Source organism: Glycine soja, chromosome 9, assembly GCF_004193775.1.
Source record: "Glycine soja cultivar W05 chromosome 9, ASM419377v2, whole genome shotgun sequence".
Classification (NCBI taxonomy): Eukaryota; Viridiplantae; Streptophyta; class Magnoliopsida; order Fabales; family Fabaceae; genus Glycine; species Glycine soja.
Genome location: NC_041010.1, coordinates 5,269,500 through 5,341,588, shown reverse-complemented (window position 1 = coordinate 5,341,588; position 72,089 = coordinate 5,269,500). Strand labels below are relative to the sequence as shown.

Here is a 72,089-nt window from a genome sequence, read left to right as displayed (position 1 = left end):
AGAAGCTCGCGGAGAAGAAGCTTGTCGGGGAAGAGAGAAGAGAAGAAGCTTTTTGCGGAAGAGACACAGTGAGAAAAAGAGAGAATGCTTCCGGGAAGAAAAAAAATGCTTTTTATATTTTTAACTGAAGGGCAAAATTGACCTTTCATTGAATTGCTGGGTGCACCAGCAATATTGCTGGGTGCACCTAGCATATCCCACATTTTTCAAAGTAACGTATGTGAACAGAAACTGGGCCATTCATTAGAATTTGCTCCATTAATTCACACCACAAAATTTTTCCTGAGTTTGGGTATTCTTAGCTCTTTCCCCACCCATGCAGCAAATAAAACAATATAAGTTTTTCTTTAAAAAAAATTGAGAATCATGCTGACTAGTGTCTTTAAGGAATAAAAAAAATTATTCAAATTTTCTACTCTTAATTAATTTTTTGACTAATGCCCTTAAGAACATTGATTAATATTTTTTAAAATTAATAATTTAATTTTAAATGAGTCAAATTACATGAATATAAGTTATACAAATTATTATACTATCAATATAAAATGTGAATTTTAGTGATTCAACCATTAATTTATGACTATATATTACTATTATAACAAAATTGCTCAAATTCTTCAAATATTTGTATTTCTTTCTCTTTTTTAATCCATGAGAATTAAAGAAAATTAAAATTTAGAACTCATCCATATTTGTTGAACTGACTCGTCCCTTGACTATCTATCTCCTTTATAATCGTTAGGCACGAAATATTTACAAAAGGTTGCTTTGTTTTTATTTTGGTTCCATTAATTAAAGAAGTAATAGCAAATGTTGGTCTTAATGTGAATATGATATAGAATCTTTATGCAATTGAAGAAAATATTTATGTTTCAAAAATTATTATCCGAATACATATTTTAAATTTCCTTTTTTTTATGAGTACAAAATATTCTTTATTCTACTTTATATATATGAACACTTTCTTTTTATCATTCCCCCCATATGTTTCTTCACAAAGTTGATTAACATTTACCTTTTTGTTGTCATATTAATCTTGACTTTTTGCATTATACTTTTTGAGAGCGAGGATATGTCGAGTTAAAAAGATAAGTATTATATTATATATATATATATATATATATATATAATATATATCTTTTTTTTAAAATGAGTAAATTATATATATATATATATATATATATATATATATATATATATATATATATATAGTTTTACTATGATATTAGTATGAAATAATTTGCATTTGAAATGTTGACTAATCTTCATTGAGGATAGTAACAGAATACAAGATGAGTTGGACATTTTTCTTTAAACATAATTTATTTCATATTTAAGTTCTTATTACATTCCAATCTTAAACCACTTATATCAAGAGTTAGTGGCTGGCTACTAAAGCTTAATCACAATTTTTTTTACATTTTATTTCTTTTGAATATAAATTTGTTTAATAATAAAATTGATTAATGATATATACCAACAAATAATGAATAATGGTTCTTTTTGGTACACACTACCAAATACGAATATAAAAAGTGGGAAAGATTGTTTTTTTTTTGTGAGAAAAGGGAAGGATTGGTTGATGTCAGGTTGTCTGCAAACAAATTATGTTTGTTAATCATGTTAATAAGTTCTCTAAACACGCTTTTTAAATAAAATATTATTATAATAGTTTTTTTACACAATTATAATAGTTAATATACTAAGAAAATATAATTTTCATTTAAAGATTTATATTTTAGAACTTTTAATAAGTAGGTTAGGAGAAATATTCATTAGTATATGTTTTGAAAACTTTAGTTCTTCAAAGCTTTTATCAGAGTTAAGTGTGTTTTTTTGTCACCAATTCCTTTGGTGGGAATTATCTATACCAATTCTATTAATAACTAATCATTATAAAAAAACTTATTAAAATCTCTTATTTCAATTATATTTTTTTTATTTAAAATTAAAATTTCAAATTTAAAACCTTATTTAAGGAATCCCAACTCAGTTTTATTGCAACAAGATGTAAGTTTTATATGATAACTAATAATAAGTATAGAGTAAGTTACTAAATATTATCAATTTTGGGAAATTAATATGTTAAAGTATATATTGATCTCTAATTTCTGTAATGTTTTCTTTTATTTCATTTAACCGAAATATCAAAAGATAATAATATAATAAAATTAGGAAAACGATACTATTTAAATAGAAAAATGTAAAATATTTAAAACAAAATTTTACTAAAATGTTCAACTTATAAAAAAATGTACAAAAATATTTTGACGTCTTCATTGACGCGTGCGTTACTACTAATATATAGAGTATTTATGCGATACCTTTAATATTTAATATCGACATTCTCAACGTGTAAAATGAACATTTTATACGCATAAGAAAAAATGAACATTGTATATATTTTTTTGGAGCTACAAGAATGGACGGAATATTAATTAGTTGTAACGCGTCAATGAATACGTCAAAATATTTAGACGCTTTGTGTGGAACATCGCTAAATCACACATCTCTTTATTTAAGCACATTGTAAAGATATTTTGAATTTTCTTTTGAATTTTTTTTACCAACTTAAAAATTTGTTTCAGCCTCTGATAGATAATTTTTTTTAATTACTTTTTAATAGTTTTTAACATTTTTTAATATTACTTAAAGCAACGTTTTTTTTTAATAGTGACTTTTAGTTTCAAATTCTTCTCTATATGTTGTTTTCTATCTTTTAATATATTTATTAAGTTTTTTATTATCTTTTTTAAATAAATTATGATTTTATTATTTTTATATATTTTTTTTCAAATACTTCAATTAATTTAATCAAATATTTATAATTTAATAAGTTAATTTTTTAATTTTTATCTATTAATTAATTTTTCAACTTTCAATATAATTTTATCCAAAAAGCTGATTATTAAAAAGGAGAAGGCCAAAAGTGTGCTAGCAACACTTTCTTTTTTCTATTTTCTTTATTAACTTTTTATATTAAAAAAAAGTAATCATAAGATACCTCATTTATTCAATCATGAGTTAGGTCCAAGTGTTTCTTTCCCTCGTTAATATTAGGTCATATCATATGTTAGAAGGTTCATGCAATGATATAATAATATAGCGCGTAAAATTCTTTTGACTTTCGATGTTATAAATATTCAGAAAAGAACTTTAGAATATTTTTCGCATAAAATGCATCTAATAATTGTTATTTTATCTCCCTTGTATGATGGATCAATCATTTGCCTTGCAATAATTTTTATTTTATTTGATGACACTTAATTTATAGACTATAGAAAATGCATAATCACAACTCACAGTCTATATGAAAACGAAAAAAACAATGAAAAAAAAAGCGTCACAAATCATCATACCATTTGTGTTTTTTAAAATTATCTTTAGTAATTAATTATTTTTTAAGAAAAATGATGATAAATCCTATTAGCAAATTCTCCAAATATTAATTAATTACTTAAGACAAAATTATTCAATAAAAAAATTTAATTATTAATTAATGTTCTAATAAACAACATTTTACACTTAGTTAACTAATAATTATGAGGATATATTAAACAAATTCATTGAAAGATATATTATTATTTCTTCCATCTCATAATAATCATCATAAGAAAAAATCATCTCAAAATAATTATTATTTTAATTTTTTTAATATAATATTAATTATTTTTATTTATATTTTTTATAATACAAATAACATAAATTATAAAACCAAAAAAAATAAAACAACGATAAAAACATTTATTTTTTATAAGATTATTATTTTTTTAATTTATTTATTAAATAATAAAATAATTTAGAATGATAATTATAACTATAACAAAGAATAATAAAAACTCAAGTATTAAAAGTAAAGACAAATAATATATACATGTATATCACATCATGTGCGATAGTATGGATAGATAATAGATAATATTGCAAACATTTATATAAAAATAGGAAAAGACAACCACACACACATATGTATATATATATATATATACCTCCCCCACCCATTGCATGTCTTATTGGTTCTCTCTGTAAGCCTCAACGCCAGTTCATTTCCGTTTCCTTATTTTCAGCACCAAAACCAAAGTACTGCGCATATTCTCCCTCTTTGCCATTTCTCTCTCACTCTGCACTTTCTTCTTGAAATTTGATCTCACTTCTCGCATCTTTCAACATTTTTCTCTCTCAATCTGCTGTTTCTTCTTCAACATAGAGATGGTATGTGCTAGCTCTAGTCTCTTTGCTTTAATTTGTTTTCTTATATGCACATGTTTCTTTCCGTTTCATATGTTTAATTATCTTCGCTAGGTATATATACAATATACGTTTTTGTATGAATTAGTCCCCTAATTTGTTTCAAACCATTGAGCTTCTGGATCAACTATCAAGGTTATTCCAGTTTAACCCAAAAATTTAATCGCTCACAGTAATTTTATTCGTCTCAAACATGAATTGTTTTATGTGAAGATCAATATCTATGGTCTATTAAAAAAAAAATTCCTTTTTTCTATGCCTGCATACATTATTTTCTTTTCTCATGCATGGATGGCTGTTTTTGGGCACCTATTATAAGAAGATGGTTTTAGTCTTCTAATTAAGGGCCAAATGAGTGGTATTCCGACGCATGCATACATCTAATCACACATGCCCAGTTTCTGAACTTGGAAGCTAATTCATCTTTATCATTATATAAATAATAATATAACAGTTCGTTGTGTGGGGGGTATGTTTTACAATAATATATATTGGTTCTCTCTTCAAGGCATGCATGTGAATGTGAAAAAGAAAGAAGAAAAAAGAAAAAAAATAAATAAAAGTTGATGTTATTTAATAGTATATTATTGTTCCTTAGTTCACGGGCACAACGCCTTGGAATATGTCAATTTCGAGTTGGCAACCCTATAGTTGAATGTGTTTTGATTGGCTTTTGTAAACTCTTTAAGTCCCTCACCTACTAGGAAAACGACGTCGTATCAAGCGTGGACGTCCTTCGCTGAGTAGTATTATTTTTATGCAAATATCAACCATTATCTATGCAAGTTACGTAATTAGTGTTCTCTTTTGTAAAGTAAGTGAACCCACACTACGAGCTTTTATGAAAACCCCTTTACTGAAAAAAACATGAGTTCGTTATTAAAGGAAATCCAAATTACCAATAAATCTAGTTCAATTGATTCAACAATGCGTGAATTATTATAAATTTTTTAATATTTGTCTTTGATTTTCTACCGATAAAAAAATGAAATCCAAATTTTGATTTCTACTAGAGAAGAATTTGACCCTGGCTTCTGATATTTTGGTTGCATATGGGACACGGTTAGACCTTAATTTGGCTATTACTTGGTGTCGGGTTGGTCTTCTCCGGCTTTGGTTTATGGTCAAATTTTGTCCACTTGGATGTTGGACTGTATTCGCAATTTGCAGGCCAAGAGTGCATTGTAGTCGTCGTTGCTTTTACTTTACAGCAAAGAAAACAAAATTAACATTCAAGAATCATAGTTTATTTATAGGAAATATCATATTGCCTGTCATAATTTTTAGAGTACAATTTATATATCTAATAATTTTAAGTTGAAATTTAACGTGTTATCAGAACCTATACCCAGTCTTAATTTTGAAAGAATGTTAAGAAGTCTCACATGGCGTGTCATAGAAACTAAAAGTCACTATCATATATATTTTTATTTTATTTTATTTAGTTTTATATATATATATATATATATATATATATATATATATATTAATTTAGTCAATTAGTGGATTATAAGGGGGTTTTCTTAGCATCATATGGCCAAATTTAAGCTTATATTTTGATGGCCTTTTACCTCTTAGCCTTAGTGTTTGTGGTATGATTTATATGATCTGATCAACCTATGAACAATTGGTTGAATACTTTGAGTGTTTGATTAAAAAATCTCACATCAACCAGTGATGATGATCTATCATAATAATGATAACAATAATTATAGTAATTAGTTAAAATATACATACATATTTGGTACCCAAATAATTAATTGCAAGCATTGTAGTAATCCGAGGTTGTTATTACTATTTAATTAGCATCTTTACACCAATATTCTTGCAACTCTTTTTGGGATTTTAGGATACGCTCTTTAGAAATAAGAATGTGAAACGTAATGGTGCAGGTTAAGATGGAAGAAGAGAAGAAAGAAACAAAAGTGGTGCTCACAAGGCCACTAACAATAGGAAGGGAATCTGATTCAGACGCGTCTTATAAAGCCCCTAATCTTTTGCAACGAATACTCAGTTTATTCAACAATGTACGCCCAGGCTCTGATCTCACACGCTTCCAGGTACCTTCATTCACTTCTTAGGTTCTCTTTCACGTTTATCTTTATCCTTTTTTTCTTTTTCATTTATTTATTCATTATTGCTTAAACTTTAACTATTCTAATTAATTCACAAGTGCTAGCAACACATTTCCTAAAATATCCTAATATTGGTTGAAATTTATTTAAAACTATAAAATTATGAGAGAGTCGTGGGAACAATAATTTTTTAAAAATTTTCAATAAACTTTAATCAATGTATTAAAAAAAGTGTATGCTAAAATACTATGTGTAAAATACTATGGACTCCGACGTCAATATCTGTTTATCTACATTTATGGCTTACCAGAGCCACTCCTCCTGGACCAAATTAATAATGTTCCAACTACGCAATAGTGATCATGACGTATGCTATTTTAAAATTATTAGAAACTCTAATAAAAAAAATGTAATGTGTATGCTTGTCTTCTTTTTTAATTTTTGTTAAAATAAACTCTTTTTTCATTCTTCAATCAAATGGTATCCAAGTTAATTTGTCAATAGAGTTAATATTTTGGTAAATATGGTTCTTTTTATTTATAAAAGAAATATATTTTCATAATAAAATAAAAAATTAAAATGTCATATCTATTGCAACAAGAAGAATGTTAATTAACCACACATATTTTGACGCTTTCTTTGTGATTGATGAAATTTATTCAAAGTCTTTAATTTTAGTAGGACTTATTATTCCATTAAAGACTCACTTTCTCGGTGATTTTCAATAAATTTTTGACAATTATGGAAAGTGTTAGAAATAGAGTGTCATTGGCATTCCTTATTGTAAAAATCTTAAATTTGTAATGCTTGGTTAGAGTAAAATGTGCAGCTAACACAATGAAAATATGTGAATGATAATATATGTGATGGGAACCGATAATAACTATCATAATTCGTCATGGAGTGATATATAAGTATAACAATAATGGCAGTGCAGAAGTTCGCAGCAGTATGTATTAGGGTATATTTGACAGAAAATGGCTTGCCCAGTATCAGTTGTTCTGTATCAAAATTAGAAACTGTCTTGATGATATTTATTTATAGAAAATAACTGCTGGCACTATGTATTAGGGTATATTTGATAGTAGGGTATGAAATTAAGGAGTGTTAGGGTATATTTCATTAGTTTGTCAATTGGTGTTACGGATAGTTATAAGGTTAACTTGGTGGTTATGAGAGAAAGAGGGGAAGGAGAAATTGTGGATACGAATCCTTCCCACCAACAAACACTAACATTGGCTTTTAAAAAAAAAAGATAGTGCTATTACTTGAGTCAACATATTACAGAAAATGATGAAAATCTTTGACCTTACTTGCAGTTGCCACCTCTGTTCAACTTACCAAAGTCACAACTTCAGTGCTATGGTGAATCAGTGTATTGCACAGGTTCGGACTTGCTAAGCATGTGCAACAATGGTCAGAGTCCACTTGATAGGTTCATATCTGTGGTAGCATGGTGCATATCTACCACTCGCCCTGTGACTTTTGGTGTTGCTCCTTATAATCCCATTCTTGGTGAGACACACCATGTTTCAAGGGGAAATCTTAATGTGTTATTGGAGCAGGTACTTGCTTCTCACTTCTACATTTGCACATTTTTGCCTAACCTTATGGCTAAATTCTTAGTTTGGTCACAAAATGCTAAAAACATGATATAAAGTAATATTATTCATGAAATAGTTTCTGTAACCCTTTTTTTTTTCTCTCTATCTTTGTGGATCACATCAATCATCTTATTATATAAGTAGTATATACTTCTCTTCTTTTGTTGTACAACAATTTGTGCAAATCCAATCTTTCCTGATCTCTTCATTGGTGGCTTTTCTGAACCAGTCTTTATTAATTAGTTTAAACTTCAAACATAATTTTTGGCCTGACCATTTTTCTTGATATTCATTTCCAAGTTAATTGGATTTGTTGGTTTACTTGTCTGCAGATTTCACATCACCCTCCAGTAACTGCTCTCCATGCAACAGATGAGAAGGAAAACATTGAAATGTTATGGTGCCAGCGACCTGATCCAAAGTTTAATGGTATCTCACTTCTTGACCTTTTTCTAGGATCATAATTAATTCAAATAGACTATTGTCCATCTGAATAATAAACCTTCACATGTCACAGATCAATAAAGAATCAATGCAGAGAACATATTTTTCATATTATGCCTTTGTCTGGCTACTAATCATATGTCAACAAAGGGAAATCTAAGAAGCAGCTCTACTTAGAAACACTTGTTATCAATCCATTCTATCATGTGCTGCATTTGATCATTTTCTGTTCCTATAAAAAATTACTTGCATTTTGGAAAAATTATTAGGAACTCATACTGTCAAACTTTATCTAACCCTTTATAGATCTTTCTGATTTTGAATCCTGAACAGTGCATTACATTGCTTATAATGAAGTTTTGGTCACAATTTTGAATGAGTTGTCTTGGATTTCTGAAATTTTTCACAAATGATTTAAAATACGTCCCGAATTAAATAAACTTCTCAATAAACATTTATAGAAAATGAAAATAAAATGAGTTCATCTTCCCAAAAATTAAAATTAACTTATGCACCTCAACATTAAACAAACCTTTTCATTTAACTGTTCAATAAGTTAAGGTGCATAAATTGGTTTTAACATGTGGAAAGAAGTCTAAACAAACTGACTCTAAGTATGCCAATTTCAACTATCATGTTCTAAATGTTGCTCCTTAGTCCTTACTGTAAAATATTGGGTAGATTAATGTATGTGTCTGCAAATTAAATGTACAGGCACATCAGTTGAAGCTAAAGTGCATGGAATACGCCAGTTGAAGCTCCTAAATCATGGTGAAACATATGAAATGAATTGTCCTCGCCTTTTACTTAGAATTCTTCCAGTTCCTGGTGCTGATTGGGCTGGTACAGTTAATATACGGTGCCTAGAGACAGGTCTAGTAGCTGAATTATCCTACAGATCAAGTTCTTTTCTAGGAATTGGGGGGAATCATAGAGTGATCAAAGGGAAGATCCTTGACTCTTCATCATTGAAAGTTCTATATGAAGTTGATGGTCATTGGGATAGGTATTATCTCCCTTCCAAGCACATGTCAGAACTTTCACATGTTTTTTTTAATCATATGTAGTAAAAATATATAAAGTGCATAATAGTAGAGGAACACAATTAAGGACATGTTTAGATAAACTTTTTCAGAAACCCTTCTAAAAGAAGAAAAAATGACATGTTTTCCGTAAGCTAATTTAGAGAAGTTTTTTAATATTATATTAACTTTTCTGAAAAATAATTTTTAACTTATGTATAAGCTAATTTTAGTTTATAAAAAAATATTTTATTTTATTTTTCTTCTTATTTTCTTTTCATAAAAGTGGAGAAATTTATCCAAACATACCTAACTTATTCACTAGTTATGAGCCAAAGTTATTTTCAAGAACGGTATACCTTTTTAACTATATAGTGCACGTTCTTATCCATTTTGTTATGCAGGACCGTAAAAGTGAAGGACACAAATAATGGGAAAGTAAGAGTGATATATGATGCAAAGGAAGTTATGTCAGGTCTCGAAACTCCTATACTCAAGGACATAGAGGTACTAAAAATCCTATTCTCTCTATATTCTCCTCCCCCCATTCTATACTCAATGTGCATTATATAGAATTTAGATGGATAAATTAACAAAACTCATTTAGTTAGATACACATTAAACAATTAAACAATTAAACTTCTTGTTCAAGTAATTGTGTTGTGCCATGCTTTCATGAATGTAACCAGAGATTCTCTTTTTCATCAGGGTGTGTGGCAAACAGAATCAGCTCATGTTTGGGGTGAATTAAACCAAGCCATTGTGAGCAAAGACTGGGAGAAAGCAAGAGAAGCAAAGCTAAAAGTTGAGGAAAGACAAAGGGAGCTTGTGAGAGAAAGAGAATCAAAAGGAGAAACATGGATTTCTAAGCATTTTGTAGTTTCTAACAACAAAGAAGGGTGGCAATGTTCACCTATTCATAAGAGTGTACCTGCGGCCCCCATCACAGCCCTATAATTGTTGTCACTGTCAAGTAGTGTAAAGCATTAAAGTACATTTTAGAAGAGAATGTTCATAAAAAAATTTAATGGTTGAAATTTTGACAACAATGAAGTATATAACAAAATTTAAAATTAGTTACAATTTTAATCGTTGATTTAAAAAAAAAAAGCTGAAAAAGGACAAAAATCCAGGTAAATGTCAAAAGTATCCTTAGATTTGACATGCGTAAAAAAATAACAAGAATCAGATATGTAAATTTCTTATCTAGACAATATATATATATATATATATATATATATATATATATATATATATATATATTTGTTTTTAGGTGCTCTTTACTTATTTAAGAAGATATTACTTTTTAAACAACTAATCAATAACTCTTATTATTTTCTATTTCTTTCTTCTTAACACATTGTATCATCTATTATATCAATGTTTTTCTTTTTATTTTATTCATCTCTCTCAAGTTGTCAAATGATGCTGGGTGTTAAAAGAATTTTTTCTTAAAAAATAAGACACTTATGTGTGTTTGAATTAGTGTTTGTAAAATTAATTCTAAATAAAATTATTTTTATAAAAAAAATTAGTTAAAATTAATTTTAAATGATATGATTTATGTTTAAATGTCTTGATTCTAAGAATAAGTTAATTATAAAATTTAGTATAATTTTTTTATCTAACACAAACAACACCTAAAAGTATTTTTAACTTATAATTAATTCTAAAATTGAATCAATTCTTGAAGTTAGTATCAAACCAAACATGATACAATCAAGTAAATGGGTATTTCTGTGTGATTTTGGATTCTTGAGCGCGAATCCAAAAACACACTATAATGTTAACAGGCAATGAGGGGAATTGCTAGGGGCACCATCAATTTTTTTTAATTTTCAAAATACCCTTTAATGTTTCTGCGGAAGAACCTTCTTCTGCATTTAATGTTACAACTGTGGAAGAAGAACCTTCTTCCGTACCATCTCACGGAAGAAGGTTCTTCTGTAGTTGTAAATTACAACAGCGGAAGAACTTTCCGTGAATTCTTGCGGAAGAACTTCTTTTGCGAGATCGCACGGAAGAAGGTTTTTCCGTCGTTGAAAATAACAACAGCGGAAGAACCTTCTTCCGCGAGATCACATGGAAGAAGGTTCTTCTGCTGTTGTTATTTTCAACTGCGGAAGAACCTTCTTCCGTGAGTTAATTTATTTTTTGGTTTTTAAATTTTTGGATTATTTTGTATTTGTCTATGTTATTTTGTATTTTGTATTATACTATTACAAAATTTAATGCATATTTAATTCGGGTTATTATTACAAAATAAAAAATATTTATTTAATATATATTAAATTTTGTAATAGTAAAAAAAATTTGTGATAGTAAATATTTTTTATTTTTAAAAAATATACACATTAAAAAATATATAGGTTATTAACATAACGCTCTAACCAACTGAGATAATGAACCAATTAGGTTATAAAATAAATAATATTACTATAGATATCACTATAATTTCTAATGCATATTTAATGCGCATGTAAATTTAAATAATAAATTTTGTGATAATTAATTTTGATATAAATTATACGAATTATTTAATCCGTATATTTTTTTAAAAATATAAAATATTTACTATCACAATTCACAAATTTTACACTATTAAAAAATTTAATATATATTAAATAAATATTTTTTATTTTATAATAGTAACCCGAATTAAATATGCATTAAATTTTGTAATAGTAATCTGAATTAAATAAAAAATATTTAATGCATATTTAATTCGGGTTACTATTACAAAAATATTTAATGCATTAAATTTTATAATAGTAACCCGAATTAAATAAAAAATATTTAATGCATTAATTTGAGTTACTATTACAAAAATATTTAATACATTAAATTTTGTAATAGTAATCCAAAAATTAAATATACATTAAATTTTGTAATAGTAACCCAAATTAAATAAAAAATATTTAATTTATATATTTTTTTAAAAATAAAAAATATTTACTATCATAATTTTTTTTTACTATTACAAAATTTAATATATATTAAATAAATATTTTTTATTTTGTAATAATAGCCCGAATTAAATATCATTAAATTTTGTAATAGTAAAATAAAAAATAGAAAATACAAAATAATCCAAAAATTTAAAAATAAAAAAAACAAATTAACTCACGGAAGAAAGTTCTTCCGCAGTTGAAAATAACAACAATAACAGTGGAAGAACCTTCTTCCGTGGCTTCCTGCGGAAGAAGTTCTTCCACAAGATGACACGAAAGAAGGTTCTTCCGCAGTTGAAAATAATAACAATGGAAAAACCTTCTTCCGTATGAAGGTATTCACATTTTTTAAATAAGGACAATTTTACCCATTCACATAATTGCTGGGTGCACCAGCGCAATGTTACTGGTGCACCTAGCAACTCCCGGCAATGAGACCAGCCATGAGCGAGGACAAACCCGTTCTGAACTTCATATGTGTATTAAGAAGGCCCAACCAACTGAGTATAGGAATATCATGAAATTGCTGATACAGATGCAGATTCACAAGTAAATTACAAGATAGAAGTAAATCAAACATCTAGTGTACATAAAGGCTGCTTTTATGTGAGGACTGAGGACAAGTTTAATGGGAAAATAAAGTTCGAATGCTAATTGTTTTGGAGTTGGTGTGGATATACTATGCAATGCTTTGTCACTTCTTTTACGGGAAGAGTAATTCTTAGTTGAGTATAATGGGGGAATATGTTTAAACTTAAAAAGAAACTTTCAAATAAAAGTTTTTGAAAAAAATACATTTCTAAGAAGCAAATAGAATTTTCTTCTTAAAATATACAGAAAATTATTTATTTTAAATAAAAATAATTTAGACAAATATACTTAGAAAATAAAAAATTACTGATTTTATTAAAATAAAATTTTTAAATAATTAAATTTAAACAAACCAATTCAATATCTATTGCTCCAATAAGTTAAAACTTAAGATATATTAAAATAAGAATAAAGTTTGTATTAAGGTCTGTGTCAAAAAATTAATGCATATACACCGTTTTATATTATAAACACATATTAATTGTTATAAAATTTGATAAGTTACAATTATTAATATATTTAATAACTTTGTTCCTCTTTTAAATTGTGAAATTATTGCTGTAAATCGTTATTATTATTATTATTATTATTATTTGGAAACAGACAGTCTACCAAAACTTCAAACAAAAATTAATATTTTATTTATTAACAAACAAAAAATTAATATTAGTTGTAATATGTGGAGTCTTTAACAATAATCTTTTGGAGGGAACATAATTCAAGTGATGATGGAAAAACACAAACTTAATTTTTTTTTTTACTCAGTAAATTATGTGATAACTTTTTGTCTTGAATATAAAATACTCAAAAGATAAAAATATTTACTTTTATTTCTTATTTAATAATTATATTTTTTCTCTCTTATCTTTCTTCGATGATTGTTCTTGTTATCATCAGTTCACCACACCATCACTATCATTATCATTATCATTACATTACCATCTTCATCATTATTATGCCATCATCATTGAGACGACAATTATTATAATTACAACCTTGATTGTTCCAAGGTTTATGCTATTGCAACCACCACCACAACTTGGTATCACCACCATCACTTTTACTATCCAAGTTTTCATTGTTATTGTTATCATCATCGTTGTTATAATTATTGTCACTATCGTAATGGTCGTTATTTTTTGTTATTATCATTGTTACCACAATTATTATCATTATCATTGATGTCTTTGTCATCATCATCACCACTAATATTGTTGTATTAAAATAATTAATACAAATATTGAAATAGTTTATATTAAAATGGGATTTGCAATAAATTTCACATTATTTTGCCTGCGTTGTCTTGTCTCTATCAAATAATGGTCAAAATTAAAAGTTCTATAATTTTACACTCTTCTTCTTGTATTGTATCTTAGTATGTATCAAATCTATACTATAAGTTTCATTATACTCCATTAAATAACTCTCCTCATATAATTCCATTTTGAGTTTTTTTTTTAATCTTCTTTCTTGATTATCTGCCATGTATTTTTTTATCTTCAATCCTTATTATTGTGCTTCTTAGTTTTCTCCATATTAATTGTTCTTAAAAATATAAGTATAAAAAAAAAGTCTTTATCTCTTTTTTTTATTAACTTTTCAATAAAAAATAATTTAAGTACATTGAACAGGATTACTGATTTCCAAAAAGCCTGTATGGCTGTATCCCTTCTCCCTTGTATAAATACAAACAAAGAAGAAGGGGTAGCGTAGTTGACAAATGAAGATTATAAGCCAGCAATAGCATCAACTGTGATCTGCTGTCCAAAATCCTGCGTTATATATGCAGCAAACGGCAAAGTTTCTTTAATTCTTCATATATATTTATTTTCACAATCCGATCAAAGCAAGACCAACATATATATTCATTCATCTTCACGTACATATCCCTCGTTAGTTTTCAGATAATATGGTACGCACCTTCTCTGATTCTCTTAATTTCATGTTTCCTTTCTATATTACACCTTTTTGCACATTATATATATATATATATGTATATGATGCCCGGAACAGATTAAGAACACAAAGCAGCGTTCCGGCAATCTTTTTTTGTTTCAGTACAGAACACGGGTATGTTTATATATATATATATACATATATTAATTAGTGGATTCTTCTATACTATTACCTTGAACATGCATATGGATTATCATGTTATCACGATTATTATTCTCTTTTTTATATATGTATTTGATCCTGAAAGAAAAAAATGTATGTATATATGTTATGTATACATGTACGCGCGTATATATATGCATATGAATATCATACTTTGTTGATTCCTTTTCATCTTTTCGTATATTTCACGCTGAGTGAAGAATATGACAATAGTTGTAGTTTCGCTTATATTGATATTTAATGATTATCCACCGACCTCATCGGAAATTTTCCTGGTGTTAACTGAGTATAGAGAGAAATCCATGGAAGTAATCCTCAAGGGTCTCTTTTAGAAATAAGCCAGAGTTTAATTAGTAGTTTTAGTTTCATGTGTAACATGGAATTTTTTATTTATAAAGTGTAGCCATGTAAATTTTATATTAGACAGATTTGAAAAATTATAATATGATATACATTTATGATTATGAAAGAAGAAAAAACACATTTTCTATTAAATATAATTAAATATAATAAGAGGAATATTAATAACAACTTTCTTCCTGATTGACTAAAATATGTTTAAAATCATCATCTTAGTGAGTTTTACTTTTAGATTAGGAGGAGAATATTTAAATGAAAAAGAAGATGCACCAAAATTTGTAATTTCTCATATAATAATTAGTGAGCCTTATAATTAATTAATTATGAAAAATCTTTGTTTCGATATCAAATTATATATTCTTCTCTTCAACATAATTACGTGGTGTGTTATTCAATAATAGGAAAAGATCTGAAATCATATTACAAAAAAAAACGTGAAATTTCAATACCTAATACTTTACCCAATACCCATATTATTAAAACAGCTGACTAGCTAGTGGGAAATTAAGGACAATTTATTTATTATTAGTACCATTTATCCTTCGCCTTTAAGAATAATAACTCCCATAGAACATTGAAAAATAAGCCAGTTGTGTCGACGTGTCGTGTCTTATGTCTTTTGTGTTCGTCGATTTCTTGGTGGAAATCTAGTTGCATATGAATCGGGTAAATACGGTGGGGCAAGTATAACCAGAAACGCAATAAATTAATTAAAGTCCTTTTTTATGCATATTAAAGTCCTTGTTATGCAATTAAGGTTATTTTTTTCTGGATGTATGATTAAAAATAAATTCTCATGTGCGTTAGATCAGTTTTTGGTAATATAATTTTTATTTCATAATAATAAACCATTAGAATTGCATTATAAAACCATATTAGTAATATATTATTTCTGTTTCAAGAAATTGCTATATATTACTAATATAGTATGTTATATATTAATATTTTTTTCTAAGTGACATTATTATATGCAGTGTAATATGTGATTTGAAGATAAACCATGAGGGTGGGGAATTGTTCTGATAAATGACGTAGGGTTGGGATTTATATAGTGATTACATGAATTTAGTGGCACCTAATCTCATTTTAAATCCACTTATTAAAGGTAACAACGCAGTTTTGGGTGTTGAGGTGCAGGAGCAGGAGAGTGAGACAAACATTGTGCTGACGAAGCCATTCTCTTTAGGAAATGGGAATGAATCAGATTCTGAGGTTTATAGTGCGCCAAATATTTTGCAGCGCATATTAAGTCTGCTTACGAATGTGCGGCCAGGATCTGATCTCACTCGCTTTCAGGCAAGTTACATTTCACCACCATTAAACGCCCATTTACAGTTGGAAAAATAAAATAAAAATATTGGCTTAATAAATGATTTTTTTTTAAATGTTTAATATCATAAAATATACAAGGTTAATTTAATATTTATTTTTACGAGGCTATTTATAATTTTTAAAATTGATTTTTTTTTCATATTAGCTTTTTCAAAATTAGTTTTTAACCTGTGAATAAGTTAATTTGAGCTTACAAGAAATTTATTATTTTTTTCTTATTTTATTTTCCTATAAGTATGTATGAAAATTAAAAAATTAAGAAGAATATCATTTTTTAACCATATGATTTTGGTTTTATAACTAATGTAATGTTTTTACATTAGTTATTCACATAATTTTAAAAAATTATATACGTAGGTTCGAGTTTGAATATATGAACTTACTTTGAACTAAAAAAATAGATATTTTAATTTTATAATTAAGGACGAAAAAACATATTTAAATTAAATATTTTCAAATAAACCTATATTCTTTTTTTCTTTCTTATGTACCATAAAAAGGAAAGCCTTAAATATGTTTTAATCCCTCAAATTTTGGGGGTCTATCGTCCTCCCCCTAACTAAAGCTTGCATTTTTTTAATCCTCAATTTTGCAAAATGCTTTTTTAGTTTTGCACTGAAAAAAACCCACCACAAATAATACATTCAAATCACCAAAAAAAAATTAGTCATGAAGGACTAACAAGAAGCATTTTGCAAATTTGAGAAATAAAAAAAAGTAAATTTTATGAAAACATGTTTAAGCCAAATTTGAGAGACTAAAAAAGATAGAGTCCAACTTTGAAGTAACAAAAATATGTTTAAGCAAAAAATAAATAACATTCTTTTATTCCTTCCTACATGCAGCTGCCTCCTCAATTCAACTTCCCTAAGTCACAACTTCAGTGCTATGGAGAATCTATATATTCCTCAACTTCAGATTTGCTAAGCAGGTGTAACACTGGGCAGAGTCCACTTGAAAGGCTCATATTTGTTGTAGCATGGAGCATATCCACCACACGACCAGCAATTTTTGGAGTTGCTCCCTACAACCCCACTCTTGGAGAGACCCATCATGTTTCCAAAGGAAACCTTAATGTCTTATTAGAGCAGGCACATGCTTTTACATTCTGTTACATGCTCAATGTGGTCACAAAATGATTACATTTGATTATTTCATTATGTTGTTATAATCTTTGAGCCTCTCATGTGTCATCATGACATATCATGGATAGCTATTTTATTTATTTGTTTGCAGGCTTCACACCACCCTCCTGTATCTGCCCTCCATGCAACTGATGAGAAAGAAAATATAGAAATTATATGGTGCCAGTATCCTGTTCCAAAGTTCAATGGTATAATTCTTTGACATGATATCTGTCGTGGAATTAAATAAAGAGCAAATTACTCCCACCCTCTAAGCTTTTTTTGAATCACACATAGCACCACTCTTTTTTCTATTTCTTACACTAATCTGCTTTATGTTTAAAAACATTACACTGACACCTCTTATATAGTACACCAACCCTTATTAATGTTTGAAAACATTATACTAAAACTCCCTTATGTATTACAATAACACCCCCTATAAGGGAGGTTTTTGTGAACATTAAACAAGGAGGGATAGTGAGTAATTAAAAAAAACTTTGGGGGTGTTAATGTAATTTGTTCTAAAGTTTTACATGAATTACTACTTTTGATAAATTTGTATGCAAATATATGGGTAGTGTCTGCTCTTCTATTTTTCCCCTTATTATATTCCTAATTGAGTTGGAACATGTATACTCTAAATGTTCTGTCACATGTATAAACAATCAAATATGCAGGTACTTCAGTGGAAGCTCAGGTGCATGGGAAACGGCAGCTGAAGCTCATCAATCATGGAGAGACATATGAAATGAATTCTCCTCACCTCTTGATCAAAATTCTTCCAGTGCCTGGAATTGATTGGGTTGGCAATGTAAATATCAAGTGCATAGAAACAGGCCTTGTGGCTGAATTATGCTACACTAGTCAATCTTTCTTTGGATTTGGAGGGAGTAAAAGATTGATAAAAGGGAAGATCATTGATTCATCTTCATTGAAGATTCTGCATGAAGTTAATGGTCACTGGGATAGGTATCTAACTTTGATAGTTTTGATTGTCTACCTGAAAAGTGAAAAGCATTACCTTATCTTACATTACTTAACAAGCAGTAACTAATTGGTCCTTTCTAATATTCTGATGATGCTATGTTCCAAATCTCATAACATTATGCAGTACCGTAACACTAAAGGAAACAAGAAGTGGAGAAATAAGAGTGATATATGATGCCAAAGAAGTCATTTCAGGGCTTCAAGCTCCTACTTTGAAGGATGCAGAGGTAATAAATGATATACACAACACACATATAAGTGCATGACCATTGAGAAAATATTAAAATAATGGTTAGATTATTAAAATTAAGGGATACATCTCCTATTTTTCCCTCCACGAAGTTGATAGTGTCAAAAGGAGATCTTATTTTCCTTTATGAAGTAACACATGCAGTATCTTGAGTAATATACCACACCACTCTTGTATTAATGTTGTGTGTATGTTTGATATGAACGAAAGTGTGAGACTGAAATCATTTCTAATATTTAGCTCTAGATTTTTCATATGCACACTATCAGTTCTACCAAAATCCAAGCACATTATAGCAGAAGAAACTATTATTTTCAAAATCAATCAAATCAAATTTTGTCTTCCTTCACACAGATTTTGATTCCTTCAGTTCCAATCAAAGTAAAAATGTTTAAAAAAATGAAAAGTAGTGTGCCGGCAATCATGATGTTTCATGCATATGTTAGCTCAATGACAAAGCATACTTTTAGGCAATATATGGATGAGTTTTCTAGTGTTCCTAAAGTTAATCTAAGATTTTTCTTGTGTGTATTTCATCAGAGTGTGTGGCTAACTGAATCAGCTCTTATTTGGAGTGAGTTGAGCCAAGCCATTCTAAGCAAAGACTGGGAAAAAGCAAGAGAAGCAAAGAAAGCTGTGGAGGAAAGACAGAGGGAGCTCTTGAGAGAGAGAGAATCAAAAGGAGAAACTTGGGTTCCTAAGCATTTTATTCTGTCTCAAAGCAAAGAAGGGATCTGGGACTGTTCACCTATTCAAAAGTGGGTCCCGGCATCTCCTATTGTCACCTTGTAATTTGCTATATAGTTTATATTTGCCACTAGTTCCACTACTACATTATTAGTACTATTTTATAAAATTAGGCATGTGAAAGTTGTTGTCAAAGACATCATTTGCTTGGTCAACCTTCCTAAAAACAAGAACAACGAAAATCTATCTGGTATTAGGCCCCTTATTGGGTTGGTGCTCAGAAGGAAGAAATTATCTGTAGAATACAAGTTTGGCTACCAGACTCAACGAAATATTGAATTTAATCCCCTTCCTTTCCCTTCATTTGGACTACAAAATTATCATCAGTTGTTAAAATACTATAAAAAGTTTGTGCTGCATATCCTAATCTACAATCTACTAGCAAAAATTTCTCTTTATGTGACTGCTTCATTAATTTTAATTATAAGACACATATTTGAAATACCCATTAGGTTGCTTAGATCAAAGATTGTTTATGAAATCTGCAAACTGAAATACCTAGTGCTTAATCATTTGGATCATGCCTTGAGGAACATTCATAAATACAAAATAGAAGAACTATACACAATAAATTTTCAAGAGCAATTGTCTCAAATTTCACTTTTTTTCCCTAGTAAAAAAAGATACACCAAACCACCTAACATGCCTTCTTCCTTTCTAGTGCTACCTCAATCCAAGGTCTTTGAAACATCAATTGTGTTCTTGCAAATCTGACTCGCTTCTCCGATTGAAAGACTTCTCTCTGATGGTGTCCAAGATAGGCTTCCACGGACGCACTCGACACGGGCTTGGCCCTCCATATGGCATGCCAATTTGCTCAACCACACCACCAAGCCTGCCAGGACTCCTTGAAGGTGAACTCCAAACATTGCTTGAAAAGGAACCATCTTTGAGGGAAGAAGACTTTTTGCCCTCAAGCCTCCTGCTTCTAGTTTTGGCTATTGCAGTGAGCCTCTTAGCAAGGGAAGCCAAGTCCACAGGAGAAACATCAGCTTGAAGGATTGAGTATGGTAGCATGAAGTACACATTCCCTGGTTGGAGTTGTGTGTCTCCATTCAATGGCTTTGAGCAAGAGGAAAGAAGCTGAACTGAGGTACAAACGAAGTGCTTTGGAGGGGTGCCTGTGACTTGGCTCACTGAAATTGGATTCTCAAAATCCTCCACATAGCCACTCAGATGAACCAAACGAACATTGTTGATTGTGAAGGATGGCTTAGAAGAAAAACAACCTCCCATGTGTGCTTTTTTCTTTGTAAATGATGCACAATGAAAGGGTATTGCTACTAAGGTTGTAGTATACTTATGTATATGACTATATCAATTAATCAATTAACCATATACAATAGACAACTAGGATTTGTTTATTGATGCGTGGTTGGATAAGTTTCTAGTTTTTTTTATGCCTCAGCAGACATATAGAAATGAAATGGATGGTTTTGGTTAGCTAAGCAGTGAATTTTCTGACTGGTTCCTTGTGTTTATCTACTTGTGGATTCAACTTCAAGGACACGAAAGGGTGGCTATTTAATGAAAGTGCTTATGCTTGGAAACACAAAGCTGAAGCCTCATGTGGCCAATAAAGGCATATTTATTTATGTTAGTTTAAGTGAGAAATTCTGTAGTAGTGCAATGACCAAGTTCAACAATAATCAGAAAGCACCCAATTCTATTCTTTCAAACACCATAATTTCTAACCCAACCGTATGAAATGGGTAATTGACCAAATGGACCTGCCTTTTTCTATGCTAAAAGATGATGCAAGCTTGAACCGTTGAAACATTCAAACTAAAGCCAAATTACTATTTATAATCATACATGGAGATGTAAATTCAACAATTACAAGGCTATAATGGCATAATTAGCATTTGATTTTGATTTTATTTTTGGATGAAATGGAAATGTCTTGGCCGTGAGGTTAGTGTCAGAAGCATTGCCAATAGTATATGGTTGGCCCCTTTGAATGTGATGGAAATAGACATTAAAGTGGACTTAGAACACAAAGTCTTGACAAGTATAAGAAACACAAACTTTCTACTGTCAACTTTTTATAAATGATACGGGTATCACTAATTTTATTGATGATTAATTTTCATTAAAAAATTTGCCTAATCACTTTTGACAAATTTTTATAGAACCCAATAATATTCAGACCAAATCACTTATTAGTTCTATTAATAGTGACTGAGCCTTTTGGTTTTATGCCAGTTATCTATCTTGATGTTGCCGTGTTGCCTTCTATTTTGTGCTAAGTTCATGCTTAGATGTATGTGTAGGTAATCTTATTTTGATTTTTGAATGCATTTATCTTACTTAGTACTTTAGAGTAAGACGTACGCGTTCATTATTTTATAATACATATCGCAATTATACCCGCAAACATCTCTGAAAAAGAAATTGCACCTTGTATGCAAATTGCTAAGCATCAGATAACTTAAGCATGCTGATTTTTTTTTTTATACTATCATTATTACACAGCCTACAGTGCCGGCATGTGCTCTGAACATGATAAATAGTGTGAGTTCCAACAGGTTTTGTAATTATGCTATTATCTAGTTTTCTTTTATTTGAAAAAAAAGACTATGAATAAATAGTGAAAATAATTTTATACAATTATTTAATCATAAATCATCATATTGAAAAACTTATTTATTTATACAACAATTGTTTTAAAAAAACTATGTTACGAATAATATGTAATGAAATAATAATATAAAATATTTTCTCTCTCTGTATACAGTAGTTAGTTACACACTTTTTTTTTTATTGGTACAATTAAATTCACTTTTTTTTATGGAGGGATAATGTACGGTTGTCCTTTCTCTTTTTTCGTACGATGTACTTAAATTTGCTCGATTGCTTTATAAGATTGTTTAATTAAAATAAAAGTATTTAATAAACGAATTTATTTCATTAGTTTATAATTTTATTTTAGATGGTATTTAAGTAACGTTTGAACTTATAATTTATTATTATTATTTTAATAAATTTATCATTTACCATTTATTTAATATTATTATTTATTTTCATAAAAATACTCCTTTAACATTTACACTACATATTTTTAATTTTAATGATACATTGATTTTTGTTAAAAAATGATAAAATTTTAAAATTAATTGAAAACCTAAAAACATATTTATGTCTACAAAAGAGATAAATATATAAACATATCTTTTGATTTGTTTTATATCTAGGCTTAATTATATTTCTTGCCTCTAAAGTTTTACAATGTCCCAAATTTTGTCCCGGTGAAATTTACCTCCCAATTTACAAAAGGAAAATACTATTTAGTACGGAAATGATTTTCGTACCAAAGCACGAACAAGTGATTTTTCTCAAAATTAAGCTATTTTGTGACGCTTTTTATGTAAAATTTTCCCCTACGCAAAAAAATGGTTTAATTCTTCACGATAAATAAAACAATTAATATTTTTTTATTATTTTTTCAAAATTAATTTTAATTCCATTCAACGCAAAATGAACTTTGAAAATGGAAAAGAAAAATACTCCAAACATTATTTGATGTAAACAAAATCAATTTTCAACATCCAAATTATTTTCCAATGCCAATCGTAAGTCAAACGGAGGTTAATTCCTTCATAACGTACACTCGTGGCACACAATACATTTCTTCATCAGGTAAGGATTCGTGTTTATTGATTACTCATTTTCTTTTTTTATTATATTTGTTTTGTCGTTCCAGCACCTGAGACCAAAAAGAAAACATTGTTGAAAATATGATGGATTTGAAAATCTTTGATCTAGGAATTTGACGTGAGGTGAGAAGAGTGGCGATGTTGTGCCTGTTCCCAGTGGGAAAACGTTGAATTGAATGTGGTATGTTATTACCATAGAATGACCTTTATTGGGGCTTTCCCACCCTCTCCTTAATTGCAGTATTTTTTTTTCCTTATAACTTGTTTATTGAATTATTGAGTTTTGTACTTTTAAATAACTTATACTTGAAATAAAAGTTTTCCCATAATTTATTGAGTAACAATAAATAAAGGTTTTGACTTGTCTATCATCATCTAAGTTGTGTTGTCCATGGTACTACACTTGTTTTGCAAATCAAACGGACCGTACATGATCATGATCCCAAACAACCCTTACATGCACATAATTGGGTTTTTCAGTTTAATGAAAAAAGTTAAAAAGATTCAATTATGTGTTACGTAAAACATATAGATTGGTCAAATCATAGTTTTATAAAACGTTTAATAGTTTCTCGCTCAAAAGATACTAATTATATATTGATATTATGTTATGAACAGATCTGAAAGTAACTCAAAACTAAAAGAACTAAAATCAGAGAAGATTGTGTAGAAAACTCTCTCTATTGATTGAATTAGAAATGTACAACAACCCATTAACTTGTAACTCACTGTATCCTTTTATATACATTAATCACAGTTTGGTTATAACTCAAACAATGACTTAGACTAGTAAGACACGTGTACAAGCTATTAGTCACGTGTAACAATAATTGTGGCTAAAGTCAAAAGTCACTTATCTAACAATTCTCCACCTTAGCTTGAATTTACTTTTCATCACTTGAAGAATTCTAAGACAATGCTTGAATTTCTCGCTGGGCAAAACCTTCGCTTGAATTTCTCACTGGGCAAAACCTTTGTGAAATTGGATTATCACTTGTGCACACCTTTTCCAAGGTCACTTTTTTCTTGGAAATTACCTCCCAAACAAAATAAAGCCACACATCTGTGTGTTTAGTTCGTTCATGATATACTTGATTTTTTACCAAATGAATACCACTCTCATGGTCTCTATAAGTCCTTACATTTGCTTCTTTTACTCGTAGCTTTGTGACCATTCTTTCATCCATCTTTCATCTTTTATTGCCTTTATCACAACAATAAATTCAGCCACTATAATGGACAATGATACCACATGTTGCATATTACATTTGGAGCTCATTGTGTTCCCTCCAAATTTGAACATGTTGATAAGTTGATCTACATAACTAACAAATTTAAGTTGGTAGTTAAAACAATTGTAACAAACTACTAAAGTTAGTGAGTTGTTCATTTGTAAAAATTAGTATAATTAGGTCAACTACTCTTTAGATTGAGAGTGATTCTTTTCAATTCTCTCTAGAAAATTCTTTGTAATCTGAAATTCATCCTGAGAAAAGAAATTCTGATTTTTTCTGTGTATCTTTTCTATGATACTTTGCACAACAAATTGGTGTGGTGAGCATGGAACGATCAGTCATGGCGTCTGCAAGTATGAGGTTGAAAAATTCATAGGCCAAAATGATTTTGGCTTATGGCAATTGAAATGAGAGCATTGCTTGTTCATCAGGGTCTTGAAAAAGCTTTGCAAGGTGAAACCTCTCTTGATGCAAAGCTGGAGGAAAGGGATAAGAAGATCTTATGGATAAGGCTCACATTGTAATCATCTTGAGTCTTGGAGACAAAGTACTAAGACAAGTCTCGAAAGAGAAGATAGCAGCTTGAATTTGATCAAAACTAGAAGGTTTGTACATGACCAAATTTTTAATAAATCATCTTTATCTTAAACAAGCCTTATACTCATTCAAGGTGCAAGAAGATAGAACCGTGAAATCTCAATTGGATGTCTTCAATAAACTGATTCTTGATCTAGAAAATATAGATGTGACTATTGATGACGAAGATCAAGCCCTCTTACTATTATGTGCTTTACCAAAGTCTTTCTCTCATTTTAAAGAAACTCTCTTATATGGGAGAGAATCTTTGTCCCTGGTAGAGGTTCAATTAGCCCTGAACTCAAAGGAATTGAATGAAAGAAATGAGCAAAAGGCTTCTGTGAGTGGTGAAGGTTTAATAGTCCGAGGAAAATGAACCAAGAAAGACAACCATCTTGAGAAGAAGAAATCAAAGCCGCAATCTGGAAATAGTTGAAATGTGCCTAATATAAGATGTTACCACTGCAAAAAGGAAGGTCACACTTGAAGATTTTGTCCAAAAAGACGAATGGTTACAATTCTCATAGATCAAAGGAAGGAGGAAATGCAGTGATAGTCCAAGATGGTTATGAATTTGTAGAAGCTTTAATGGTAGGCCCTGTGAAATCTAATGGAGAATGGATTATGGATTCTAGGTGTTCGTTCCATATGACACCAAATAAGCCCTAGTATGTATGGAGAATGGATTATGAATTTTCCACTTCTACTCGATGTGGAACTTCACCTCACACTTGTACTCCACCATAATTTAATAGCATAATATAATTAGTCACCAATATGAAGACATTTAGGCATGTACTTTGTTACTTTAGAGGTTATTTGTTAGATCCCCATAATGATATATCATAAGTGTACATGAAGTGTTACAACAATTCCATGAAAATATGTGAAACAAGCCAAAATAGGCGCATTAGCTAACCATGCAGAAATTTTAGCTCAACATGAGGAAAAATGATATCGACAATCACATGTGAAGACAATGTTACATGTATTACTCAGTTGAAAGAATGATACATCAAAGGAGATCAAATAAAGCATGTTTTATCAAAGTTCTTTTTCACCCATGATCTCTAAAAGAATGATGATATAAATGTTCAGAAGACTTTTGAGCAATTGGTTAACAAGATTGAACTTCATCGTCTTAAAGATAATTGTCCACATGAGAGGAGAAATAATATGTTATGTACTCTTTTTTCCTTAGCCACAGTTTTATCCAATTGGGTTTTGCTGACAAAGTTTGATGTACTCTTTTTTCTTCACTAGCTTTTTATCCCATAGGATTTTTCCTAATAAGATTTTAATGAGACACATTATGAGAAATGGACATCCAAAGGGGAGTGTTATGAATAATCTCTTATGGATGTCATTATCTTCCTTTATCTTTATTTGTATTTATCTATTGTAACTCTTCAATTACCTCTTGCATCTATAAATAGGCTATTGCTCTTGGAATGAATACATACAATAATCATTCTCTTTAAACCCACATTCTCTACTTTCTCTCTATTTTCTCATAGTCATATTGAATTTAACAAATCAAATGTTATTAGCAAAGAAATAATCAAACTAATGAAGAAAAAGTTCCAACTTCCAAGTTAATTTATATAAGGAATAAAATTTAGGGTAATTGAGTATTTTTTTTACTCTAAAATAATCAAAAATACAAATTATTAGTTCATTACTAACATCTCTTGTATCACATTTTTTATACTATAATATTATTGAAAACTATAAAATCATAAGTAGAAACATATAAAATAAAGATTAACACTAATGTAAATTTATGATCTCAATAAATTCAAGTTAATAATAAAAATTAGAGTTTTCAAAATGGTCCAACACGATGAATATGCTTGTTTGGATGAGTCAAAGAAAAGATGACCTAAAGAGAAACAAATCAATCTCGATTGATCCACTTTAGCATAGCTAAAAAATTATAAGCCCAGAATGAATCAGACATATTTTAATCTGACATTAATTTAATTTATATAATTTTTTTTAAAAAAAAGCAAAATAACACGATTCATGTCGACTTAACTCACCAACAAGCTAGATTGAGCCAAAAAAGTACAACCTATATAGAATACGGGTAAGATTGGGCTAGAGAAGCTTTTCCGATGATCAAGGGAGTATATGTGCTTAGGTATAATTGGAATGAAAAATTAAAAGAGGAGGGTATTAGTAGGAAGGGAGAGTCCATATAACAATTGTATAAAAGAATATGTTGTTAGCCTAGGTGTTGGAATGGACCGTGTATGTAGAGGATTGGACAATATTAGGCTAGGCCCAATGGAAGTGTGTGGTGGAAGCATCATGAGGAATTTCTTCATGCACCTCCTTTTTTGCTTCCTGTACCAAAAAAGACAAAAATAACCTTTTGTTACCTTTACTTCCCTCTCTCACTCATATGCTTCAGCATCTTCAATGTCCCCATAGAAACCCTCACCAACACATCCCCTCTAAACACTCCCTAATCCGCACACACGTGTCGCCTAGACCCCCTTGCACACTCTACAACCACCCACCATCACATTGTGTCGCATGCCTTTATCCCACCTTTGCATTGTGTGCATGCTCCACCTCTCCACCACCATGCCAAGTGCACCACCTCTTCTACCACCATCAACAATAGGATTGCAGTGAGGCTGGGCAAGGAAGGCGACAATGATGGAGTTGGAGAGGGTGACAATGATGGAGTTGGAGGGGCGACTGGGCAAAAAATATTATAACATAGAGAAAATGATTGTTAGGAGTGAGTGAATGAATGAAATGCATAACCTAAATGTGCATTGTATTTTTACCTACTCTAGTTATGTCGAGGTTGGGCGTCCAACATTTTTCCGCCTTATTCTAGAATTTTTAGTCTGGAAGAGTACCCTATTCTAGTATATAATTTTTCATATTTAGAAATACCTATTTCAAAATAAGTTTTGACTTTATTTATTTTATTCCAAAGTAACTATTCTAAAAATAAAAATACTATTATAGAATATCTAATTCAAAATGACTTTTATGGAATAAAGTCATCTTGGAGAATGATCATTTTAGAATAGAGGTGCTTGAGTAAAGAGATATTTTGTCTTTGTAGTCCTTCTGGGGGTGCAGGAAACAAAAAAAGAATGCAAAAAGTAAAAGTCATCATGTCTCTTCAACTTAATTCAATCCTACAAAATCCAAATTCTTTCCCACTTATATATAATTTATCTGAATTGGATGGGACTTTTAATACACCCCTACCTGTGTCTCCTACCTGTGTCTCCACGGCACAACCCTCTCCCTCCTTACATGGCCACTCCTCAAATCCCGAAATTTCGAAGAAGCAGAGCAACTCATGCACACCCACACCCACTCCTCGATGTGGGACTCCCTCATCCAAGGCCTCCACGACCCCGAGAAAGCACTCTCTGTTCTGCAACGCTGCGTAAAAGACCGTGGTGTGGTTCCTTCTTCTTCCACTTTTTCTTTAGTGGTTCACAAATTGAGCTCGAAGGGCTTGATGGGTAGGGCCATTGAGGCGCTGGAGTTGATGGCTGGTGATGGAGTTAGGTACTCTTTTGATGATTTTGACTGTAGTTCTGTGATTTCGGGGTTTTGTAGGATTGGAAAACCGGAACTTGCGTTGGGGTTTTTCAAGAATGTTACGGAGTGTGGTAGGTTGAGGCCAAATGTGGTGACTTGCACTGCTCTTGTGGCGGCTCTTTGTAAGATGGGGAGGGTTGGTGAGGTTTGTGGTTTGGTGCAGTGGATGGAGAAGGAAGGGTTGGGATTGGATGTTATTTTGTATAGTGCTTGGGCTTGTGGGTATGTTGAGGAGAGGGTTTTAGGGGAGGTTTTTGGGAGGATGAGGGAGATGGTGGGGAAGGGAGGTCATGATTTTGTGAGCTATACTGTGCTTGTGGGTCGGTTTTCCAAGCTTGGTGATGTGGAAAAGTCGTTTACTTTCTTGGCCAAGATGATAAAAGAAGGGCATAGACCTAATAAGGTTACTTATAGTGCAATCATGTCTGCTTATTGTAAGAAGCGTACGTTGGAGGAAGCATTTGATGTTTTTGAGAGCATGAAAGGTTTGGGAATTGTGCGGGATGAATATGTGTTTGTGATTTTGATTGACGGGTTTGGGAGGAGAGGGGATTTCGATAAGGTGTTTTGTCTGTTTGATGAGATGGAGAGGAGTGGGATTGGTCCCAGTGTTGTTGCATACAATGCTGTTGTGAATGGTTTGTGCAAGCACAGGCGGACATCCGAGGCGGACGAGTTATCAAAACATGTCGCTGTGGATGTGATTACGTACAGCACGTTGCTGCATGGATATACAGAAGAGAACATTTCGGGGATTTTGCAAACAAAGAGGCAACTGGAAGAATCTGGAATTTCTATGGATGTTGTGATGTGCTGATCAAAGCCCTGTTTATGATGGGGGCATTTGAAGATGTTTATGCACTTTACAAAGGAATGCCTGAAATGGATCTGGTTCCGAATTCTGTGACTTATGCACAATGATTGATGGGTATTGCAAGGTAGGTAGAATTGACGAGGCACTTGAGGTATTTGATGAATTTAGGAAGACTTCAATCTTGTCACTTGCGTGCTACAATACCATTATTAATGGCCTTTGCAAGAATGGTATGACAGAAATGGCCATTGAGGCTTTGCTTGAACTCAATCATGAAGGTCTTGAGTTGGATCCAGGTACATTTAGGATGTTAATGAAGACAATTTTTGAAGAAAACAATACAAAAGAGGCTGTAGATTTAATTTACAGAATGGAAGGTTTGGGACCAGACATATATAGTGCAGTATGTAATGATTTCATCTTTTTTTTTTTATGTCAAAGAGGATTACTTGATGATGCAAATCATATGTGGATGATGATGAAAAAGAAAGGCCTATATGTCACATGCAATTCTTATTATTCGATTTTGAGAGGGCATCTTAATAATAAGAATAGGGAGCAAATTTTGCCTCTTTTGAATTGCTTTCTGAAAGATTATGGTCTAGAACCAATGGTACACACAATAATTGCATGCTACCTCTGTCTGAAAGATGTCAATAGTGCCCTTATATTTCTTGGAAAAACTGTGAATAATTCTTCAACAGTCACTTTTCTTGCCTCTACTCTCAAGATTTTCATAAAGGAGAGTAGAGCTTTAGATGCATATAGGCTTGTCACGGAGACTCAAGATCATTTACCAGTCATGTATGCTGATTGATGGCTTGTGCAAGGGGGGATATCTCAATAAAGCATTGGATCTTTGTGCACTTGTTGAAAAGAAGGGGATGAATTTGAACATAGTCGTATATATTTCAATAATAAATGGATTGTGCCATGAGGGACATCTTATTGAAACATTTCGGCTATTGGATTCATTAGAGAAACTTAATTTGGTACCGTCTGAAATAACTTTTGCTACAGTTATTTATGCTCTATGTAGGGAGGGATTTTTGTTAGATGCAGAGCATGTTTTTAGGAAAATGGTCCTCAAGGGCTTTCAGCCAAAAGTACAAGTTTACAATTCATTACTTGATGGAATTTCTAAGTTTGGTCAACTAGAAAAGGCATTTGAGCTTCTAAATGATATGGAGACAAAATATATTGAGCCTGACAGTCTGACTATTAGTGCTGTAATTAATTGTTATTGCCAAAAGGGCGACATGCATGGAGCTCTTGAATTCTATTATAAGTTCAAGAGGAAGGATATGTCACCTGATTTTTTTGGGTTCTTGTATTTTATAAGAGGTCTATGTACCAAGGGAAGGATGGAAGAAGCCAGGAGTGTCTTGAGAGAAATGCTCCAGTCCAAGAATGTGGTAGAGTTAATTAACACAGTCAACAGGGAGGTTGATACTGAATCAATAAGTGATTTCCTTGCCACTTTGTGTGAGCAAGGAAGGGTTCAAGAGGCTGTTACAGTTCTCAATGAAATTGCATGCCTACTTTTTCCTGTTCAAAGGTTGTCCACTTATTATCAAGGATTCCATAAACAACAGAAGATTTATGAATGGAAGGATTTTGGTTCAAAATCTTCAAGCATTCTACCTTCCTCTTGCCAAAGTGGTTTGAATCTTGGATCTTGTGATGACAAAGATGTTAGGAATCTTATAACAAGTAATGGTGGTTATATGACAAGATCCCAGCTGCATGGCTTTGACTTCTATTATTCTAGAATGGCTGCACTTTGTGCCAAAGGGGAACTGCAGAAAGCTAATCAATTAGCAAAAGAATTTCTTTCTGACCTGACAGAGTCTATGAACTGAACATGTGGGATAGAAATGAAGAATTCTTTTTATTTTAGGAACTACTCTCCCAGTAGTGCCAGCAAATAGAGCACATGGATGACTGATGACACCTGCAGGTACATAATTGTTCAATATATATAGTTATGCTTCTAAAGTTTATATACATGTATAATGGTTTACCATTCTTATGGTACTCAAACTTAAATATAATGAAACAGGTCAAATTGAAATCGAGCTTTAATATATTACCTGAAGGATTAATGTCACTCTTTAGTTATTATATAAATTCAAGACTTCTTTGTTATACAATTTTGGCATGACATCCATTTGAATTTTCATTTTTTTTATCAAATCTATTGCCTTTTGCATCACTAAATTTATTCTGTGTAAGTGCCTATAATTGTTGGCTTGTGTGCTTTTATTCTTTGCCTTTCAATTTTATTTGGTTAATCTGGATGTGCTCTGCTGTTCCCAGTCCTCACTGTTGGGAGATATTGGGGTTAATTAGTCTTATTGTCCAATGGCTTGGGCTTATTAGTAGTACTAGCACAGGATCTAAGTTTATTTGTAAATAGGGGTATTAGTTTATGGTATTGCAAAAGTGATTTCCTAACCCTCTGTCTGGTTGCTTCACTGACCGACTGAAAAGGACAAATGCTTAAAATGAAGGGGAAAAACTAGCCTAAAATATATTGTATAAATAATGATAATTTGTGATTTTTAACCTTATCATAAAATTTTGTTCCAAGCACAAGACAGCAAAAGCTCATTCAAGGTATTGTTTTCATTTGACATTTCCATTTTGTTTCTGATAAGTTGCACCATGGTTTGGAGTCACAGGACTGAATCCTGAGTCAGTAGTTAATGCTATATCAGAAGGCTGATGAGATTGGGAACTATGATATCCATAGTGGAGAATTCAAGTTATTGGTCAAAGGGACAGCAACAGAAGTAGGAACAGAATCATCTCAAATGCTGGATCATGTATAAAAGGCAGTTATATAATATGGACCATAAGCAGCTTGTTTGCCTTTTGGCTCCAATACATAACTAGTGCCTGTCATTGCTAAACTTTACTCTTCTGTCTGTACTTTCACCTATCAACTATCAAGGAACCTGTTGGACTCAACACTGAGCCATTATAAGGTCTGCTAATAGAAATGGTAAATGTGCGTAAACTTTACTCTTTTTTTTTTAATTTGGGTTTGTTGCTTAAATTATAATTGTTGCCCGGAAAGGACTTCAGTTACAGACTACAGCAATAATTCTGGTGAACACATCTTGAAGATATAATCGGACCTTTATTTTTCTGTATTTATTCCTTTTCAAACATTAGTGTGGTTTCCCCTGCAACAAACCATACAATGTTTTTTTTATAATATTTTTCAGTTTATTAATCTATATATACTTACTGTACCAAAAATAGACTATATATACTTACAATAAGTGATGCAATTTGTTTCATACTTTATTTGTTTTCTGTTAAATGTGGTTTTCATCTAGTGGTGATATGTGCCGTGGTTAAAATAGGGCTTCTATGCCAAAAAGTAAAAGAACTAACGGAATATTTTTCTTTAGCTAATTGTGTAAAGTAGTTTTTTTAGCAAAAGACAACTGCCTGTTTGTGATAGTGTCATGATTGCATTTTCTTTCCAACTGTTATTTATTAGACACCTTTTTTTCCATACAATAAATGATATGGACTCAAGAATCGTAACATCCCCATAAAATAGGCTTTATTAAACATGAAAAAGAAATAAAATTTTATTGGTTAAGAAATGTAGAATAAGAAACCTGAATACCTGGAAATATTACAGAAGACACATTATGAACAAATCATCTGGCCTTCTTTTTTCATTCCATAAACTTAAATTTTTCATCTCTATGTTTTCTTTACAAATTGTGAATTCATGGGGAAAATTTTAATCTGCATTTTGATGAGGGAAATGGCTGCTTTGAACTGTAATTTTTTCCTGATTTTTTTTTTGAAATCTAAGTGGATAGTCATTTCTCTCCATTGACTCTGACTATGTTGTTTCCAGTGCCTACTGAAATGTTATGCCTTTATTCTACCTTTCATTAATTTGAAGATTCTGATTTTGATTATACTTGATATACTTAGTGATTTCTAGTTATACGTTCTATATACTAGGTGATTTCTAGTTTTTTCATGTATTGGTTTAAAAACCCTGAATCTGGAGGGTTCTTGGCTTTGAGGAACTGAACATTTGGCCAAGATTATTATTATAATTAGTCATGGCTCGGTTTACCTTAGAAACTTGATTTGCTTGGGAGTTTTAACATAATTCTGATAATTTTGAACACTTGTAGGTCTTGGATGGTTGGATTATATATGGTTTCATTGTGATTGTTTTCAATTGGTTTGCAAGTTAGCACATTAACGTGCTATAAATGAATGGAAAATGGTTTCTTTCTTATATTGGATTATAAGAGCTGTTTTATCTTGATGTTTTTTTAAAACATGGACATTTTGATGAGCTAGACCTGTCACCTGTGAACTTCCATGGAGCAACTAACTTATAATTTTCTAAAGCAACACTTGAACAATGGTTGTGTTGTGTTGATGACAAACTTTTGACAATTGATTTAGACTCTGGCCGATTTTATATTTTTTGCCCTTGAAATTACTTAATAAGTGGCAACATGTATTTTTTACTAAACGCTATATAGGCCAAACACATTTGCAATAGAATGGCTTTCTGTAACTTCCAAGAGTAGAGTAAGCGTGTTACAAGAATGCTAGTGAATCATCTATTGTGTTGAACATTATTTTGTATATTTTGTAGCATTTATGTCATCTGTGATTGGTTCTTCTGCTGTTATAATTTACTGCCCTTGGTATACATATAGGTTGGCTGCTGTCACAATACTCAGAATCCAAGAGCTGTCATAATGTTGTCTTTCAAGAGGAATGGCGATGAATTGCATGCTGATTGCTGCTTTAGGCTTGAATTCACCAAAGTGTCCCCTGTTTATGGTTATTAAATGTAAGTATTTTTTTTATTCATGTTGAAATAAGTTGATTGAGTTGGATTTTTTGTTCCTTCTGGCATTTCCTTCTTTCTACCCCTCTTTTGAGCTGAAGGATGGTTGACTTTGAAGCATTAAACTTTTACCTTAGTCTCTCTGGCTTTCGCAGATCTTGATTTTTTTCCCACTAGGTTGAGGACTCATCTCCAAGAAGTATTTCTCTACTGGGTAGTTGCATGCAAATTGCAAATGGGCTGTGTCATGAACTTGTGACAAAGATGGTTGGACTATGGAAAAAGCTGGAGGAATTAGGCATTGAAAGATGCCTGTCTGGAAAAAAACATCTGGAGGGAAGATGATCAGAGTCGCACACCAAACTCCCCAATACCTTGGAAGATGATCAGAGCCACCTCCAGAGGGAATGATCAATGCAAATTTTGATGCCTCGATAAAGATTGGTAAAGGGATGGGGTTCGGCCTTGTGTTCCGCAATCATAAGGGTGAGGTCCTTGCATCTGCAACTCGCTTGGAAGATCAGTGCTATAGCCCCCAGATTGCTGAGTACCTAGCTTTCAAATGGAGTATCCAGATGGCGAACCAACTTCTGCTGCAGAATGTCTTTTTTGAAACTGACTGCAGGGAGATTGCAAGTGCTTGGAGGAATGCTAGCTCAAAGGATTGTACATATCTAGATGCAATTTTGCAGGATTGTAGAGACATAACAACACATATAGACACTGTTGCTTTGGTACATACAAAGAAGATAGGAAACATTGTTGCTGATTCTTTAGCTTAGTTAGCCTTTGTTTTGGTTGATCAAGTCTGGGTGGAGGATGTTCCACCCCAACTTTCTTTTGGTGTAGAATGTTGTGACGTGGGAGCCTTTTATAATGCTCTTGTGATCTTTCAATGAAATTCATAATTCTCATTTCAAAAAAGAAAAGAAAAGAAAAGATGTTTTTAGTTGGTGATTGAAAATAAATTTTATATAAGAATGTACTGATAAATAGTTCAAATTTCCTTCTCAGTCCAGTTACTTAAACTGCTCATATAATATTCACTTTGTTCTTTTTAACTGTATTATTTGGAATTCTCATGTGTTGAGACCATGCTTTGGTAGTTGTGGATTAAACGTTGATGGTGACAGTAATATTGGTGGTAAAAATGTAACCGGGATAGGAGACTAGGATAATCAGAAAGTGAACTAACATATGCAATCAATTAACAATATGCATAAGTTACAACTAAAACTAGTAAAATATAGGTTGTTTCTTCTATAACTTCATGATTGAATGTTTCGTTTAGCAAACTTGAATTTTTCATTAAGTTGCTTACCACATAAGTTGAGATTGTCCATGCAAATTGACGTTGAAGCATGATTGACCATGGGTGTTTGACGTTGATCCAAACACATGCTTATTGTTTAACGTGTGAGACACTTCTTTTTTCTGTTTTCTAATTTCTTTCTCTTCATACCGAACTATTGTTAATCCCTTAATCTCGTGTCTAAATTTATTCATAAAGAACACAATAAATTGCATATTTTTGATATATGAAGGATGATCTCTGATAAGGACATCAAACTTGACATAAACACTCCAACAAGGTTAATAATGTCTAAAATATAAGATATGTGCATACCACATATACACACAGAGATTCTAATGAAATGAGATATGAGTAGCATATAACAAAATATCTAAATTAATGATATATTTATTTATTTTAAACCAATCATCTATATTTTTCTTATGATAACAAACTTTAGAAGAAATGAGAGACATTATTTTTGTTTATATTTTATACTATATTTTAAGCCTCAAAAGTTAAAAAATTAATAATTTTTTAATCATATCAATGTGTGTCTAACTGCATTGAAGTATTTTTTCTAAGTGTTTAAATTGTGCAAAACTGTCGATTTAAGTATTTAAGTCAATAATTATTTTTCTTATAATTAAACGCCTAATAAGAAGTGTCGGACATTGAAAACGTGTCTCTCATGTCAACACTTTGAACATTAGATGTATTTAAAATAATTATAGCCATATATGTACTATGAGAGAGCAACACACTGTTGATTTCCTTATTAGTGTGCAAATTATGCTTCTGGACATGCTCTTATATTAATGCACGGAAATTGCATTTTGGAGAACAAGTTCTGTGATTTATGATTGCATCCATAATCATCAACCGCTAAGAAGTTCACAATCAATTCTTTGGAAGTAAACAAATTGATTAACTAGGTCATATCCCACGTTGTAGCTCTGCTGGGCTAGCAATCCAATAACTGAAGGACTAATTGTAGTGTTAAGGATGCTGGCTGGACTTACAGTCATGCAAAATATGTCATCGCGTTGACTAAAAAAGCTTCCTGTGTCCAAAGCCAAATCTGCTCCATCAACAAAATGGAATGTAACCACTGGAAACCCAACTAGATCTCTACTTATAATCCCATAATAACACAGCTTCCATGGAGCATTTTCAAATATAACTTGTCTAAAGGACCATTTAAGGAGATTTCTAACTTCATTGTATAGTAATTTATGCGCACTGTCAACTAGGTAGGTGATAGTGGTCCCTGAGTCAAGGATCACTCCACCTGTGCCATTCCTTTTCATCTCAAATGTTTCTAGAGCTATGTCAAGCCTTTTTTCCCCTACACTTATGCCTTCCATGGTGACATAATAAAAGCCATGGTACACTTCAAAAGGTGTGGAATAGCCTTCAAGATCTGCCCCTTCACCTAGTCTCAATTGGTTGTAATTGTAATATGGATCAGCCAGGTTGCCTATGCAGTAAGAGAACTTTCGGCCAATTTGTGTTGCCAAAGAGTTAGGTCCATTGTTTAGTCCTAGTATTCCATTGTACCCGGGATCCGAATTAAATCCGATGTTGTGACCACATCCAATTATTACATCAGATATCTGAGAGGTACCTTCATCTGTTGTCTCGAAGACAAGAATGTCGCGGCCAAATGTTCCTGAGGCAGAGGAGTTGTCCACATAAGAGATGGTGAAAGGAATAGGGTCACATTTACAGCCCTTGAAGCCACAGGGTGTTTTGCACAGTGGGGAAAAGGTGGAAGACATTGAGGGGTCAAAGAGTAGACCTAAATGGTTGTCACAGTTTGTGCAAGGGTTGCACATGATCCACAAGATGTCACTGCCAGTGTCCATAACTACTAGTTGTGGGATGGAGGGTTGGCCTATTGAGAGATTGACCAGTATGGTTCTGCCAGTTAAGGAGGGAGAAACACTAGCTGTGTAGTCATTATTATAGACCAAAGAACCTTCTATCCTCGCTTGTATGTAGGCTAAACGTGCAGCCGAGTGTTCGATATCGAGTTCCATTCGGTCTTTGGCTGTTTCATTTGGCTTGTAGTGGGGATGGTGAACTGAGCCAGGGTGAATGAGTTTGGAGACCAGTCTCCGAGGTTTAGCCGATGAAACGGTGCTAGTTGATGAGAAACAACATGTTGAGAAGGATAACAGCAAAAGAAGATGCAATGGTTTATATGCAAATGCCATTGAGTATTGACCTTCTTTGTTATTGTGTTTGCTGTTTTGAGTTTAGGTAGGTTGTAGATATATATTTCTTCCAAGACATTTAGGATAGAAATATATAGTGAGAAAGAAACCTGTATGCTTTAACACACATATATTGATTGACATGGTGGAAGGTATGATTTGTATATATACAAAAGAAAATTGATGGCAGGGAATAAAAAAGTATAGGGCCTTTAACCAAGCACATGAAAGTTTTATGATCTTGTTTACTAGGACAATCTTTACATTCTCTGCCAAGAATCAATCTAGAAAACGAGGAACAACTTGTGTTATGATTTGATAATCTTTATTTTGAGCAAATCAACCAAAGAAGATTTCCTCTCCTCTTAGTGCTCGTGATGTCACCATCACACCAATGTTGGAAGAAATGAAGGGAAAGAAATGGAGATCTTTTTCCATAACGATAGGAGTAACGATTTCGCATGTAAACACCTTTCATAAACTATCTTTTTCGTCTTCAATCATGTTGCAATATTTGTGAGAAGTCAGGTTTCATTTTTTTTTTCATTTGGTATTTAGATCCATTGGTAAGAAAAAAAAATCTATGGTGAAACTGAAACTGAAGTTTGAACATGGCACATGGACCTCTTGAGACTTGAACACACAATTATTATTATTAATTAAATATTTGATAAGTGGTAGATGTACCCAGCGAAGTATGGAAGACGCTGGGAGTTTGTTGAGAGAAATGCTCCAGACAATAATGTGGCAGTTAAATAACATAATCAACAAGGAGGTGATACTGAAGTCAATAAGTGATTTCCTTGCCACTTTGTATGAGCAAGGAAGGGTTCAAGAAACTGTTTCAGTTCTCTAAGTAATTGATGTATGCTTTTTGATGTTTAAAGGTTGTCCACTGATAATCAAGGTTTCCACAAACAACAGAAGATTTATGAATGAAAGGATTTTTTGTTCAAGATCTTCAAGAGTTCCACCTTCCTCTTGCAAAAGTGGTTTGAATTTTGGACCTTGTGATGACAAAGATAAGATGTAAGCAATCTTACAACAAATAATGGTGGTTATATGACAACCATTATTGTTGTAAGACTTTGACTTCTATTATTGTAGAATTGCTGCTCTGTGTCAAGGGGAGCTAGATAAAGCAAATCAATCAGCGAAAAAAATGCATTCTGAGCTGTCAGAGTCTATGAATTGAACATGAGGGATAAAAAAGAAGAATTTTTTTTAGGAACTAGTCTCCCTGTGTTGTAGTAAAGAGAGCATGTGGATGAGAAGTGACACCTGCAGGTTAATTGTTCGTTATAATTAAGTTTCTAAGGTGTATATACATGTATAAATGCTTACCATTCCTTTAGTAATGAATCTTAATGTAATTAAACTGGTCAAACTAAAACGGCGCCTTAAAATATTACCTAAAGGATTGATGTCACCTTTTATTTATTATATAAATTAATAAATTCTTTGTTAGACAATTTTGGCATGGCATCCATGTTCCTTACAATTTCCATTCTTTTATCAAATTTATTGCCTTCTGCAACACTAAGTTTATTTGGTTAATTTGGGTGTGGCTCTCCTGTTGTCACTCCCCACTGTTAGATTGGGGTTATTAGTTTTATTGTCCAAAGCTTGGGCTTTTACTAGTACTGAATCTATTTTAATTAGTAAATAGGGTTATTAATTTATGGTATTGCAAAAATTATTTGCTAAGCCTCTGTCTTGTTGCTTTAATCATCGATCTGAAAGGGACAAATGACTAAAATGAAAGGGGGAACTAGCCTAAAATATACTGTACAAATAATGATGATTTTGTGATTTTTAACTGTGATAAAGAATTGTTTCAAGGATGAGACAATGAAAGCTCATTCAAGGTATTGTTTACATTTGACATTTCCGTTTGTTTCTTACAATTTTGTGCCATTGATTCAAGTCACAGGACTGAATCATGTCTTAGAAGTAAATGCTATATCTGGAGATTGATGAGAACTACGATATCCATAGTGGAGAATTCAAGCTATTGGTTAAAGGTATAGCAACAGAAGTAGGAACAGAATCATCTCAAATGTTGGATCATGTATGAAATCGCAGTTATATAATATGGATGATAAGCAGCTAGTTTGCCTTTTGGCTCCAATGCATAACTACTACCTTTCATGGCTCAACTATGCTCTCCCGTCTGCACTTTAACTTATGAAGTTGCTATAAAGGAACCTGTTGGACTCAGCACTGAGCCATTAAAAAGTATGCATTCACCTTTTGATGTCTTCGAGGCTGGAAAACAAGAACTGATGGCCTTTGGTATGACTTTAGACATGTATTAGGCACACTGTTCTCAAAGATTTATCTACGAAAAAATTAAGTCCTCCAGGATTTAACAGGCCCTTCCTGAACCAAAAACGTTATGTGTCTTTTTCTAACATTGACGTGAATCTTGTGTCTAAGTTTGTTCATAAAGAACACTACATTGCATATTCTTGTTAAATTTTTAAATAATTGCAGCCATTTATATGCTATGAGAGTAACGCGTTGCTGTTTATCTTGTTAGTGTACAAATTATGTTTCAGGACTTGCTCTAATATTTGGAGATCAAAAGTTGTGATTTGTGAATGCATATATCCACAATCATCAACCACTAAGAAGTTCACAATCAATTCTTTGGAAGTAAACAAATTGATTAACCAGGTCATATCCCACACTGTAACTCTGTTGGGCTAACAATCCAATAAGGGAAGGCTTACTTTTAAGGTTAAGGCTACTGACTGGACCTACAGTCATGCAAAACACGTTATCATTGAGTTGATTAAAAAAGCTTCCCGAATCCAAAGCCAAATCTGCTCCATCAGCAAAATGGAATGTAACCACAGGAAATCCAACTAGATCTCTACTTATACTCCCATAAAAGCACTGCATCCATGGGGATTTTTCAATTGTAGTTTGTCTAAAGGACCAACCAAGGAGATTTCTAACTTCTTTGGATAGTAATCTATGAACACTATCAACTAGGAAGGTGATAGTGCTTCCTGTGTCAATGATGACTCCACCTGTTCTATTCTTTTTCATTTCAAAAGTTTCTGGAGCTATGTCAAGCCTTTTTTCCCCTACACTTATGCCTTCCATGGTGACATAATAAAATCCATTGTACACTTCAAAAGGTGTGGAATAGCCTTCAAGATCTGCCCCTTCACCTAATATCAGTTGGTGATAATTGTAATATGGATCAGCCAGGTCGCCAATGCAGTATGAAAACTTTTGTCCGATTTTTGTTGCCAAAGAGTCAGGTCCATTGTTTAGTCCTAGTATTCCATTGTGCCCTGGATCTGTATCTTGTCCGATGTTGTGGCCACATCCAAATAGTACATCCGGTATCCGAGAGGTACCTTCATCAGTTGTCTCAAAGACAACCGTGTCACGGCCAAACATTCCTGAAGCAGTGGAGTTGTCTGCATAAGTGACGGTAAATGGAATAGGGTCACATCTACTACATCCCTTGAAGTCACAGGGTGTTTTGCATAGTGGGGAAAATGTGGAAGACATTGAGGGGTCAAAGAGTAGACCTAAATGATTGTCACAGTTTGTGCAAGGGGTGCACATGACCCACAAGATGTCACTGCCAGTGTCCATAACTACTAGTTGTGGTATGGGGGGTTGGCCTATTGAGATATTGGCCATTATGGTTCTACCAGTTAAGGAGGGAGAAACTCTAGCTTTGTACTCATTATTAGAGACCAAAGAACCTTCTATCCTTGCTTGTATATAAGCGAAACGTGCAGCCGAGTGTTGGATATCGAGCTCCATTCGGTCTTTGGCGGTTTCATTTGGCTTATAGTGGGGATGGTGAACTGAGCCAGGGTGAATGAGTTTGGAGACCAGTCTCTGAGGTTTAACAGATGAAATGGTGCTAGTTGATGAGAAACAACATGTTGATAAGGATAACAGCAAAAGAAGATGCAATGGTTCATGTGCAAATGTCATTGTATATTGATCTTCTTTGTGGCTGAATTTTTTGTTTCAGTTTAGGTAGGTTGTAGATATATATAGCTCCCAAGACATTCATGATTGAAATTTATAGTGAGAAGGAAATCTTTAGGCTTTATAAGATATGTATTGATTGACCTGGTGGAAGGTGTGATTTGCATATATAAAAGAGAATTGATGGCAGGGAATGGAAAATTAAAGGGCATTTAAAAGGTACCCAGCACATGAAAATTGCATGATCTTGTTTACTAGGACCATTTTTGCAATATCTCTTCCAAGAATCAATCTAGGAAACAAGGAACAACTTGTGTTATGATTTGATAGTCTTTATTTTGAGCAAATCAACTAATGAAGATTTCCTCTCTTTTCTTATAAACAGAGAGAATATTTTTGTATGATAGGAGTATAGAATTTTACTTATAAACGAACACATTTTTTTAAACTATTTCTATCATCATCCATGTCTGTCCATGTTGGAATTGGTGAGAGGTTAGTAAAAATTAGTGCCTGTACAGGTTTCATTTTCTTTTTCCATTTTGGTGTGGAGATAAATCGGTTAAGAAAAAAAAAATCTATGGTGGAACTAAAACTGACACTACAAGCAAACCATAAACTGAGATTTTTCAAGAGAGAAGAAAACAAAAAGCAGAAAATTAGAATCTCAGGAAGGTAATTCCCATAACCTCTGATTGCAGCAAGGAATTCAGCACAAAACCTAAATATCCTCACAGTATGATTTTTTTAAATTGCGGTTCGCAACCGAAATTGCAATCGCAACGTTATGGTTTTTCAACTGTCTGCAACTGTAATTGCATCTGCATCAGCCGCATTTTGCTGCAGTTACCGGTAATGTAAAGGTTTTTTGACTCATGACAACCACAATTATTTAAAACCTGATCCTCACAATTGGAACCCATCTTATAGCTAATATATCCGTATAAAACTTACCTTCCCGATAGATATGGCGTAATATGAAAGATCAATCCTTGGCTATGAGGTTACAAATAATTTGTAACTCATTAGCATGGTGATGATGAATTTGACAACCTGTTTCGTATCAAAGACACACAAAATATTTTAAAAACCTTCTTCCCAACACAAAAGGATCCCATGCAAAAGAGCCATTCTTTCAGCCTGCAATATATTTGACTCCCCCACATTGCCATCAAAGCCAAGTATGAATTTCCCACTATGATCTTTGCAAATAGCATCAAATCCAGTCTTTTCTGAATTTGTCAAAGAACTACCATCAGCATTTAACCTAACAAGATCTGTACCTCCCCGCCATGCTTTTAAATAACATTCCACAATCACAATCGTGGTCGCAATGTCAAAGTATTTTGACTCATCATAACACAATTGCAACCGCAATTGTGACCACATCAGTAAGGTTTTATGACTCACTGTAACACAACCGCAGCCACTATCACATTTTAAAACAATATTATTGCTCCCCGCTATTATAGAAGCAATGTAAACACTATACTCGAATTGTGATTAATTTGTCTCGTTCAATTCCAAAGTGTTTGTGCAATGTGCTCACTTATTTCTTTTGAAATTAAATTCAATAAAATGAAGAATAGTAAATAACAAGATGAAAATTGGAAAATACAGAATATTAGAATTGATTTGGCTTGTAAAATGATCACAAAGGGATGCAAAAGGAATAGAGAAAAAATGTATGGATTTAACACCGTAAAAAGTCTTACAGAATTATTTTATCACAATCCATATATATGATAAGTTTGTTAACTTTTAAAATAATTATTTTAAAGTAATTCAAATGATACTTGTGATTGGATGACAATATTAATGATCATTTTATGAATTTGGAATTATCTAATTTTCCCTATAAGTTTAGGCTTATTATATATCACTTTATATAATAAAAAATATGAAAGCTAAATGAATATAATAAGCATAATCGTATAAATATGATTACCTTCTACAATTTGATATTAATTGATTGTCCTGAAAGTTTTGGAAAGAAATTCTATGTTGTCTCGATTTTAAAATTTATACCAATCTATTTGTTATAAACATGATTTAAATACTGTAATTTATTAATTAATGTAAAAAATTAGCTGATAAAAGATACTAATTCATTCAAAACTTATTTTGTAGAAATTTTTTTGGGGGTACCAATGTAAAATACACAAAAAATGTTGATGATAAAATTCATAAAATAATAAAAGTTGGAAGGTAAAATCTGTGAAAATGAAATTTGGGTAATAAAATTTGTAAAAATATAAAAGTTAGATAGTAAAATTTACGGGAAAAAAAGTTTAATCCTAAAATTTACACAATCATGAAAGTTAGGTGGTAAAGTATACATGCTTTTTTTTTATTAGGGTAATAGCATTTGCTATTATTTTATTAAGACAATTGCCACCAAAAGTTTTAGTGGCTTTTACATTGTCGGTAAAAGGGAACCAAAAGTTACTTTCGGCGTAGTATTTTATGTAGGGTTTCATGGGAATCACGTGTATGGCTATAGTGGTTTTGGCTTGTAATTACTCCAAAGTATATTGGTGTCTGGTGTTGCCGATTGTACGTCGGGTGTTGGTTTTTGTGGTGGGTTGAAATCTTGTTTTAAGTATAGAATGTGGGTCTTTCTTGGTTAATTAGCTGAAGCTGGTGGTGGGTTTTATTAATGGTTACGAAATATCCGTGCTTACTGGGGCATAGTAGCTAGTATATATCTTTTAACCATTAAGTTGGGTATTATAAGATAAAATTATTTTATTTTTTATTTAATGAGTAGTGAAAGAATTATAAGACAGAGTCACAGATTGCCAGACAACAACAAAACATACGTACTGTCAAAACTCTCTAAGTTAATAATAAATACATAACCCTTCTAATATTTGTTTGATTTCATACACTATTAAAGACTTTTATTCTATCAATATATAGGAAAATCACATGTATTATTGATTGTAGATCATGTGCTCTGTGCTCTAGTCAGCCCACGATCAAGCATACTTAATAAAGAAAAACCGAACATACATTATCAACATCTAAAAACGAGGAACCAGAACTTTGAAATTAAACTGCAATCATTGCAGTAGTCCTGGACACAATAACTAACAGGATATTTCGTAGCTCCAAATATGTGCTATAACTAGGATACATACATATCCTCGTAGAAGACTAATTTGAAAAGCTGCATAAGTGCTGTCTCTGGAAAAATATGCTGACAATGACACGGTCTCCATCTGGGTTTGGAAGAATTGCTGCCCTATCTTCTTGAAACTGATGACTTACTAAACCAAAGAGCACAGGCTTTCCCAAACCAGAAATCTGCTTCATACACTGGCATGGTCATCAAGCTTGTGAGTATAGTAGGATGTTATGATCCCCAGCATAGGGGACATTCAGACGGCGTCCTTGTCCCATGAAATTAAAAAGCCCTTATGTGATCGAATTGCTCTTGCCCTAAAATAACATTCAATTGTGACCTTATAAACTCATCCGTAATCACATGAGCTGCTTCCCTTATCTTTTGATGATGGCTGATGTGGTAATTTGAGTAGTGTTCGATCAAGAAATGGAATTTCATTAGGGTCTAGTTCTTCTCCTCAAGTCAGCTTTGCCCATCTGAGATCGATCATGAAGTGAATGATGCCGGTTGCATCAGTCAATGAATGAGAGATAACAACTCCAATGGCAAGACATTCACCTCCATGGAACCTTGTTGTTAATTGCAGTAGAAGTAGTAGGGGAATCTCCTCTATAGGTTGAGTATAATAAACTTTTGGAACAAGTTCCTCGGTGGACTCGGAGGGTGAAAAGTCTCCATAATCACCAAATGTTTTTGTAGTTTTGGCTTCAAGCAATGTTACTCCCTTTGCGTTACAATCCACTTCCATTCGACCACTTTTTGTGAAGCTCAGCCTGCCAGCTACATGATAGTAACATACCGAAAGCTTTCTATAAGAGTTTCTCATCCTCTCAATGGTGTGGCTGTATTGTTTTGCTTTGTAAATGTACATATTGGGCACATTAAGAAGGTGCCCGATGTCACTATCGGACAGCCATAAAGGATCATTGGGAGTTGGTCGATTTGGAGTGACATTTTAAGAACCCACAATGGCTACCATGTTTGTGCTTGAAGGCTTGAATGGGCTTGAGGCTGTATATATGCATACCTCTCTCTGGAGCTCTTTGATTATAGCACTTTGAAGGATTCATCAATGATTTTTTTTTAACCTTTTTGTATAGGGTAGAAATATTTTCATGTGAGAAAAAATTTAGTGAAACATTTGGATTCTAAATATCAGGAGTTATATATATATATATATATATATATATATATATATCTTATTATTTTTTCCTTGAGATCCGTCTCTTACTCTTAATTAGGTGTCATATTCTGAGGCCTGTCTTTTATCATAATCCTTTTCAATTATAGCTAGGTGTAACATGATTTTAGAGTGGTTTTTTTTTTATTTTATTTTGGCTAAATTGTACTTTTGGTCCCCTACTTTAATTCTAATTTTGCATTTGTTTCCCTGTGACATTGATTATCACGTGTTAACGTCTGAGAGACACCTTGAATTTTTTTTTATCCATGTGTGGTAAAATTTTTGCCAATGAAATGAGGCATTTTGACTGGCCTTCTTGGATCTGATCGAATCCAAACCCAAACCCTAATCTAATCCCAAAAATCTTTTTTGTCTCTCTCGATCAATCGAACCTGCGAGCAAGACTGTCTCTCTCCCAAGCCATGCAACCACTCCAGAGAGGTTTCCTTTTTCGTTTTCTCCGATTTCTCCATCGATTCTGCCAGGCATGACTCCCGACATCCACGTTGCCCTTAATATCAATCCCAAGGGCCTCCTTTACAATGTCGCCACCGGTGCTTTCGCAGGTATCCTCAATTCTCCTTTTCCAATCGCAATTTCCTTTTTCCTTTTTCCATCCTGCTCAATTGGATTCGTTCAATTTTTTTTGTTCAATTTGATGCAGGGGTTATTGCTGCTACGTTTGTGTGTCCTTTAGATGTCATCAAAACTAGGTTTCATGTTCACGGTGTCCCGCAGCTCACACATGGATGTGCTAAAGGTATAACTTTTTTTGTTTGTTTTATTTAACTCTTTCATTCTAAATGAGTTGTTTCCATCATTTTCAGATTTGAGCTTGCTAATACTATTATTGTATGAAGGATATAACAACATTGGGAAAAGTTTATTATTGGTTGGTGGAGTAGTTCTTGACCTTCTTGTGGTGCCTCTGCTCCTGCTTCCTCCACCGGCCGAACGAATTTGCGAGAATGGCGTGGCTCAGCGAGTTTGGCCTTTGGCAGTGGTGGTGAGGACGCAGTCTATGGCAGCACAGACTTGGAGGGCGGAGGTAGGATTGCTGTTGCGGCAGATTGCGTGGAAGAGGTTGGAAGAGTGAGGCGGTGTTCGGTATGGGAAGTCCAGGGAGTGAGAGCTAAGGAGTTTTGGTGTGTGATTTTGCGGCACTTGTTGTTTTGATTGGATTGTTGCAGCAAAGTAAGGGAATGGAGGTTTGAGTGCAAGTAAGGGAAGCAAGGATATCTCCACCGGAATCTCGTCGGAGAAATCATTGCGGAAGACGTACAGTAATTCTAGGCTTGTGCAGTTTAAGAGAGGTGAAATGGTGCCATTTAAGCGGTTTTTATGGAGGTCGAGGAAGTGAAGGTAGGTTAGTGTGTAGAGGGTATCCAAAGGAGACATTTTTCTTAATTTTACACGAGAGAGGCACCTTGATTTTAGGGTTTTTTTAGGGTAATTTTTTTATACCACATATGGGTTAAAAAATGCTTTTGAACTAATCTCTTAGACGTTGACACGTGACAGTTAACCTTAACGTTCAATTGAGGCGTCTGGAATCGACGTCTGGAACCAACATTGTAGGATTTTATAAAAAAGGGATCAAATTTGTGAATTAAATTAACGGGGAATCAAATGTTAAATTGGAGCTAAAGTGGGAGATCAAAAGTGTAATTTTATCTTTTATTTTTTTGTTTTCCCATTATAATTCAATGGTTACCTCATTTAGGTCCATTCATTTTCATGCCACTTTAATTTCCATGGTTGTTTGTGCACTTTACATTACTTTTATATTTGACATTTTAAAAAATAACAAACAATAATAAAATTTAAAATAAAAAATAATTTTAAATGAGTTTTCTATTTATTAATTTTTTATTTATAGAAATCAAAAACAAAATTTTATAACAACTCACGAACTATGTTCAACTAACTTAATTAAATTTTCTAAAAAATTTAGATTGTGTTTTATATTTATTTTATTACTTACAAATTTTATTGTCAACATAATGATAAAATGCATAAAAATAAAAAAATTAAATGATAAAATTCCTAAAATGATGAAACATAAATGGTAAAATTCATTAAAATAAAACTTGAGTGATAAAATCTGCAAAATGATAAAAGTTGGAGGATAAAATTTGTGAAAAAAAAATTAAATTTTAAAATTTTCAAAATCATGAAAGTTAAATGGTAAAATTTACAATTAAGTCGTTTTTAATATACAAATTTCCATAATATTTGTTTCTACTTAAATGTTTTACCATGAAAAAATATTGTTTAGACATTTGAAAATAATATACTCATCATATAAACAATATTGATTCTTTAAATAAGAACGTTCTTGATAAATTAAATATGTATTGTGTTATTTATTTGCCTATAAAATATGCTAAAACAATCGGGTTACCCATATGAAGGAATGAATGTGCATCCTGTTAGTTATTATAAAAAACAACTTTAGAAAAATTGTTTTCATTTATTTTACAAATTCTAAGGATAATAATTTAAATAAGGTGAATAAATAATATAATGAATAAAAAATAATTACTAAATTTTAAATAAATTTATAAAAAAAATAATTAACAATTATAAATTTTTTGTTTTACACATAAATAATATATGAGAGAAAAATGAAAGATGAAACATTAAATGTGAGTCACAGTAATTGGATTCAAAATAACACAATTATCTAAATTCTATGCAATTGTTTAACTCAATTTTGACTTTTGGTCAATTAGACAAACACTTTAATTAAATATTACCACGTTCGTTTTACATCTTTTTAGTTACTTTTGTACAATTTTTTTTTATTTATCCATTTTAAAAGTAACAATTAATTCATGTCATTTATTCCCACATTCATTAAGTATTCAATATATATTAAATAATTTTTAATAGGTAACTATCTTTTTAGTCCCTACATTTTTAGATTTTTTATTTTTGGTCCCCAGGTTTTTGCATTTTTTAGTCTAAATTTATTTTCCATATTTTTTGTCCATAAAATTCTTTTCGTACTTACTTTTCATACTTTTTACGATCCATATTATTCGTATATAAATATTAAATACATATATAAAATTATATAATTTAATCTAATCCGTCCATCTCACGGATTTAAAATCTAATTTGTATTTGAAGTTTTACAGGTGTGATCATCAAGTACACTTTATTAAGTAGCTAGCTATTGACCCAATTAATGCATTCAATTATATTTCTTCAATGTGAAGTTTATTATAAATGACATTTAATAATTTATTCAATTTTTTATGAATATCATTTAATAACCATAAATTAATGTTGCTAACATGCAAACAATATTTATGGAGAACTTCCTATAAAACTTCAACTAATAAGGCAGGAACTAGAACATCAAAATCACATTGAGACAGCAAGCCTAAAGGAAACAAGGAATAATATTTCTATCTAAATGGTGCACCGCATCTCAAACTATGTTCCTCTCTTCATCATTTTGATTCTTTTGGTAACAGGTTAGTCTCTTGCTTAAAAAATCGTGTTGCTAGTTAAAGTACTACAAATGATATGAAAACTCAATAATATTTTCCTTCATGTTTTAATTTTGTTATATATTATGTTGAATAGTGCAAAAACAAGTGGAAGGATTGACATGTTCGAGATATTTCGGTTTATGTTCCGACACGAGAAATTGTGATCTTAGGTGTAAAGCCCGCAATAAGCATGCAGAGGGGCACTGTGATGATGACTTCAACTGTACTTGTATTTACCCTTGTGACTCTCCTCAGCCAAATAAAGACACCGAGCCTATAAGGAAGTGCACTAGTGGCCTTGGACTTTGCAGTGTTGATCACTGCTATGATGATTGTTGCAATTCAAAATGTGCTAAACAATTCAAAGAGGGTATAGGACATTGTGAAATAGTGGGTTCGATGGGTACCATCTTGTGTACCTGTGATTATGTCTGCTGAGTTTATAAAAAATTATGGCATATTTTATATCTCTAGGTTGAGTATCGATCTATTTACTATTTACCTCTGGGATAAATATGTCATGAACTGCAAACAAATAAATAAATCCACATTTTTTTTGGAAGTGTTTGTATGTAGGTCTTACGTATATTTATCTTATATCAAATTTGTGAGAATAAAGAATAATCAGATTTGTAACTTGTTAAATATGAGACTAATGTAAAAATATACATATACGAATATCTAAACATGCAAATCAATTAAATGACATATTTAGATCAAACAACGGAAAATAAAATATTACGAGCGTACCTCCAGCCATTGCAAATTGAATGGGAAGCGGCGCACACACGAATCTGAAAGACAGTTTTATTCTTCCAGACCCTTACTCACTCTGAATAGATGGTGTATTTTTTTTTTTGAATAGAGAAGTGGGTTTGGTGATACAAAACTGAGAGCACCCCATCCTATTTATAGAGTCTGTCCATCACAGAACTCTCAACTTGTTATCAGAACGTGAGATAGGAAGTTATCAGACATGAGATAAGAACAATACGTGAGATAAATGATGGGTACGTGATTTGTTACTGAAGGTGGTTGCAAAGATATGGGTTGAATGTGGATGAAAAATGGACCAGATTCAGAAATAACAAAATGTTCCAAAATAAAAATAAATAAAGCACGTGGAACGTGATTTGTTACGTGGGCTTCCAACATTCTCCCACTTGGTCCATTTAACTCAACATCAACCATAACAAGAAACATAATATATGAGTCATGGCGATAGGTCCTCTGATGATGAGTAGTATCTTCCATGTACCACAATATATCAAGTCTCTCAACAATAGCTCTCAACTTAATGAATAAACCATATGTTTATTCTATATCTAAACCGAATGATTTTTCTCGAAATAAATAAATATGTGCACAAAATCATATGAGAAAATATCTAACTGAATAAGAGTTTCATTGAAAATAAAAAATGTACGTACAATGAAATTACATCATGGAACCAAGTCCCATTCGTACTACATGATCCTTAAAATTCTTTGGTGGCATGCCTTTAGTTAAAGGATCAACAATCATTAACTCAGTGTTGACGTGTTCAATGACCACTTTCTTTTCTTTAACACGTTCTCTTATGGCTAAGTACTTAATGTCGATGTGCTTACTTCGACTTCCACTTTTGTTATTTTTAGCCATAAACACCGCAGCAAAGTTGTCACAATACAACTTTAATGGCCCAGAAATAGAGTCCACAACTCTAAGGCCAGATATGAAACTCTTCAACCATACACCATGCGAGGTAGCCTCAAAACAAGAAACGAACTCAACCTCCATAGTGGAAGTAGCAGTCAAGGTTTGTTTGGCACTTCTCCAAGATACAGCTCCACTGGCTAACATAAAAATATAATCAGATGTTGATCTTCGTGAATCAATGCAACCAGCAAAGTCTGAGTCGAAGTAGCCAATCACTTCCAGACAATCAATTTTTCTGTACATGAGCATGTAATCCTTTGTTCCTTGAAGATATCTCATCACTTTCTTTGCAGCTTTCCAGTGGTCAATACCTGAATTACTTTGATATCTTCCCAAAACTCCAACAGTGAATGTAATATCAGGTCTAGTGCAAACCTGAGCATACATAAGGCTTCCAACTGCTGAAGCATATGGAATATTTTTCATGTGTTCCCGCTCAAAATCATTTTTGGGGCATTGACTCAAAGCAAATTTGTCACCCTTCACAATGGGAGCTACACTTGGTGAACAATCTTTTATATTAAATCTCTCTAAAACTTTGTTGATATAGGTTTCTTGAGACAAGCCTAAAATGCCTCGAGATCTTTCTCTATGGATCTTTATGCCTATGACATAAGATGCCTCTCCCATATCCTTCATATCAAAGTTCTTTGAGAGAAATTGTTTCACCTCATATAGCATACCCTTATCATTAGTCGCAAGCAGAATGTCATCTACATATAATACAAGGAAACAAATCTTACTCCCACTGACCTTCTGGTATATACAGTGATCCATGACATTCTCTTCAAAGCTAAATGAAGAAATGACCTCATGAAATTTTAAATACCATTGGCGGGAGGCTTGTTTCAATCCATAGATGGACTTATTAAGCTTGCAGACTAAGTGTTCACCAACACTAGATAAGAATCCCTCAGGTTGTTTCATGTAAACCTCTTCTTCTAGATCACCATTCAGGAACGCCGTTTTCACATCCATTTGATGCATCTCAAGATCAAAATGAGCTACTAATGCCAAAATTACTCGAAGAGAGTCTTTCTTAGATACAGGGGAAAAGGTCTCTTTGTAATCGATTCCTTCTCTTTGAGTGAATCCTTTAGCAACAAGTTTTACCTTATGTCTCTCAATGTTGCCTTCTGAGTCTTTCTTTGTTTTGAAGACCCATCTACATCCGATGGCTTTTACACCAACAGGCAACTCAATGAGATCCCAAACTTGGTTAGATGCCATAGAATCCATCTCATCCCTCATAGCATTATACCACAAATTTGATTCCTTAGAACTCATGGCTTGTGAAAACGTCTCAGGATCATTTTCGGCTCCAATGTTGTAGTCAGATTCTTGTAGGTACACTACATAATCACTAGGAATTGCTGTCTTTTTTATTCTAGTAGATCTTCTTAATGTTGTTTGGTCATCTTGCTGAGGAACTTGTTCAAATGGTTCTTCACCAGTTTGTTCAGTATCATCATATTGTTCCTCACAAACAACTTGATCTACATGATCACTTTCAACAGCTTGTGGAACTTCAATCACTGGTTGTCTAACACCCATTTTAAGTTGAGGGGTGTGAATGACTACCAACCTATTACTTGTCCCAGAAGGTTCAGCTTCATAGTGATCCCTTTTAGAAGAAATGTTCCGAAATTGATCACTCCCACTGATCAAGTCATTTTCAAGAAACTTTGCATTCCTTGATTCCACAATCCTAATGTTGTGGGATGGACAATAGAACCTATACCCTTTAGACCTTTCAGCATATCCAATGAAATACCCAGTAATAGTCTTAGGGTCTAGTTTCTTCTCTTGTGGATTATAAATTCTTACTTCAGACGGGCATCCCCAAACGCGTATATGTCGCAAACTTGGTTTCCAACCCTTGAATAACTCAAAAGGTGTCTTTGAGACAGCCTTGGTTGGAACTCGATTTAATATATACGCAGCCGTCTTAAGAGCATCAATCCACAAGAATTGAGGAAGCTTTACATTACTCCTCATGCTTCTCACCATGTCTAATAAGGTTCGATTTCTTCGTTCTGCCACACTATTCTGATCCGGAGAACCAGGCATAGTGTATTGGGCAACAATCCCATGTTCTTGAAGAAATTTCGCAAATGAACCTGGTGCTTGTCCATCCTCTGTGTATCTACCATAGTACTCCCCACCTCTATCTGATCTCACGATCTTAATTTGTTTTCCACATTGTTTCTCAACTTCAGCCTTAAAAACTTTAAAGGCATCTAAAGCTTCATTCTTAGAATGAAGTATGTAGAAATACATATATCGCGAATAATCATCTATAAAGGTTATGAAGTATTTCGGACAATTTGCATTCATGTCTGGACAACATATGTCTGTATGTATGATTTCTAATAAATTAGAACTCCTCTTTGCACCCTTTTTAGACTTGTTAGTTTGCTTACCCTTAATGCAATCTACACAAGTCTCAAAATCAGTGAAATCCAAAGTACTAAGTACTCCTTCATTTACTAATCGCTTGATTCTCTCAATAGAGATATGTCCTAATCTCCGGTGCCACAACATAGAGGATTCTTCATTCACAATACATCGTTTTAACCCAACAGAAACGTGCATAGAAGTAGCGTCGTTTTTCAATTCAATCGAATAAAGACCATCAACCAATTGACCACAACCAATAATTTCATATTTATTTAGTAAATTAAAACCAAAGTATGTAAAATTAAAATAAAATCCCAAAGGTGCAAGTTTAGAAACAGAAATTAAGTTTTTACAGAAACTAGGAACATAAAAAACTTTCTCCAAATGTAATTTAAAGCCACTACTTAAAACTAAGACGCATGTTCCAATGGCCTCTACATGCGAGCTCATCCTACTCCCTGAGTAGATGCACTGCTCACTTCCCATTGGCTTCCTTAGGTTTTCCATACCCTGCAAGGTATTAGAAACATGGATTGTAGAACCAGAGTCAATCCACCATGTATTATGATTCACATTAATCATATTAGATTCATAACAAACGAAGGTAAATGGTGTACCTTTCTTCTCAAACCAACTTTTAAATTTGGGGCAGTTCTTCTTCATGTGTCCTTTCTTTTTACAGAAGAAACACTTTGACTCCTTTTTAATTGTTGGTTGAGTCAGAATCTTTCCTTTATTGGTGCCTACAGACTTCTTCCTATCCTTTCCAGAAGTAGAAGTAGTCAAATTTACCTTCTCACCCTCTTCCATTATCAATCTCTCCTCTTCTTGAACACACATGGTCATCAATTCATTAATAGACCATTTATCCTTATGTGTGTTGTAGGAGATTTTGAAGGGTGTATACTGTTAAGGTAGGGTGCACAAAATGAAATGTACCATGAAGGAGTCAGACATGGTAACTTCCAGGGTTTTCAACTGAGCCACTATGTCCCTTAAGCGCATGATATGTTCACGCACACTCCTCGTTCCAGTAAGCTTAATGGAAGAGAATTGCATGATGAGTGTGCTAGCAAGTGACTTCTCAGAGGTCGTAAACTGTTCATCAATGGCTTTCAACAGATCTCTGACCTTATCATGCTAGTCAACTGAACCCCGGATACTAGCGGATATGTTGGTTTTTATGAACATAACGGAGAGACGATTAGATCTCTCTCACTTTTCATAAAGATCAACAACATTAGGTTCACTAGTTTCAGTAATAGCCGGTGGCTCATCCTTCCTTATAGCATAGTCAATATCCATCCAGCCCAAATGAAGGAGAACTCTTTCCTTCCAAACTTTATAATTATCACCTTTCAAAATGGGAAGGTCACAAGAAATATTCATAGATTGTGAAACTGCAAACAAACACACATGCTCATTAAGAAAATTTGAGACTAAACAAATGTCATGTTTTGCCAATGCAAATCATGTCTCAATATATGAATCTAGTGACACAAAACTTGCCTGTGGGCTAAAGTCCTACTCAATTAGATTCATCATGCAACTTTATGATAAAACTATTAAATCATGTTCTTTTCCTTAATTCCTATGGGTAAATTAAGAAATATAATTTAATATTTTATCCTAATTAATCATACAAATATAACAAAATTCCTGTGGGTAGATTTCATCACATTACATATGATTAATCACAATTAATATTTCTAATGTGATTATAAATTTAACATATAATTTTACTCAATTAAAGATGCTGTGGCTATTCTCTAACTTAATAAAATTATATTAATCACTTAACATTCAAAAATAATCCTTGCATAAACATACTTAATAATGCAAATGTGCTCAATATTGAATCATAAAAATTACATGTATACCAATTCAAAATAACATTGTACGTATATCCATTCAACATGTAATAAACTTTAAATGATCAAATCCAATGCATACCAGTATTTAACATAATATTGCATGTTCAACATAACTTAAGAGACACAATTTTAAACAATTTGTGCATAAATGATTTATCTTTCAGAAGTTATAAATATACGTGAACTGCACTTAATAAGCAATTAAACTGCAACAACTTAGTGGCAAAGGGAGTCTTTTCATGCTGCAGGGCAAGGGTTCAAAACCAGCCCAAAATGTTTTCGCGTTCCTTTTAATTAATTAAAAACGAAAACTAGGAAGAAAAAGCTTCCACTAAGATTCAAACCCACAACAGAGAGGTAATATAAACCACAACTACCACTGGATCAAGTCACACTTTGTTTAATATTGTTAGTTTAAAATGTACATTAACAATTCCGAGACAGTAAACAAAACCCACAAAACTTCGTCTCCAACCTCCCGTGGGGGTAAAAAATAAAAAATAAAAAATTATTACCTCAATTTCGAAAAACCCACATCATTATATGCATTTTAGACATCCAAAAATACGTTTTAAATCATAGAAAAATTAGAAAACTCATATCATTCCTAATTTTGATGTTATTTTGAATTAATGAGGCTTAAAACATAACACCCATATACTCAGAAAATAAACTCCGCATAGGAACGATTCAATAAGCAAGACAGAGGTACAAATAGGCTCTGATACCAAATGTAAAAATATACATATACGGATCTAAACATGCAAATCAATTAAATGACATATTTAGATCAAACAACGGAAAATAAAATATTACGAGCGTACCTCCAGCCATTGCAGATTGAACGGGAAGCGGTGCACACACGAATCTGAAAGACAGTTTTGTTCTTCCAGACCCTTACTCACTCTGAATAGATGATGTATTTTTTTTTCTGAATAAAGAAGTGGGTTTGGTGATACAAAACTGAGAGCACCCCATCCTATTTATAAAGTCTGTCCATCACAGAGCTCTCAACTTGTTATCAGAACGTGAGATAGGAAGTTATCAAATCAAACGTGAGATAAGAACAGTACGTGAGATAAATGATGGGTACGTGATTTGTTACTGAAGATGGTTGCAAATATATTTACAAAGATATGGATTGAATGTAGATAGAAAATGGACCAAATTCAGAAATAACAAAATGTTCCAAAATAAAAATAAATAAAACACGTGGAATGTAATTTGTTACGTGGGCTTCCAACAACTAAAAGCCCAAAAAACTACACTTGAATACACGAGATGATGCTAAAACCCACAATGTCTTGAAACGAAACCTCGCAATCCTGTCACACCGAGGATGAATTAATATTCCTCACCAAACTTGTAGAACTACCTTACTCTATTGCTGAATAGTTTCCCCTAAATAAAAATATCATTAGAGTGCACGTTTGATTTTCAGTCAAACAACTTATTGTACACGAATTTTTGATATAAAATCAATGGTCTACAAAACTTATTTTGCAAAAGGATAGGAATATTTTTGCAAAACTAATTTTGTTGTCATCGTCCATTACCGACGGGTTGTTGCTTTAAATCGCCTTCGTAAAAGGATCATTCTAAAATGATTGTTTACTAACAGTCTTAGAAACCTATATTTTTTAAGATGGTTGAAAAATCGTCGTTATAAGTATGATATTATTTTACGACATTGCATTTTACGACGGTTTTAAACCATCATAGAATATCAAATTTAACCGACTTAAAATATCATATTTGCAGTAGTGTTACCACGGATATTCAAACATGCATAGACCATCTTTCAATAATATAATTATTTAATGAGTCTGCCAATGTTCCAATCATACTTTCAACAATTAATAGTATTACCACGGATATCCAAACATGCATAGACTATCTTTCAATAATATAATTATTTAATGAGTCTGCCAATGTTCCAATCATACTTTCAACAATTAATAGTATTTTCCTATAAAAAATTTAAAAGTATTTACTCCCCAAATTAAAGTTCCATAATTAACACATGTATTGCTTCCTGTTTTCACATGAAGCCAAGCTTCTATTTCATGTAAAGTTTTCTCGTAAAATAAAGAAAGTATTAGATGATGCAGGATCACCACTTCATTTGTAGTCACGATCAATAATAGTATGACACAGAGATAATTTAATATGCAATAATGGTCCTTAAAACACGCACATGCATTATTTGAAAATGAGCCGTTTACATTGCACTCGCACTATTATCACATTAATTTCATTCAGTATAGGTACCATTATTATATTAGATATAGTAGTATCTCCTTTCAATTCTGAGAGAAAAAAAACTTAAATTGTGATGGCAGATCAGAGAACACTAATATATTCTCTTGTTATTTATAAAACGTAAATTTTATATTGTGTTTGCTTTTTTTTTTTTTTATAAAACTCAATTTATAATATTTCTTGTATTAATCATTTTTAAATTAGAAATACTCTTAATTAAAAGAAGTTAGAGAGTGTATTGACAAATAATTAAAAGAGAGAAAGATTGAAATTGAGGGGGTCTAACTCATTGATTGAGTAGGGTGTGTGAGTGGTATAAATCTCTTAGTACTATATTCAATTTTTATGAATAAAAAAATATTAATTTAAAAAAATTATAAATTTAAGATAAATTTGTTGTTATAAATTAAATTAACCATTTTTTTTAATCACGATGAATTAATTAACCGAGTCTTATAAATAGTAAAAAATGAAATATATAAAATGTGTGTACGTATGTATGTGTGACTGTATCTAGAAAATTCATTTATACATGTTATTTCACAAGAAAAAAAGAAAAAAAAACTAAATCAGTTGAATTTCAAATATTTAAATTTACCAATAAAATATTAAGATTTACTTCACATTTTATTTATCTGAAAGAGATTTACTTAAAATTTTGGGGTTTTTCTTGCTATAGGTATAATGCAAATAATATGCAATAAGAAATGTGTGGATGTTTTCAATTAGTCAATCATATCACAAAGCTAACACAATTTGACTTTCTTTGAGTGCAACTAGTATGCATCAAAGCATACACATATTTACTAACCAAAGTGTTGGGATAGCGAAATCGACTAATACTTAAAGCATGACAAACTAAAGTTTAAATATATATATATATATATATATATATATATATATATATATATATATATATATATGTATATGTATATGTATATATGTATATGTATATACTAAAAAAATACTTACATTTAGAAAAATTGTTTTCATTAATTTTACAACTTCTAAGGATAATAATTTAAATATTTTTTCATAATTTTCATTATAAATTTTAATTTAAAATTATAAAAAAATAAAATACTGCAATATATATTTTTCCTAAGGTGAATAAATAATATAATGAATAAAAAAATAATTATTAAATTTTAAATAAATTTATAAAAAAATAATTAACAATTATAAAGTTTTAGTTTTACAATTAAATAATGTATGAGAGAAAAATGAAAGATGAACATTAAATGTGAGTCACAGTAATTGAATTCAAAATAACACAATTATCTAAATTTTATGGAATTGTTTAACTCAATTTTTACTTTTGGTCAATCAGACAAACACTTTAATTAAATATTAGCACGTTTATTTTACATTTTTTTAGTTACTTTTGTACACATGTTTTTTTCTTTCATTAGTACCAATTAATTCATGTCATTTATTCCCACATTCATTAAGTATTCAATATATATTAAATACTTTTTAATAGGTAAATTATCTTTTTAGTCCCTACATTTTTAGATTTTTTATTTTTGGTCCCCAGATTTTTGTATTTTTTTTAGTCTAAATTTATTTTCCATATTTTTCGTCCATAATTTTTTTTCGTACTTACTTTTCATACTTTTTAGGGATTAAAAATACAGATGAAAAAAGTTGATCGAAGACTAAAAACAGATAAAAAAATTCAAGGACTAAAAACAAAAATTATAAAAAATTTAAGAACTAAAAATAATAAACCCTTTAATATGATATTACTTTGTGTTTATTAAATTATATTAATACGAATTAATTTAATTAGCACAGTTGAAATATATTAATTACATGAATATGACCGTATATATTTATGGTTTAAACATTGTTTTAGTTAGAACGATTTAGCTTAAGTTTGTTTTAAAAGCTTAAATTTTAGCCACATTTGTGTATATATGCAATGCGATGAAATTATATATGCTTAACTTATTTTTTTCGACATTAATTAATTTTCATCAATTCAACCGTGTTGAATTCACATCAATTAGTTTTATGCAAAATTTCATAACTTAGAAATAATCTGATATTTCATCAAACAATATTTTAATGAATGATATACTTTCTAAAATATATAAATCACACTACTAGAAATCGAGTTTTCAACATCGGTCAAAAACAGGATTCAACCACGATGGTTAAACGTTGTTGTATGTAACGTTGTTGAAACTATATATTTTTAACAACGTTCCAAAATTGACCGTTGTAGAATTACATTCATTTCTACATCGGTGCCTACGCTAGCACCGATGTAGTAACTTGCACTTTCAACATCGTTTCTCACCAGCACCGATGTAGTAACCTGTTTTCAACATCGTTTTTAGTCAGCACCGATGTAGTAACCGGCGCTTTCAACATCGTTTCTCGTCAGCACCGATGTAATAACTTGTGCTTTCAACATCGTTTCTCTCCTTAGCAACGATGTAGAAATATCTGATTTCTACATCGTTGCTTACGCCAGCACTGATGTAAAAAAATTAGCAACCTGCATAGTAATCAATATGCTTGATGTAATAATTGTTTATATATCAAAACTAAGAATAAGTTCTAAAAATTATTTATATTTTTAATAATCAATAAATATAATAAAATAACAATTAATTAATTAAAACCTAACAATGAGTAATAAAAATTATCTATATTACTAATAGTGAATAAATATACTTATATAATATTAAATTAAGTAAAAGCTAATAATGAGTAATAAAAATTATGTATATACAATGAGTAATTGATGTTAAGAGAGGGTTAATTAATTTACCATTCATAAGTTGTAGTCTTTCTACGACTACATGTAGAAAGTAGTATTATCTTCAACAGACAAATTCAAGGATTAGTTAAATCAAATAAAAAACCATTTTCAAAACATGTGCAAATAAATAGAAATCAAGTTTAAAATGAGTAAGTCAAAACTGGTCCTTACTTTATAAAAGGTCAAAGCTTGTTCAGCCATACGTTCATCATTAACTCCAAGGCCAAAACTTAAATATTTAATTTCATCATAAGCTGTGAATTCAAAGAAAATAGGTACATAAGAATATAAATAACTACATGTATGAAATTATTTACAGTAATCCTACTGTTCATTATATTTTGGATAAGTACTAAAAACATTTATCCAAATTTCTCTTCTATACATTCCTTCCCAATAATGGTAAGGTCATCCTCGTGCACACTATCAATTGATTGCATTGGCTGTTGTGAAGATTCAAAATATTAAATTTTCCCTATCTTGGGATAAATATGAAACATTAAATTTATTATTGGACCACAACTTTGAAATGAACCAGGAACAACCAAAAGAAAATAGCAGAACTTGACCGATTTAAGACTAACAATAACAAGTTCAAAATTCTCAAATATACGATGAGTTATTCTATGCTAAATGAGAAAATCAATTAATATTAAACAAAAAAAGCATTTTGGAAACCATCATGTCAATTACATCCCGAATGTGAAATCAGTCATGAGACTTAAGAAAGACATACCTCTATCTAAAGTCCTTTGACGTGATTCAGAGTACTCACTTTGAACTATTCTTACATAATTGCCCGATAATTTACTCTACAAGACACAAGGAAACCATATGAGAAACAAAAAAACATGTAAACAAAAACAAGAGTGTAGAATGAAAACCAAAAGAAATGTTCATGGAGAAAACAATTAAATGTGTCTTCGTCATAAGTCAGCAATAACTGAGAAACTTCAGCTCAACAACTGTTCAAGCACCAGACCTATTAATTCCTTAACTTCAACTCAAACCATAACCTCAAGTAATCCAAATCCCCATCAGTCCTTAATAGAAGTAGCTCAAGCCTCTTTCTCCCGTGACATGATATATAAAAATTCATAAAGCATATTTATTGCATACTTCTTCAAATAATATATATATATATATATATATATATATATATATATATATATATATATATATATATATATATATATATATATATATATATATATATATATATATATATATATATATATCATTGTCATCAATTATTGCCTATTTCCTACAAATAGGAATAGTACCAATCTCATTCCCTTCTTGAGCATTATCCTTAAAGAGGATAGTTTCCATTTCTTTTTCATCAAGACAAGGCTTCAACGTTTCTATCTTATACACCTTTCATGTCTCATATCCAACTCATAACTATTTTTTGAAGGCTGTGATATACGTATCAATGAAATATCCAAGACTATTGGTATCAAATACATATCTGATATGGATACATCAAGAAAATGGAAGTATTGGTGCTTAATAAGTGATATTGTTAACTTCAGGTGCAGTAGCGTGTGAACCAGAGCTGATTGACAAAAAGTTGCATGTCAAAGACATGACAAGCAATAGAATGCAGAACATAATAACAGTTATGTCCAACTACAGTATAGTACCTTCAAAACAGGACGCAAATAAAACATTCCAGGAAACAAATTGTCAAACAGGAATGTCCTACCAGCTCCTGATACTGAGTTGTTTCTATAACCATTGTCACCACTCAAAGACAACAGAACGGAAGGAATGGGCTCTTTAGAATCATCTTTGTGATGTATGTGTACTGAAATTTGACTAAGCTTCTGACAAGTAAAAGAATGAGGCGCAACTTGTTTTAAATGATATCCAGACTACAAATACAAACAAGAAACAAATAAATCAAATAATGTAAGGAAACAAGATAGCAACATAAACATCACAGATAAGTAGAGAAATTTCACGACTCAGCTTTTAGTATTTTTAAAACAAGGTATTTATTTTTTGTTCTGAGAAAGTGACTACCTTTGAAGCCTCAACATTGTAACCAATATCATCGTACAGAGGACCTGTCACAAAGGAACCATCAATACCAGTGGTCGTTTCAAGAACCAATTCACCACTTTTAAGTGTAGTAATGCTGCTATCTCCAGCAGCAAAAACTCTTATATGGACGCCAGAAAGAGGAGGTGAAACTGATCCTTCAATATATACACCCAGTTGACAAGAAAATGTAGGAATATAAACTTGACAATTATCATCAGTCACTGATACCTAAGGAAATGGATTTTGGCACAGTGACTGCAGTACACCATTGTGGTGGATACAGATCTGCAGAGTCAGTGAGATGGAGGCATTGAAAACGATTGCAGAACACAAGTGAAATAAGATGGAGTTTAATTTTTTTAGGGAATTGGGATAAAAGTTGAATTCAGTCAGGTTTTATCATTTAGGGGAGATTCTGATCAACTGATGCAAACTAAGTTCATGTCCTTTTTTGCTAATGTTCATTGATATTCACTATGGTTGGCTCTAGCAAAAAGTTGTGAGAATCACAAATTCAAGAATGGGAAGGGTATAGGTACATTTATTGACTGAGACCAGCTACTATCAAATTCTTGAAGGATTTTTATTTATTTATTTGCCTGACACCAACATCAATCTAACCATTAAATAATCAGGATACAATAACTAATGAATAAATTTTGAGCAGCACACAAGTTCGCTTTCCCCCCTTGTTTTAATTGAAATCTTCAAAGTTTAGCCTCATCATAAAATTGGCAAAGATTCCAGTGTGTATTCCGAGAAACCAATCATGAAAAACAACACTACGCTCAATTACTTCAATCCTCAATTCAACACGATGTAAATAATAAACCAACAGTTTTACATTTTTCAAGCATTCTGTGTTCCAAGTCCAATTTCTTATGTGTAACAGCTCCATCACTGTGGAGGGATTGCGTCATTCCACAGAGCACATAAACGGAAGCATAGTGAAAGTCGAACAACCAATTCCAAGGAGAGAGACTTGCCACCAAACTGAACCTCCTTCCCTTGAAATTTTTAGCGGTTAAAAAATTGGGGGGAACGTTGAGTGAGTGAGTGAGTGAGGTTCTCACACTAACAGAGCAGTGGTACAACGTGGTTTCGTCGCGTTCCTTAAAATTGGGGAAAATTACAGAAAAATACAGCGGCCACGATAGACACAATTGAGGTCGTGTTGCAGTCGCAAACACTTCAAAGACTTTGAAATTGCGGTCAAACAAAACTGCACTTTTGGACAGTTTTTTTTTAACCTTAGAAGTTACTAAGCAGATTTGGAATTTCATTGATCCAATAAATGAATAAACATACAAGGAGAAGAGGGAGAGAGAACGGACCTGACGGTGGAGGTGTCGCCTAGAGCTAATCGAGGAGAAAAAGCCACCGTCGCTGCTGGATGACTCGCGACAGCTATTTCAGCGGCTGTGGACTGACGAGGACGAGATCGAGCTCTTGCAAGGGTTCCAACACCCTCCCATAGCTTCCATTGGACGATGACGAAATCAACCCTAATCGTAGCCCCAACCCTAACCTTAATTTTAGCTCTGTAATTCTTAAGAATAAAATGATTTTCAGGAATTCCACGAAGAAGAAAACACTGAAACACTTTCAGCCTCGATCGGCGGTGAAAATCAAGCCAAATGAATTGAGTGCAAAATGAGTGAGGTAATGCCGGCTAGGGTAGAAAAAAAGATGAAAATTTAGGCCATATTCAAAGACGATGTTTATAAAACCCGTCTTTGAACAATGCAATTCAACAACGTTCCATTAAACCCGTTTTTGTAACGTGTATATGACATCGTTTTTTGCAAAAATGTGGTTAAACTAAATCTCTTATTTACTAAAATGCCACCACTTTTAAAATAACATCGTTTTTGGAACCACCGATGTTGAATATGCACGTTGTAAAATACTATTATTTTAGTAGTGTCAATATACCGTGTAACAAAAGAAGTCATCATTAAAATTAATAAATACTTCACCTACCTTAAATGGTACGAGATATATATATATATATATATATATATATATATATATATATATATATATATATATATATATATATATATATATATATATAATGGTTATTGTATTCCATGTTTATCGATTTGTATTTGAAATTTTGCAAGTATTGTCATCAAGTTCACACATTTTTAGAGGTGTTTAGTAAGTCACTTTAAGTAGCTTGACCAAATTAATGCATTCAATTTTATTTCTTTAATGCAAATTCTATTATAATTTAATGATGCATTCAAAGTTTGTTATAAATATAATACTAAAGAATTTAAAAATTAAATTTATCAATATACATATATTATTTTTATATAAATATTAAATGCATACATAAAAGAATATGCATTCAAAGTTTGTTATAAATATAATACTAAATATTTTAAAAATTAAATTTATCAATATACATATATTATTTTTATATAAATATTAATTGCATACATAAAATTATATGCATTCAAAGTTTGTTATAAATATAATACTAAATATTTTAAAAATTAAATTTATCAATATACATATATTATTTTTATATAAATATTAAATGCATACATAAAATTATATAATTTAATCTAATCCGTCCATCTCACGGATTTAAAATCTAATTTGTATTTGAAGTTTTACAGGTATGACCATCAGATACACTTTAATAAGTAGCTTGACCCAATATAATTAATGCATTCAATTTTATTTTTCAATGCGAAGTTTATTATAAATGCACTTAATAATTTATTCAACCTTTTTTATGAATATCATTTAATAACCATAAACTAATGTTGCTAACATCGAAACAAAATTTATGGAGCTTCCTATAAAACTTTAACTATTAAGACAGGAACTAGAACATCAAAATCACATTGAGACAGCAAGCCTCAAGGAAATAAGGAATAATATTTCTATCTAAATGGTGAACCGCATCTCAAACTATGTTCCTCTCTTCATCATTTTGATTGTTTTGGTAACAGGTTAGTCTCTTGCTTAAAACATTGTGTTGCTAGTTAAACTACAAATGATATGAAACTCAATAATAGTTTCCTTCATGTTTTAATTTTGTTATATATTTTGTTGAATAGGGCAAAAACAAGTGGAAGGATATAAATGTTTGACAGATATGGGTTTATGTGATGAACGTATCACCTCGAGTGAGTGTGATCTTAGATGTAAATCCCACTATAATGATGGAGAGGGGCACTGTGATAACATGAACATCTGTAATTGTATTCACCATTGTGTCTCTCCTCAGCCAAATAAAGACACCGAGCCTATAAGGAAGTGCACAAGTGGCCTTGGACTTTGCAGTATTGATCACTGCTATGATGATTGTTGCAATTCAAAATGTGCTAAACAATTCAAAGAGGGTATAGGACATTGTGAAATTGTGGGTTCGATGGGTACCATCTTATGTACCTGTGATTATGTCTGCTGAGTTTATAAAAAATTATGGCATATTTTATATCTACAGGTTGAGTATCGATCTATTTACTATTTACCTCTGGGATAAATATGTCATGAACTGAAAACAAAATAAATAAATGCACAATTTCTTCTGGACGTGTTTGTATGTAGGTGTTAGGTATATTTACCTTATACCGTATCAAATTTGTGAGAATAAAGAATAATCAGATTTGTAACTTGTTAAATATGAGACTAAAAGCCCAAAAAACTATTTTTCCTATTTTTTTTACTAGGAAGGCTAAAAGCCCCAAAAACTACACTTGAATACACGAGATGATGCTAAAACCCATAATGTCTTGAAACGAAACCTCTCAATCCTGTCACACCGATGATGAATATTCCTCACCAAACTTGTAGAACTACCTTACTCTATTGCTGAATAGTTTCCCCTAAACCAAAATATCATTAGCTAGAGTGCATGTTTGATTTTCTGTCCAACAACTTATTGTACACGAATTCTGGTATCAAATCAATGGTCCACAAAACTTATTTTGTAAAAGAAAAGATAGGGATACTTTTCCAAAACTCATTTTGTTGTCCTGAAGCGAAACCTCTCAGTCCCTGTCACACCAAGGATGAATATTCCTTGCCAAACTTGTAGAACTACCTTACTCTATTGCTGAATAGTTTCCCCTAAATCAAAATATCATTAGAGTGCACGTTTGATTTTCAGTCAAACAACTTATTGTACACGAATTTTGATATAAAATCAATGGTCTACAAAAGTTATTTTGCAAAAGAAAGGATAGGAATACGTTTGCAAAACTCATTTTGTTATCATCGTCCGTTGCCTCGGATATCCAAACAAAGGCACGAGAAGTAAAATAACAGAGTTTACGAGATCTGAATTTAATTTTCAACTTAAAATTAAAGACGGTTAGATAAAAGCCCGTCCTAGTAACCTCCAAATCAAATATGATTTTCCAAAAATCGTCGTTATCGTATTTAAAAATTAAGTTATACTTAATTTCAAAAATGCAACCGGATAATTTTTTACATAGGTTTTCGAGAACCGACTTAAATTTGACGGTGTGAAAACATGCTTTTTTAAGTAGTGAATGTTCCAATATCATACTTTCAACAATTAATATTAATATTTTCCTATCAAAAAGTTAAAAGTATTTACTCCCCAAATTAAAGTTCCATAATTAACACATGTATTGCTCCCTGTTTTCACATGAAGCCAAGCTTCTATTCCATGTAAAGTTTTCTTGTAAAATAAAGAAATTATTAGATGATGCAGATCACCATGCTAACGGTCCTTAAAACATACATATGCATTATAGTATAGGTACTTTTATTATATTAGATATAGGTACTATTATTGCATTAATTTCATTCAGTATAGGTACTATTATTATATTAGATATAGGAGTATCTCCTTTCAATTCTGAGAAAAAAAAAACTTAAATGTGATGGAAAGAACACTAATATATTTTTTTATTCTTATTTATAAAATTCAAATTTTAAATTATGTTTATTTTCTTTATAAGACTCAATTTATAATATTTTTTTATTAATTATTTTTAATCTAGAAATACTTCTAATTAAAAGAAGATAGAGAGTGTATTAACAAACAATTAAAAGAGAGAGAATTATCTCTAAAGAGTTAAGTACGGAAGAGGCCAAAAAGAAGATTCAATCTTGGAGCACCAATGAACAATTGCTTGTTAGCAAAGTCTATGAATACATTAGAGGTGTCAAGCCTATTGTTAGTTGGTGTTCTGTTATATGGAACCCAGCAATCCCCCCTAAGATATCTTTCATTTTGTGGCTTGCTAAAAGGAATCGGCTGCTTACTCTTGACAAAGTTGCTTTTTTGAACAAGGGTTCTCTCTGCCCTTTATGTTAAAATGAGCCTGAGTCAAATGCTCATTTGTTCTTTTCTTGTAGGAAATCTCTCCAAGTTTGGGCTCACATTCGTGATTTGGCTCTTTTCCGCAGGCATTTCACTTCTTTACAGCGCATTACTGACTCTTTAATTAGGGACAGATTCACATCAAGTATTCAAGGAAAATTACGTTGTCTGGCTATAGCAATTACAGTCTACTACATTTGGCTGTCTAGAAACAAGCTGATTTTTGAAAATTATCAATTTTCTGTAATAGAGGTTAGTAGCAAGATTAAGTTTCTTATGTATAGACAAGCGCACATGTTGCATTTGTTTTAGCATCTTGATATAGGTCTTCTTGTATTAGGGAGACTTTTGATTTTCTTTAACTGCGGGGTATGCCCCGTTTATTATTGTATCATTTTGGGTTTAATATAATTTACATTTTTTCCCAAAAGAGAGAGAAATATTGAAAACCAAGGAGGTCTAACTCAGTTGATTGTGTAGGATGCGCGAGTAGTATAAATCTCTTAGTATTATATTCAATTTTTATAAATAAAAAAGAAGAATAATTTTGAAAAAAATTATAAATTTAAAATAAATTTATTTTTATCAACTAAATTATCTATTTTTCTTAATCTGGATGAATTAAGTAATTGAGTAACAAATGAAATATATAAGATGTGTGTATGTATGTATGAGTACTGTATCCAAGTTTTTCTTGCTATAGGTATAATGCAAATAATATGCAATAAGAAATGTGGGGATGTTGTCAATTAGTCAATCATATCACAAAGCTAACACAATTTGACTTTGTTTGAGTGCAATTAGTATGTATCAAAGCATACACATATTTACTAACCAAAGTGTTGGGTTTAGCCAAATCGACTAAATCTTGAAAACATGACAAACTAAAGTTTAAATATATACTAAAAAAATGCTTACATAGAATATCTTTTTGAGGTAAAAAAAAAATACTTACACATATCAAATTAAGTCTTGAGTGCAAGTCATGGTCGCAGTGAGCCACAAGAATGATTGCTAGATCACCATGTTGGTTTCAACTTGCTAAGTCTAGTGGGACATATAACTAAAGTTTAATGTATATCCATTACATTGATATCTAATTATAAATCATCATTTGAATTATTTTATAATAATTATTTTAAAAGTTAATAAATTTATCATCCATAATAAATTATAATTAGATTATAATTAGATAACAGTATAAAACTTTTTATACTTTCAGCATATAATTAATCATTCTTGTCATATAATTTTCACAAACTTAAAAATCACATTTCTGTATGACCATTTTGTTGCACTTCGATCATTTCAAATATCTAAGCACATGCAATTCTATAGTCACAAACCAACAAATAATTAAGAAACTAGCTGTAACAGAAAAGACACATTTTGGTTGAAAATAATCATGGATATTTTAAAATTAACAACAGTATAATATTAAAACATACATATATCACGTCGAAGAACTACTCAACTAGGTGGTATTCTGATATAAAAAGCACTAATAATATATTGTTTGAATTTTTTTTAATAGTTAAAATTTATTAAAAATTATAAAATCATAAATGAAACTTTTTAAAAAACGAGAACTACAAAATCTTGTAATTTCTTGTAAAACTTCAACCAATTAGGAAAACATATTTAAAAAAGTTTATAACTAATAGTTGTCTTCTAAATGTGTCTTGCCATGTGATAAGGTCTTCAGAATCTTACATGAGAGGAAGAAAGCCAAATGTAGCCACAGGATAACCTGCCGGAAAACTCAGCAAATGAAGCTAGCTAATAGCTATACTCTCTAGCTTCATAGCAAATTAATGCCGGCAAGTCATCCTTGGCTTCATTCCACTTTGAACCTATGCATGAAAGACTCTGAGACCTAAACCTTGTGAATGGCCTCAAACTTGTTTTCTATTTGCATATAAATTTGGATGATCTTATAGTCTATCTTATGCTTTGCTTTACCAAGGGGTTGCTCCCATTTTATAGCCAATGTAGAGGGGTAAATGGTGATGCGTGCATTCTCCAATATTCTCATTTTGACTCGCTATTTACAATCCTTTAGAGGCAAGTGATGGTTGTTGCTCTGAAAGGGCAATCCCACATAACATCCTATCTGAGCACGATAAAAAAGCATCCATTTGTGAGGTATTCCGATTTTTTCTTATGGCTTCCTACAACATCTGGCATTTGGGTTGGCAACTTTAGCCCACATATAAAAGATTTATTGGGTTTCCACCTTTAATTTCCTTCAATCGACTGGCATGACCCCAATGCTAAATTCCTTTTTTTTGGTGGGAATAGAATATTTCAAAAAATAATTAATTGAAAAATAAAATGGGGAGCAAAGGAATAAGGATTTGCACCTTTTCGGAATGGCCACACTTTTTCTTATTGGTTATGGGCAAGTCAAGGGGTTTTGAGTTAATTTTGAGTCTGGCTTACAATTTACTTTTATTATTATTCATTTGCAAAAGGCAAGGATCTGATTTGTTTTCAAAAGACTAAACAACATGACATGATATATTTGTGGACTTGAAATTGACATGGTGCCAAGGAATACGTACAAAAATTCAAATTAGCCTTGGTAAAAAGGCTACCTACAGGGATGTGGAAGTGGAACAATACCTTTTTTCTGACGAAATTTTCTACTTAATTAGAATGAGATGCTTTTATTGGAATAATTACTTTGCCAACAAACAATCATAGCAAAGGTTAAAAGTGAAATTTGTCAAGAATACCAATATTGATACAAGTCAACCTATTGAGCAATAGTAGTATTTGTTAAGTTCCTGGTCTAAAGCTAGAAAGCTACAACGTTTAAGTTTGCGGCCAATAATAATGAGTCAGTTTTTAAACAGTTGTAAACCGGATGCAAATCAGCAAGTCAATTATTTTCTTTCAAACTTGACCAAAAAAATTGACGTTTAGAACTTATTATTTATCCTAATTTAAAATTTGAATTTAGCTTAAATAAAAACATAAAACTTGAACTTGTTTTGTTTAATTAGCTCGTTCATGTTTTACATATTTTCTTTTCATTTATCAAGTCTGTCCTTAGGTTGAGATTCATCACACTTTGCATGAAGGGAATGGAAGTGTTGATTTCTTGTTGGCTTGGTGTTTTCTCTGGTGATAGCTATGTGGTTTTCCAAGACCCTCCCGTGGGCATGCATAGCATTCTTTTAAGAGACGCTTTAGGAGTAGCTGTTCCAAGATTGTAGTTTCTGTTTGCTCTTTTATTTATTTTCATTCTTCTTTCTCTCATGTAACCAAAAAAATACATAGCTGGAGACAACAATGTTATTTTGTTGTTCTGACATTGCCTTTAATGTCGGCTGTGAGATGACTAAGTCGTTGCTTGTAGGCGTTAGCCTCTACTGGTTGTCACAAGTAGCAAGTAGCGAGGGTGAGTTTGGTTCTGTGGAATTAAAAGAAATATAAGAGAATTGAAAAAATATATATTTGAATTAAAATAGTGTGATAAACATGTGACACCCATATTATTTTTTAAAAAAAATTCCTTGAATAATAATCTCTTCTTCGCAACCAAATCAAGGGTTAGTGTCTAGCAAGTTAGAAATGGACTATGGGCTTTCTACACTAGACAATGACTTAGATTGGCTCTTTATAGTGATTTCTTTGTAGTGTTGGTACTTGATGAACATTTTTTGTTAGAGTATGAGATAAAATTAAAAAGAGAGAATAAGAATATATTTGAATATGAAAATTATGTAATAATACTTTCACTACTCTTAACATTAGTAAAAAGTCAATATTAACTAACGAAAGCCAATGCTAAATACGACTATAGTGTCCGCCGTGCATTGGCCTCATGATGATTCGCAGCAATACTTCC

The 72,089-nt window shown here is 31.7% G+C and overlaps 8 protein-coding genes and 2 pseudogenes across 10 annotated transcripts; 5 read left to right on the top strand and 5 right to left on the bottom strand.

Annotated features, from left to right (window-relative positions):
• The first annotated feature begins 4,011 nt into the window (after window positions 1-4,011).
• On the top strand, window positions 4,012-10,359 carry LOC114367075 (oxysterol-binding protein-related protein 4C-like). 2 transcript variants are annotated; one of them, XM_028324167.1, is made up of 7 exons: window positions 4,012-4,212; window positions 6,141-6,308; window positions 7,643-7,888; window positions 8,260-8,356; window positions 9,086-9,377; window positions 9,798-9,900; window positions 10,102-10,359. In XM_028324167.1, the coding sequence occupies exons 1-7, from the start codon at window positions 4,210-4,212 to the stop codon at window positions 10,348-10,350; spliced, it is 1,158 nt and encodes a 385-aa protein (XP_028179968.1). In that variant the 5' UTR covers window positions 4,012-4,209; the 3' UTR covers window positions 10,351-10,359. The 2 variants fall into 2 exon arrangements, with proteins under 2 accessions (XP_028179968.1, XP_028179967.1); XM_028324166.1 differs by lacking the exon at window positions 4,012-4,212 and having other exon boundaries at window positions 6,132-6,308.
• A 4,238-nt stretch (window positions 10,360-14,597) lies between these two features.
• On the top strand, window positions 14,598-20,194 carry LOC114425565 (oxysterol-binding protein-related protein 4B-like). 2 transcript variants are annotated; one of them, XM_028392509.1, is made up of 7 exons: window positions 14,598-14,847; window positions 16,545-16,709; window positions 17,591-17,836; window positions 17,982-18,078; window positions 18,550-18,841; window positions 18,984-19,086; window positions 19,650-20,194. In XM_028392509.1, exons 1-7 carry the CDS (start codon window positions 14,845-14,847, stop codon window positions 19,899-19,901), a joined length of 1,158 nt encoding a protein of 385 aa, XP_028248310.1. In that variant the 5' UTR covers window positions 14,598-14,844; the 3' UTR covers window positions 19,902-20,194. The 2 variants fall into 2 exon arrangements, with proteins under 2 accessions (XP_028248310.1, XP_028248311.1); XM_028392510.1 differs by having other exon boundaries at window positions 14,599-14,847; window positions 16,551-16,709.
• Window positions 20,195-20,325: 131 nt separating this feature from the next.
• LOC114425567 lies at window positions 20,326-21,368 on the bottom strand. Its single transcript, XM_028392511.1, has one exon. It carries the CDS (start codon window positions 21,090-21,092, stop codon window positions 20,547-20,549), a length of 546 nt encoding a protein of 181 aa, XP_028248312.1. The 5' UTR covers window positions 21,093-21,368; the 3' UTR covers window positions 20,326-20,546.
• Window positions 21,369-28,549: 7,181 nt separating this feature from the next.
• LOC114367906 lies at window positions 28,550-35,494 on the top strand (annotated as a pseudogene).
• Window positions 35,495-36,737: 1,243 nt separating this feature from the next.
• LOC114367769 (aspartic proteinase CDR1-like) lies at window positions 36,738-38,143 on the bottom strand. Its single transcript, XM_028324961.1, has one exon. It carries the CDS (start codon window positions 38,076-38,078, stop codon window positions 36,738-36,740), a length of 1,341 nt encoding a protein of 446 aa, XP_028180762.1. The 5' UTR covers window positions 38,079-38,143.
• Window positions 38,144-40,700: 2,557 nt separating this feature from the next.
• Window positions 40,701-42,047, bottom strand: LOC114367768 (aspartic proteinase CDR1-like). Its single transcript, XM_028324960.1, has one exon. It carries the CDS (start codon window positions 42,045-42,047, stop codon window positions 40,701-40,703), a length of 1,347 nt encoding a protein of 448 aa, XP_028180761.1.
• Window positions 42,048-44,928: 2,881 nt separating this feature from the next.
• Window positions 44,929-46,153, bottom strand: LOC114425587 (annotated as a pseudogene).
• A 3,543-nt stretch (window positions 46,154-49,696) lies between these two features.
• Window positions 49,697-50,422, top strand: LOC114425413 (defensin-like protein 183). Its single transcript, XM_028392334.1, has 2 exons — window positions 49,697-49,842; window positions 49,955-50,422. Exons 1-2 carry the CDS (start codon window positions 49,782-49,784, stop codon window positions 50,296-50,298), a joined length of 405 nt encoding a protein of 134 aa, XP_028248135.1. The 5' UTR covers window positions 49,697-49,781; the 3' UTR covers window positions 50,299-50,422.
• Window positions 50,423-60,159: 9,737 nt separating this feature from the next.
• On the bottom strand, window positions 60,160-63,836 carry LOC114367767 (nodal modulator 1-like). The gene is made up of 6 exons (XM_028324959.1): window positions 63,753-63,836; window positions 62,896-63,144; window positions 62,514-62,744; window positions 61,604-61,679; window positions 61,039-61,121; window positions 60,160-60,600 (listed from the first exon to the last, which is right to left on the bottom strand). Exons 1-6 carry the CDS (start codon window positions 63,834-63,836, stop codon window positions 60,568-60,570), a joined length of 756 nt encoding a protein of 251 aa, XP_028180760.1. The 3' UTR covers window positions 60,160-60,567.
• Window positions 63,837-65,728: 1,892 nt separating this feature from the next.
• LOC114425375 (defensin-like protein 183) lies at window positions 65,729-66,471 on the top strand. Its single transcript, XM_028392288.1, has 2 exons — window positions 65,729-65,885; window positions 65,994-66,471. Exons 1-2 carry the CDS (start codon window positions 65,825-65,827, stop codon window positions 66,344-66,346), a joined length of 414 nt encoding a protein of 137 aa, XP_028248089.1. The 5' UTR covers window positions 65,729-65,824; the 3' UTR covers window positions 66,347-66,471.
• The last annotated feature ends 5,618 nt before the right edge of the window (window positions 66,472-72,089 follow it).

Coding starts and splice junctions, on each gene's coding strand:
- LOC114367075 (XM_028324166.1), top strand. CDS start 6,132: ATGGTGCAGGTTAAGATGGAAGAAGAGAAGAAAGAAACAAAAGTGGTG. Junction 6,309..7,642: donor CTGATCTCACACGCTTCCAG/GTACCTTCATTC, acceptor CCTTACTTGCAG/TTGCCACCTCTGTTCAACTT. Junction 8,357..9,085: donor ACCTGATCCAAAGTTTAATG/GTATCTCACTTC, acceptor TTAAATGTACAG/GCACATCAGTTGAAGCTAAA.
- LOC114425565 (XM_028392509.1), top strand. Junction 17,837..17,981: donor TTAATGTCTTATTAGAGCAG/GCACATGCTTTT, acceptor ATTTGTTTGCAG/GCTTCACACCACCCTCCTGT. Junction 18,079..18,549: donor TCCTGTTCCAAAGTTCAATG/GTATAATTCTTT, acceptor TCAAATATGCAG/GTACTTCAGTGGAAGCTCAG.
- LOC114425567 (XM_028392511.1), bottom strand. CDS start 21,092: ATGGGAGGTTGTTTTTCTTCTAAGCCATCCTTCACAATCAACAATGTT.
- LOC114367769 (XM_028324961.1), bottom strand. CDS start 38,078: ATGGCATTTGCATATAAACCATTGCATCTTCTTTTGCTGTTATCCTTC.
- LOC114367768 (XM_028324960.1), bottom strand. CDS start 42,047: ATGACATTTGCACATGAACCATTGCATCTTCTTTTGCTGTTATCCTTA.
- LOC114425413 (XM_028392334.1), top strand. CDS start 49,782: ATGGTGCACCGCATCTCAAACTATGTTCCTCTCTTCATCATTTTGATT. Junction 49,843..49,954: donor TTTGATTCTTTTGGTAACAG/GTTAGTCTCTTG, acceptor TATGTTGAATAG/TGCAAAAACAAGTGGAAGGA.
- LOC114367767 (XM_028324959.1), bottom strand. CDS start 63,836: ATGACGCAATCCCTCCACAGTGATGGAGCTGTTACACATAAGAAATTG. Junction 61,122..61,603: donor TCAAAGGACTTTAGATAGAG/GTATGTCTTTCT, acceptor TTGAATTCACAG/CTTATGATGAAATTAAATAT. Junction 60,601..61,038: donor AAGCTTTGACCTTTTATAAA/GTAAGGACCAGT, acceptor ATTACTATGCAG/GTTGCTAATTTTTTTACATC.
- LOC114425375 (XM_028392288.1), top strand. CDS start 65,825: ATGGTGAACCGCATCTCAAACTATGTTCCTCTCTTCATCATTTTGATT. Junction 65,886..65,993: donor TTTGATTGTTTTGGTAACAG/GTTAGTCTCTTG, acceptor TTTGTTGAATAG/GGCAAAAACAAGTGGAAGGA.